Source organism: Anopheles nili, chromosome 3 (assembly GCF_943737925.1).
Source record: "Anopheles nili chromosome 3, idAnoNiliSN_F5_01, whole genome shotgun sequence".
In the NCBI taxonomy this organism is placed as follows: domain Eukaryota; kingdom Metazoa; phylum Arthropoda; class Insecta; order Diptera; family Culicidae; genus Anopheles; species Anopheles nili.
In genome coordinates, this window is record NC_071292.1 from 51234497 (window position 1) to 51288369 (window position 53873).

Below are 53873 nucleotides of genomic sequence, written 5' to 3' on the forward strand. Positions count from 1 at the left end.
ATAATTGGGGTGTGTGTGTTTGTTTTTATATTATATTTTAAGGATTTTTTCATTACTCTTAGCCACCATACAGATTTTCAATTGGAAAAAAATGGTGTTTATATGATTTTACAAAAATTAAAATATTTGAAAATATTTAACACAAGTATTTTGAAGCACCTTAAAATTATAGATAAATTTGTTCAAATGTACATAATGAAAACAAACAAAACCCGACGTTTTGTGCAACGAAGTTCGAAAAGCATCGATCAATGTGAAGACATTCGACCAATGTACCGGATACATATGCGAATACTCAGCCAAGTATTGTAAACCGCACATCGCTAGTCCGAAAGGTGCTGTTTACCACCAAACCGGTACAAACATCACAGGACCAACCGAAGAAGACGAAGACCTTCTACTAACGTTGGCGCGATATTCTGTAGCTCGACACCGCGGGGATCGCACTTCTGAGGTGCGTTGTGATTCAAGCAATAGTTGAAGCGAGGATTGTGGTTTTGTCAGTGCGTTAGCTTATTACTCTACACCAACTACAACGATGCCTACCTGGACACAAATGCAATCACAGCTACGCAATCCTAACAACCCGGTGGTGTTTATGGATATTACGGTCGGCACTGCGGTAGGCAAATAAACTCGTTTCAAAAAAGCATCTGGATGTAAAATACAAATGTCGTGTTCTTTTGCTAAACAGGAAATTGGTCGCATGGTGTTCGAGCTGTATGCCGACGTCGTGCCGAAAACATGCGAAAACTTCCGCCAATTCTGCACCGGTGAGCATAAAAAGGATGGCGTCCCGATAGGATACAAGGGTTCAAGTTTTCATCGTGTTATCAAAGACTTCATGATACAAGGTGGCGATTTTGTGAACGTAAGTGTCAATGTGGTTTCCGGGAATAGGTTGTTCCCAGAAACAGCCTTCCCGCTTGAAGCCCCAAAACTGAATAATCATGCGGCCCAGATAGACATTGTACTGAATGTTTGGTATACGCATTCCTTGTAGGGAGACGGTACCGGAGTGATGAGCATCTATGGCAGTGCCACCTTTCCCGATGAACACTTTCTTCTGAAGCACGACGCCCCGGGTCTGCTGTCCATGGCCAACAGTGGGAAGGACACGAATGGTTGCCAGTTTTTCATCACCTGTTCAAAGTGTAACTTTCTGGACTATAAACACGTCGTGTTTGGGCGCGTTCTGGATGGGTTGCTAATCATGCGGAAGATCGAAAACGTTCCGACGGGACCAAACAACAAACCAAAACTACCAGTCGTAATATCGCAATGCGGACAGCTGTAGCATTCCGACACGTGCGTCTAAAAGTTGTAATAAACCCAACGAAGCTTCTGAAATCTTCAGTTGAAAAAGCAAACGCAAACCACCGTCTCCGTCTGTGGGCTCATGGCTTGGGAATAATTGTAGTAATAACAAAAAATACGACTACAGATTAATCCTCCGTCTGCGGATTCCATAATGAACAGCGCAAGGCTTTTCCTTACTGACCTTGAAATGGGGGTTTGTATTTATAAACATATCCGCAGCCATCGCTAAGAATAAATAGTGCCCGCAGCCCACGTGCGCGGTAGAGGCAAAACGTACAATTTCTTCACAACCTCTTCGCTCGTTGGTCCGTTCAAAACCCTAGGGCACTGCGGCCCTGGGAGTACTCCATCTCGGAAAACCTACCAAGAAGTGACAGAAACAATCTCTGCTAACGAAGGTAACACGTTAATGACCACGCTCGCTTTGCTGCTCGCGCCCGTGTGGGTATCCTTGCTCCTTTTCGGTTGTTCAACGGCACGTCCCTCTTCCCGTCTCTACCGCATTTGGACAACAGCAACGTTTGCGCACGTTTTGTTTTACGATCCTAATGAACGTTTCACACGCAATCGTCAGCCAGTGGTCACCGCAGAGCCTATTATTACCGGTGAGGCCGCGTAAATCGATGCTGAAAGGCTAGCCAAGAACCGGAAAAGCCTTAAACTATACTTCGTTAGATAAAATATCGTTCTTATTGTACCAGGCATAAAATGGTACCCATTTCTCTTCTACGGCATATGATTAGCGAAGAAATTTAATTGAATCATTCGCATGTTGTTGTGAACCTATTAAGGCTTAATTTGAACAACAAAAAAAAACTGTTATCATTCAGTTAGCTCCCAATGTGTGAAATGACTTAATTTTCTATGATTTGCATATTAGTTTAGCCCAGTTATTGGTCTACCGGTTGATCGTTCTACCCAACGTTGTTTTAAACGGTTTCGAGGCAAAATTTCTGCACAAATAGTGTTCTAGGAAAATGTCTCACTTCTGGAATATCACATTCTCTAATCCCAAACGACCCATAGAGCAGCATTTGCATAAGTTAGATTTCGCATGCAAATGCATGCTACTAACCTTGAACCATTGACCGTAGCGAGAACAGAACCGCCACAAAAATACGCATCGAAGGACCTTTTTCGAAGGTTCTACGCACAAACAGCTTTTTCGAATGAAGCCGCGCGGTTCAAAACCCATGCGTACACTTTCAGTCATGAAAAGCCCTAGGCTGCTTTGCGCCATGATGGATCTTAGTTCAGATTTGACGGTCCTAATTCAAGGTTCCCTAGCTATGGTCGAAGAAAGTATAAAAAATTACAAGGACGACGGCACGTTTCATGGTTATTGATTGAAAGTCGTCCATCATAAGACACCGCGGAGGTGAAGTAACGGAGGAAAAGAATCAAATGAATCCTGCTGGACGCAATGGGTGTTCGTCAATGGGTAGTAGGTGTTGACCATCGTAAATGATTTACGATCGTTACTCACAGCACCAATATGTGAATAGAAAACACGACCGTGGGAGTTCACGAGCCAATGGAATTACAGGTAAATATTTATATCAATTAAAATTTCCATAAAACCTTGCAATTGGAGCCTTTACCGAAACGCTACATTTAATCTCTTCCTGCCAACCAATTTACCTAACACTAATTGTAATGTGCCTGATAATTGAGAATATCGGTCCGTACATAACCGACCTTTTTAGGATTCATGAAGTTGGAAAAAGAACAAAAGATTGTTTGGAACGTTGCAGTAAGTGTGGAAAATAAGCTAATGAATATTATAAAATGATTAATTGATTAAATGATTATTAGAAATCGCAAATTGTGCATAAAAAGTTGTGTTTTAAATAATTAGATTACTCACTGGGGATATATTTTCTGCAATCGATCCTCCTGTATTGTCCAAAGGTCATATTATCACAAAGTATTCAGATATAATTACAATGTTTCGGATAAAAAAATCTCCTGAACAACGAACCAGTTAAATTAACGATTTAGCATTTTGTATATCACTTGAACGATAATAAGTTTAACAAATAAATTATTATTATACAGCTCTTCTCTCTCTTCTGGTTTATCATAAGCTCGAAAATAAATAGTTATCTGCACATGGTATGAATAATTTGAATCACTTTTTCCTATTGATCTATTACCGATAGAAAGGATGGATAAAAGAAAATGCTTTGTCGAAGGATTTAGGATGGATGGATTTTCTGATAATTGTTCTAGCTAATCGTTACACGAGTCTTAATGTGGAAAACAACTTTCTTTAGAGAATTTGGTATACATCTTCTATAATATCGAGAATTTGCTAGGTCTTCCGTTCTTTTTCGATAGGGTTAGGGTTTGGATCATCCTTGCGGAGTTTTGGTCAGGATTTGTTTGATACTAACACATGACTTTTAATAGCTGGAGGCCCGAAGCGGTGCTCTGCTTCTTGTATAAAGGCGTACTCCATCTGTTTTACGATCTGATCGAAAAACAGATTGGAAAGCTGCGAATGGAGGAGGGATTTGAATTCGAAAGAAACCATAAAATCAATCACACAAGATTGTGAGATATCCTTTAACCCCGGACCAAACTGCCACGCCGTCAACAGGTAGTTGAAAAGCCGCCCATCGAAGCATTCTGCTTTGACTAGTGTTGGTGAAATTAGTGTGACATTAGAAGTGTAGCTTTCATTTAATGGCGGAAAACCAATGATAAGATCCGCTTTTAAGGAACCCGGTTTGCGATCGTACACGTAAGATTTTTTACAGAATGGCACGAATGTGTTATACTTATCAACGTCAGCGACTACAGAGTACAGCTGTTGCATTGAATAACTGAAAGAAATGTACGCACAAACGACCTTACAATTCATGGCGGAAGTTCAAGGATTATGCTGTCGTTCAATGTCACAAACATAGATTCACTCACCCGACTAGCTTTTTCTGAGCGAATTCTCGTCGCGTTTTCGATATTGGTGTGAAATCGAAAATTCCTCTGTATGTTGAGTATCTGGGGAAAGGAATAGAATGGCACAGTCAAAAAACGTGGTTTTGCCTTACCAGTTATCAATTACTATCAGGTAACATAGGTATTGCGTACTTACAGAAGAGGATTTCGCTGGTATTTTGCCAGATTTCTTGATAAGAACACATGCTTCACATTTGTCACCACTTTCACAGTCATCACTTGCACACGTAATAGAACTCGCGAATTCACTACGAAAACGATCGCGGATGCTGCTCTTGTTAAATTTGCGCGGACACGTCTTTAATTTGCGTAACGTTGTGTATTTTTTGTTAACGCGCTCTTTTTTTACCAAACAATATGACTAGCTAGTCATTGATGAATGACATTTAGCGCTCGAATGCCAGTTGAGGTCTGGGCAGGGGCACATTAAATGCTCGAGTCAAAGTCAACTGTCAATGACGCTGAGGAGCTGTGTATGTTTTTTTTTTCAATGTTAGAATTGATCCGTTCAATCACCAATTCATCACGGCAAAAATTAATTCATTGACAGAAATTGTTGTGATAGTTCAGTGAATTGAAACCTAAATTAGCCTTAACGTCAACCACTGTGAGTGTTGCGATCTTGAACTAAACGAGTGCATACACCGTTCGATTATAATCAATTCTCTCCCCACCACCCGCCACGATAAGATCTTGTACGCGAGCTCGTTCGTTTGGCCAGTTCGTTATCTCCTAGTATCATTTGAAGCACTCCTACCAAAGATCCCGAATCGAGAATCGGTGAGGGGTGACGAAAACATAGAGTAATAATGGCAGCACTTAATCAAGCGCTCGTGCTGGCCCTTGAAAGCAACCCGAAGGAGTCCTATGTGGTGGCCGCTGAAACCTTGCTGCGCCTGCTGGACAACATCATACGCGAGCCGCAAAACGCCAAGTATCGCACAGTGCGGCTAGATAATCCTGCAATTAGGGACAAGCTGCTGTCGGTGGAGGGTATGAAGCAGCTGATGTTGGCAATCGGTTTTATCGAATCCAACGGAACGCTCACCGTACCATCGAACGTACTGCTGGCAAACGTGCGAAGGTATCGGGAATTTATTAACGAACGAAAGGAGCTGATCAAAAATCCCCCTAAACCGAAGGTTTCGGTCGCTAGTATCATCAATAGTACACCTCTCGCGCAATCGACGGTGAGTACTAACCCAAGTACGATGTTGCTACCAACGGGAAGCACCGCAGCAGAAAAGCGAAAAGAAACGGACGCAACCGTCACGATTAAAGTCAGCCGGCCGTTTCTGGCTCGGATCGAGTTCCCACGGGTTATACAAGGCAATAACGCACTTCTGCACCAACTGGAGCTACTCTCCGATCAAGTGATGCAATATGAGGATGAGCTGCTGTTGGCCAGCGGAAAAAGCATGGTACCGATCGATACACTGACGTCGAAAGCGAAAAGCAAATTGGCCCAATGGAGACAGCTGCTCAGCGGAACAAATACTACCACCGGTGAGCAGCAGGAACCGAGCGAAGAGGACATACTGCTGGAAGAGCTAACGGCGTGGTTTCGGGCAGATTTTTTCGTCTGGGTCAACGCGCTACCCTGCACAGTTTGTGGAAATGAGAAAACGCAGCTCGTTCAGAGCACCGTCGAGGACGGTGTGCGCGTGGAGGTGTACCGGTGTTGCGGTCAGTTGCGCCACTTCTACCGATACAACGACGTGGAGAAGCTTCTGCAGACTCGGAGAGGCCGCTGTGGTGAATGGGCCAACTGCTTCACATTCCTGTGCCGTTGCCTGGGCTATGATGCACGGTACGTGTTCTCCACCGGTGACCACGTGTGGACGGAAGTGTGGTCCGAGCGACGGCAACGCTGGATCCACGTGGATCCCTGTGAGAACGTGTTGGACGCTCCGCTAATGTACGAGCATGGGTGGAGAAAGGAGATCACGCACGTGTTCGCTTTCTCACGCGACGACGTACAGGACGTCAGTTGGCGATACTCCAACGACCACCAGAAACTGCTCCAGCGGCGACAGCAACGCGGATCTTGCACCGAGCGCGCTCTGTACGATGCTATCGGGAAGTTGCGAACCAAGCGGCGAAACTTTTCTAAATGCACTGCAGAAAGGCAAGCTTTCCTGCGTAAGCGCACCGTCGACGAATGTCTGGAGCTTTTGAGTAACTCGCGCAGAGTTCCGACGGCCGCGGAACGCGAGGGTCGCAGCTCTGGTAGTCTCGAGTGGCGGTTGCAACGTGGCGAACAGCAGATCAACACTCGGTACATGTTCATTCCAACGGATGAGGAGGTGCATGCGAAGCAGTTCAACATTCGATATTGCTGTGCTACGGATTGCTACGAGCGGTTTTTGAAGGGTAACTAAATCAATCGTTTGTCCGTCGCATACAGTTACTTATACCTGCTATTTACCGTTTATAGGTGCGAGCAATCGGGTGAATGAACGCATTACGGAAAAGTCTAATGGCTGGGAAAGCCGTCAATACCTAAGTAGAAATATATTCCGTAAGGAAGAGCACGACTGGAAGATGGTGTACCTAGCGCGAACGGGTACGTTGCAATCTGGTGTCCTTAAGAACATCCCCGCGGAAAGGCACCATGTGCGTGTGGCAGCTTGAAATTTTCATGCGATTGTTTATGCAATTCCAGAGGGAACTGATGAGGCAACGATTGAATGGAACTTTGATTTTTCCGTGCAGGGATTGCGCGTGAAGCAGATTGAGCTGCGGTTCGGTCAGGAAACGTACGATGGAGCAAAAGTGGACCTGTACTACATCAAAAGTGACGGTAAGACGGCAGTCCACCGCGGATCTGTAGCGTTTATGATTGGTTTTTTACTCATCAGTTTGTTTAATGTGTATTCTGTCGCAGGTTCCCAGTCGCAGGCCTTATCTTCCCTTTGCGAATGCGGTAAGTTCACGTTGCAGGCTCGCTTGTCTGGGGGTAAGTCGTGGCAACACGCACAACTATTCCGGCAGTCGAAATCCGCCACCGACGAGTATCCGTTCGAGATGAACATTGTGTTGATGTAGAAACGCCTCCGTATCGACGACGTTCCATTTAGTCGGGATAACAAAAAGGGCCGGTAGTCCTGCTCCGACGAGCGAAACGATAATAACCAATGCAATACGCGTTTTTTTACACGTTAAGAACACAAGCACCAATATGATCGTGATTCGCGCGATCGGTTAAACTAGTCTCACTTTATATATATATATATATATATATCGAACGCAGTCGCCGTTGAAAGCGACTCAGTAATAAATAATTTACTCATGCAGTAAGTTCACCAAACGACTCATTCTAGACTCATTCTCAAAAAAGAAGCGCAATGATGAAAGAAAGTACACCAGCGCAGTGTTGTTCCGTTTTGTACACGTTGTTGCTCTACACGTGGTGTAGATTTTATTAGTTTACATTTCCTATACTTCGCATAGTCATTTTGTCCGGCTCCCCTGGAAATTGGGTTTTCTGTGTAGGTTCGCACAATTCGCATGGCCTTTTCGATGAACCATGGCTTTACGCTGCGAGAACATATGACCCCCCCCCCCCCCCCCCGATGCTGGTTAACGTTCATAGCGAGTACGATTTAATATAACCAAGAGTAATAAAAACACAAATATAACAGACTTGAATACGATGACGAAGACGACAAGTGGATGGATGATTGACATTAACGAACGATACATAGTCTATGCGGGGAGTATGCGTGAGTTTAACTAACCTGTCAATGACCGATGGACACGTTTGAATAGTACGGAATACGGTTCTCAAACAACATGACCCACAAGTTAGCAGGATGGAGAAGATTCTTATCGTACCCACTTTTCCAAATGCCACAATCCTGGAGTCATTGCGCGGCCATCACCGTCGGATGAAGAACTCGTTCGTTTCGTCCAATGTGAAGGGTAACCTGAAAGGCTTGCTGGCTCCTCCACCAGGGATCTCGTGTTTTTATGGCACTATCGGCACTGTGCAGACAGGCATGACGGAGACCCTTGCAGCAGCTGAAGCTGCTGCAGTTGCTGCCGTCGTCGTCATTGCTATCATCAGCGAGCTGGTGCGGTTGCCAGCACCGAACGCGAACGATGAACTTGGTGATGTGTCTGTTTGCGGATGCCTTGGATGCCTCTCGGAGACACCAACCGTCACCACCGAGCGGGCGACTGTTTCGTGCGGGACCGAATTTTGGGCGCTCGACTGTCAACTCGCGTGCTGCTGCTGCTGCTCCTTCTCCTGGCCGTGCGTTTTGATGTGCTTGTTCAGATTGTTCGACTGGTTGAAGCGTTTGTCGCAGATCGTACACTCGAACGGCTTTTCGCCCGTGTGGATGCGCATGTGCGTGTTGAGGTTGTTCTTCTGGTTAAAGTTTTTGGCGCAGATCGTGCACCGGTACGGTTTTTCGCCGGTGTGCGTGCGGACGTGCGTCTTCAGGTTGTTTGACTGGATGAAGCGCTTGCCACAGTACGTACACTCGTACGGCTTGTCGGCCGTGTGCACGAGCATGTGCTGCGAGTAGTCGTCCTCCTTCTGGAAGGAGCGCGAGCACATTTGACACTTGTACGGGTCCTGGAAAATGTGCGTCTTGATGTGCGTCTTCAGGTTGTTCGACTGCGTGAACGTTTTGTCGCAGATGTGGCACCGGTACGGCTTCACCTGGTTGTGGGTCTTCTTCATGTGCTCGGTCAGCTCGTCCAGGTTCAGGTACACCTTGTTGCACACCGAACAGATGAACGGTTTTTCGTCGTTGTGGAACTTCATGTGGTTCGCCAGGTCGGACGGATGCATGAACTGCACCCCGCACACCATGCACACCAGCTGGTGGGTGCGCATGTGCGTGGTCAGGTTGTTCTTCTGGTTGAACCGCTTCCCGCAGATCGTACACGCGTACGGCTTTTCGCCCGTGTGCGTACGGATGTGGGTTTTCAGGTTGTTGGACTGGCTGAAATTTTTGCCACAGATCGTGCAAGCGTACGGCTTTTCGCCCGTGTGCGTCTTCATGTGCGTGGCCAAGTTGTTCGACTGGATGAACCCCTTGCCGCACACGCTGCATTTGAACGGTTTCTCGCCCGAATGCACCCGTATGTGGATGGCTAGGTTACCGGAGCTGGAAAACTTCTTATGGCAAATGAGACATTCGTGCTTCCGGCTATCACCAGCACCGTCACTCTCGTCCTCCAGCGATGATTGAGAATCCTCCTGGTATACGGGTGCCGTTCCCGATCCGGTGATAACAACAGCACCAGCGGGAGATCCGGCGTTACCCGCGGTACCACTGCTACTTCCGCCGCTTCCCATCGTTAGTTGGCCTTCGTGTTGCTTTATGTGCTCGATGATATTGTTGGACATTTTGTGACAAATTGGGCAGCGGTGTCCTTTGCTAGCGTCTAGCTGCGGTGTTGGGGCATGTGAAAGCACCTGCGTTGGTTGCTGGGCCGCATAAAAATGATCCACAGCGCCACCATTACTTGCCGCTATCGTTGTGCTGCCACCATCCACGGTACCGTTGGAGCTCCCCGTACCGGAGTGATATAAAGCGCGGTTCTTAAATTCGTTTTCGTGAATTTTCATGTGCGCCGCAAACTGAGGCGCGGCGCTGAAAGTTTTGTGGCATATCTGGCAAAGCCCATCGCTAGCTCCGGATAACACCGCCGTAACCGGAAGCATCCCGGAATGGTGGTGCTGCTGGCTGTTGTGACCATGTTGACTGGTGTGAAAATTGGCGGGGCTGCTTGACGATCCGGTGAGCAGATTTTCTCCAGCTCCTGCTCCGCTGCCGGATGTTTGCGAGTACATGTGAGGCGCTGCAGTCGATTTCAGCTCACTGTCGTGGATTTTCATGTGTAAATTCAAGTTTACCATCGTCATAAACGCTTTGTGGCAGATCTGGCATTCAAACTGCTTAGCCATCCCGTACGCAGCCGGGAATTGACCCATCGAATGCGATGTCGAACCAGCGGAGCTCACGGCATACTCGCTTTTGATGATGTGCTGAGTTAGTAACGGGGGACTAGTTTTACTGCTTGAAGCAACGCCGGCCGACGGAGTGGCTGCCGAGGTTTGCTGCTGAACGTAACTATTGCCACTGGAAGATTCTCCTGCACGCAGTACAAACCCGCCGTCGTGAGTTTTCATATGCTGCGCTAGCACCGCATTCGAGATGAAACACTTTTGACAGAGTTGACACTGGAATTGCGGCAATGACGGGTGTGTTAGTCCACTGTTCGCTGGCGATACGCCTACATTGGACCCTACGGATGCTCCCGAACCGTTGCTACCATGCTGCTGCTGTTGCTGGGAAGGATGTGAACTCCCCGAGGACGCTAAACTGTTGATCATTTTTGGCGTCTGCACGACGGAATCACCTGCGGCACCGATGGTACCTCCACCGGTCGAGTTTGTAGGGAATGGGTTAAGGTAGAATTCAGCCGTCATGCTCAACATATTCTGGTGGTACAGCACTCGGTCTCTCAGTCCATTTTCCAGGTTTTTCATCGAGCTGGAACTCGCCTCGCCATATTTACCGAGCATCGGGGAACACTGAAAAGTGTGGCGAGGAAATGAGAACAGTAATTAAAAGCGAAATCTTTGGTCGATCGCAAAAGGACGCCGACGGAGGTGTGAAACAAGCAAAGGAGCCGTTCTCGGCGCCACTTTCGTGCCAGGACTCGGAAAGCTAGGATAGAAACGGCGATTGTTTCAACGGAGCGGTGCGATATTATTACATGCCGCCCCCGCCTTATATACTCTGGCACTGCAGGCTCTCTTTCTAACGCAATCACGGACCCCTCTTCAAGGGCTGGGCAATTGTTACACATTTCGAATTCGGCCTCTTCTCCCTCACGCTTAGTTTTCCGCATATAACTCTCTTTTTATTCGCAATTTCGCCGTGAACGCGCATAAAAGTGAATATGAAAAAACATTAAAATTTACTATTATGACTATTGCTTTCGCCAGCCCTTCGACGATGGGCACACGCACACGTACACATGCCGTTGCGCGCACGTACCGCACCGGAGTGCAGATCAAATCCGCCGCGCGCAAAAAGGCAGTATCAATAACCATAACCATTTACTACACCACCGTATCCTCCGCAACACCCGCCATGGTACAGAAGCGACCACATCCCGCGGGACCGGGGGGTGGGCGAGGATGAATGCTTCCTTTCGGGTATGCGAGAGCACCAAAACATCCCAATGCCCGAGACAGTGTTTGGATGTCCCTGGCGCACAAAATAAGCTCACACCAAGTCATCACGCGTACGCACCGCATCAACCACGGTAAAGAAAAAAATCTCACTTTCCTATTGTCACCGTTGATGGGTCAAAAATACTTCGACGTATGTTGAACTTGCATTACAAACCTCACTCTGAACAGGGAGTGTTATCCTTACCTCGTTGCACTAGCTGCTCGATATACGCATTCAGGTCCTGTTTGCCATGGATGGATTCCAGCAGGAAACGTTCGCGTTGCACAATGTGGCTAGTGGAACATCATCGTATCCGCCGTGTCACCCGGAGAACGGAGACTGCCTGAATTTCGAGACGCACCTTTTTCGTGTTGCTAACAATCTTACACACTGCCTTTAGCCCGCAAATTAAAGGATGTTGATGAGGCTGTTCACTGCGCTACGCGAAACCGATGCGTCCGTGAAAATATTTCCTTTTCGTATCTTCTTCTTCTTCTTTTCTGCAAGAGTGGCAATGAAAACGTCAATAGTATGACGTCTCATTTTTAAGAACTGGTCGCCAGGGGTGTTTGGTATGTTAACAAAGGCATGTCTGGAAAAATGAGGTTTATAGGAAGCGGAACATGGAAAAAAATCATAGAAAATTCTTTGAGATTTCCATGATCTATTATTTACACACACAAAGGCTCATAGGCTTAAAATAAAATAACGAAACAAAGAAACGAGCATAGTTTTGTTTAGATCAACCCTTCAAAACTGGGCATGACGGCAAGACACGCACACTAAAGCAGAAAAACTCAAAACAAAAACACACTGCGTTTTTGACGTTAGATCCCTTATTTACAAACGTGCGCACGTTTTGACAATAAGCACATGTTTTGTCGTTCGGTTGAACACGGTAAAGTCGGTCTCAGTGTTTCGCGCGAGAAAATAGGAATTTTTCGTTGTCACAGTACTATTTCCATTGATATTTAATAGTGTTGAATCGCGTAAGCAGCATGGAGATAAATAATGATGAAGTTATGTACCATGTGCGGTATTTACGGGAGAAAATGCAGTGCAAGGAGTTGGAACCATTTTATAGGTTAAGGGTAAGTGTCGGCGTGCATAGTTGAGCCATGTTTATGCTTTTAAGCAGTAGATATGCTAATAATTTACATAAATGTATTGCAGAAGCTCACTTCCCCACAGATGGATGATATTTGTGATGTGTTGGGCGAGTTACTAGAACACGATCGTTATACGGTGGAAATCGGTCGCCGGTTTCACACGTTGTTGCTCCTAATTGTAACAAATGTGTTCGAAAAGGAGGAATCGCCACATGGAGCGAATGACACACCGGGTGTGTTCGATAAGTCGAAATATCGAAAAAAGTGCATTGCTTTGTCTAAACTTTCAATGCTCTGTCCGGACGTATTGAGGTAAGAGATCCGGGATACAATCCCTTTTGTGCTAACGTTAATTTATTGTGCTTATGCATTGGCCTGCTTATAGATATTCGCAGCAGTATTTTCGTAAGCATCCAGAACCGTTTGTCCGAAAAAGTGAACCCTGTGATTACGTGCCGAAGCAAAAGCAGCGTAAGCAGCATTTAGGTGCCGATCAGCCAGTTGATTCGATCCTAGAACTGATGCAGGCCTGCTATCGTTTCCTAATCATGGATCAAGTTTTCTTTCGTAGTGCGTGGAATTGGTCAGAATTTTTCGAACAGTTCGATGCAGACAACTGCCCAAGAAAACGATATTATTTGAACAGAATAACGTCAATTGTGGTTGGCATGTCACAGGCAGAATTGAATACGTTAGACGAAGGTATACCAATCGAAGTTATACTGGAAGAGGATCGTCTAATGAGTGAACTTAAATATAATGTAGCGAGCACATATGGAGATGTACCATCAAGCGCCTGTAAAGTTACGTGGAAGTATAGGAATGGCATCGTAACGAACATTGGTGATGTATTGTTGCCTATTTTTGATAGCAACAATGTTCACAATTGGGAAGTGATGCAGCGTGAAGAACAAACGCCAGGTCAGCAGGTGTCCGACTCCGAGCTGGTTGTTAGTGTTAATTCTACGAAACTCAATTTGCGTAATCTTGCGCTCGGTGTATCATCTGGCAAGGCCATTTGCCTGTCGGGGCCAGTTGGAAGTGGAAAAAGTTCGTTGGTTGAGTATTTAGCCAAAGCTACCGGACGTATATCAGTCAAGGGAGAAGATCTTCAAAATCGGCGAGCGTTGAGGGAAGAACAATCAAAAAAACGTAAGTTTAGCAATGGTTCCAAGACGAATGAAATGTGTACGCCTAATTTGGCAGGCGATACTTTGGATTGTGACGTTGAGGAGCTTAGGAAGTTAGCACCCAAGACCGGGTTTCTGCGCGTGCAGCTTGGCGATCAGACAGACAGCAAAACTCTTCTCGGTCAATACCGATGCACGGATACTCCTGGTGAGTTTGTATGGCAACCGGGTGTACTGACGCAGGCCGTTATGTACGGGTACTGGTTGCTACTAGAGGATTTAGATTCCGCCACACAAGATGTTTGTACCGTATTAACAAACTTGCTCGAAAACGGCTACTTGAGTGTTCCCGGATTTCGTGATTGCTTACGCGTCACTCCTGGTTTTCAACTCTTTGTAACACTGCGCTCCGGAGCCAAATCCAACACATCGCAGATCCACAACAACATGTACAGCCTACTAGAAAAGTATCTCTACACAGTAACCATAGTACCATTGTCGAGAAAGGAACTGTGTGACATCATTTGCATCCGCTACCCGAAATTGCGCACCGTTGCCTCGAGAGTCGTGGATATTTACTTAACATTTTCAAGTGGTTGCCACTCGGAAGATGATGATCAAAACTTCCCAACCGCTCTGTTGGACATTCTTGAGCAGCCAAACCTTGCTGACCTTGCTGATGCAGCCCGACAACCCGGTGAACATGACGATGTATTGCCGCGGTTCCATTCAGATACCAGCGAGAAACTAACAGCTCTGTCGTATTCGTCTGGTTCAAACAGACGTCTCGTTTCAACGAGAGATCTGATTAAATTATGTCGCCGTTCGGATCCAACGTTCTCGGTGACCAGCACGGAATGTGCGTACTTTGTATTTCAGAATGCGGTCGATTTGTTCTGCTCACATATTCCTCACGGTCCTGTTCGTACGAAGCTAATCACCGGGATCGGTGGAAAAATTGGAATCCTTCCGAGCCGCTGTGAGCACCTTTGCAACGAGTACAAGCCAATCGTTGAGATGGACGTGAGCAGTGAAATTCGTGTCGGAAGAGCGATATTAAAACGTTCGCTAACTGCAGATGCTAATGACGAGAACAATATTGGTAATAATGATCATGCTGAGCAAACTTTTGTGAACAAGCGCCAGAAACTTGATCGCAATGCATCTTCGCGCGTTAAAACGTTGCAACAACGGGCCGGCTACAACGAGCCTCCGCCGACGTTTTCCTTTACACGACCAACAGTGTGCTTGTTGGAAAAATTAGCTGTAGCTGTGTCGCAAAATGAACCAATACTTCTGGTCGGAGAAACGGGTGTGGGGAAAACAAGCTCGCTGCAATATCTCGCCTACCAGACCCACCACAAGTTGGTGGTGGTGAATATGAACAATCAGTCGGACGTTTCTGATCTAGTGGGTGGATACAAACCCGTCGATCTTGGATTCGTCGTTACACCCTTACGATACGAATTCGAAAGTTTGTTCCGACGTTCGTTTAACGCACAAAAGAACGAAAAGTTTCTCGGCAATGTTGCACGTTGCTATGGCAGCGGCGAGTATGACGTGTTGGTGAAGTTAATGTTGAAAATAGCAGAAAAAGCTTCTTTAAAATCGAACATATCTGAAAGCAAGTCTAAAGCTCCGTACGACAGCAACGATAGTATCCTGCAGGAAAAATGGAGTTCATTGCAGGGAAAGCTCCGCAAACTAGATGCTCAACTGAAAAATTCTGTAAGTATGGTTTGCTTTTTGCTCGTGGAATTATTTTTAATTATTATGTGTACGTAATTGCAGATCAACGTTTCGTTTGCATTCATTCCTGGCTCCTTGGTGAACTGCATAAGGAACGGCGATTGGGTTTTATTGGATGAAATCAATCTGGCATCAACGGAAACCCTCGAGTGTCTTTCTACGATTCTGGAACCCGACGGTTCTATCGTTCTCCTGGAACGAGGAGACTATACACCAGTTAAACGTCATCCAAACTTTCGCATCTTTGCCTGCATGAATCCTAGCACGGACGTTGGTAAAAAAGATCTTCCGGTTGGAATTCGAAATCGATTTACCGAGTACTTCGTTGATGAGCTGTTAGAAGAGAATGATCTGCTCATTCTAGTGAACGATTACCTTCAAGCGACAGGAATTCAAAAAGCACGAATTATGAACACCGTTAAACTGTACCGGCGGTTGCGTGCTATGGCACAACTTGAGCTAAACGACGGTCTCGGAAATAGACCGGTATTTTCACTGCGAACGTTATGCCGAGCTTTGTCCATCTGCGGCAAGAACTTATGTGGTTCCGTTGAACGCAACTTGTACGAGGCATTCTGTATTAGTTTCTTGACGCAGCTTGATTTAAAATCTCACGCCATAGTGCTAGCATGCATTCGGCAAACGCTGTTGCAAAAAGATAGCACTGGAGTCGTTGTAATAAATCAGGCTCCTATACCACGGCCAAAGCAGAATGCGGAAAAACAGATCGACTTTGAAGGATACTGGATCGAGCAAGGCCCGAAGGAGGTGCAACAGTGTGAAACCTACATTCTAACGGACAGCGTGCGTAATAATTTGCGCGATCTGGCACGAATAATATCGATTGGTCGATTGCCAGTGCTGTTGCAGGGGCCCACATCCGCCGGCAAAACGAGTCTCATCGAGTATATTGCCAAGCGTAGTGGCAATGTGTGCCTGAGAATCAACAATCACGAGCACACTGATCTGCAGGAGTATATTGGTACTTACGTGGCCGATGTAACCGGAAAGTTAAGCTTCAAGGAAGGAGTTCTGGTAGAAGCGATGCGCAATGGGCACTGGATCATTCTGGACGAGCTGAATCTAGCCCCTAGTGATATCCTGGAAGCGCTTAATCGAGTGCTCGATGACAATCGGGAGCTGTTTATCCCCGAAACGCAAACTGTAGTAAAAGCACACGCGAATTTCATGCTCTTTGCTACCCAAAATCCACCGGGCCTTTATGGTGGCCGTAAGATGCTGTCTCGTGCCTTCAAGAACCGATTTATAGAATTACACTTTTCCGACATTCCAAAACCCGAGCTGGAGATTATTCTTGAGCGCCGTTGCCATATACCACGCTCATACGCAGTGAAAATGGTGAAGGTAATGACTGATCTGCAACTGAATCGACGTAACACGACAGCGAAACAAAACTTCACGCTTCGGGATCTGTTCCGTTGGGGCAATCGATACACGTACGCCGATGCGTCGTTGTTAACGGATAATAGCTACGATTGGAACCAGCATCTCATCGACGAAGGCTATCTGGTTTTGTCCTCCAAAGTACGCAGCGCGTATGAAACGGAAATTATACGCGAGGCGTTGTTCACCCATTTTCGGAAGCGTGTGGAGGAAAGTTGCCTTTTCAACCTATCGGAGCAAACGTCGAAAGTTACACGATCGATTTTGGAGCGTCTAATGACGGAAAGTGAAAAGCTTATGGAAAAAGCAGAAGACGAACATCGTCGTGGAGGTGAAGGCATCGTATGGACTTTCGACATGCGCCGCATAGCCGTGCTGACGGCAAAGGCACTGCAATTCAACGAACCGGTGTTGTTAGTTGGCCCTACCGGTTGCGGGAAAACCACTGTATGCCAGCTGTTGGCTTCATTAGAGCAAAGGAATTTAAGAATTCTGAATTGTCACATGCATACGGAAGGTGCAGATTTTCTTGGAGGTCTTCGTCCTTATCGATCATCGGAAAACGACATGGATTGTAACGCAACGTCCAGCAAACATCAGTTGTTCGAATGGTCAGATGGGCCCTTGATCCTTTCGATGCAAGAGGGAGGGTTTTTCCTTGCTGATGAAATTTCCCTAGCCGAAGACTCTGTTCTTGAACGGTTGAATTGCGTATTGGAACCCGAACGGACGCTGTTACTGGCTGAAAAAGGTGGTTTAACTGCAAACATCGATATGCATGCCTCGTCAGATGCCAAGGAGCATACTGATGGATTTGTAATAACAGCCCGTGACGGATTTCAGTTCCTGGCTACCATGAATCCTGGTGGCGATTTTGGAAAGAAGGAACTTTCTCCTGCTTTACGCAATCGCTTAACTGAGATATGGTGTCGTGCCACGGAGGAGGAAGACGATTTAACACGCATTGCAGAAAATACTTTGCGCCGATATGTGATGATGCAAAGCTGCACCTCATTTCCTGCGGAAGAAAATGCATTCGGAGCGGTTGCCAAAGTTATTGTAAAAGAAGTGCAGCTACTGAAGCAATCGATCGAAAAGCTCAACTTTAGCATTCGCGATGTGTTATCATGGGTAGGATTCGTTGCCAAGAACGCCGGACGCGTAGGCTTGCCAGAAGCCTTGATATACGGATTAGAAACGGTCTTTTTGGACTCGCTAGAAATGCTGCCATACGAAACGTATGAAGAAATTGTATCGATTCGACGTCAAATGCGACGTTCGTTGTTGGGACTTATGCAGCGGCATCTGCAATGGAATGGAAAAATTAACATGATCGACTACGATCAGCCACAGGAAGCAGTTGGGTCAGCAGCGAACCTTTCTGTGATCAGATCAACGGAAAGCCGCTTTGGAATACATCCGTTTTACATTGAGCTAGATCCCAACACGCAGCACAATAAACGCAGCACAGAGTTCATGTTTACTGCTCCTACGACACAGCGGAATCTCTTCCGACTCCTGTCGGCTTTAAGTTTGGATAAAGCGATCTTGCTCGAGGGTCCTCCAGGAGTGGGAAAAACAACGTTGGTGGAAAGTCTTGCCCATGAAATCGGTTACAACGTAGTGCGAATAAATCTGTGTGAACATACAGATTTGGCGGATCTATTTGGTACGGATTTACCAGCAGAAGATCGCTCTCTTGATCTTGATCACTCAAAAGCGGATGATGCTTTGCAAAATGCATCCCATGAAAGCGCTAACGCTTCACCGACTTTGGGTTCGTTTACTTGGCGAGATGGCCCCCTGTTGGCGGCATTGAAATCCCGTAGTAATACGTGGATTCTCTTGGATGAGCTGAATTTGGCTCCACAGAGCGTGCTGGAAGGATTGAACGCAATTCTCGATCACCGTGGAGAGGTATACATTTCGGAACTAAACAAAACCTTCCACCTTAGTAAGAGGACGAGGATTTTCGCTGCGCAAAACCCCCTTCGGCAAGGAGGTGGTCGCAAGGGTTTACCACAATCGTTCTTGAACCGGTTTACGAAGGTATATCTCCGTAAGCTGGAGCGGCGAGATTTGTTACACGTCGTGGAAGGAAAATACAAGGAACGATTTGATGCTCTTGGGGAATATCTGATTGGCGAGGAATGTACGCTGTCGCATTCATCTGAGCTGAGTTATTTCGAGCACCGCAAAACGGGATTAGAAAAAGATTTAAAGTTTGACTTGGCTGAGAAGATGGTATTGTTCTCCGAGCGTTTGGATTCCGGACTTGCAAACTTAGAGTTTGGTTACAAAGGTGGACCGTTTGAGGCTAATCTTCGCGATATTCTTCGTTGGTGCGAACTGTTCCTTAGTGAAAGTTGTGGATTTGTGGTGCCAAAATCCAAGCATAATGACGCTGTTTACGAGACCGTAAAACATGAATGGATGCTGGTACTCTTTGAAAAGATGAAACTGGTTTACTATCAACGTATGCGAGCGGAACTGGACAAGCGTTATATTGTTAACGTATTTTCGGACGTTTTCCATTGCGATGGCGATGAGCTGGAGCGAATTTCCAATGATATCGGGTTGTACTGGACGGATGATAAAATTTACCTAGGTGATATTGTCCTCCAGAAGGGAGTGCCTAACATGGATGTTGGAAAGATGCCTATGTTTGCTGTTAAACAGCAAATGGCAACGGCAGATGGTGGAGCTTCAACATTGGTACTAGCTAGCCAAAAGGAACTCCTCAAAAGTGTAACGGAATGTGTGCGGCTAGAAAAACCGATAATTCTGTGCGGCCCCAATGATTGCGGAAAAACGAAGGTGATCGCTTTGTACTCCACCTTAGCCGATACGTTTTGTCAGGTGGACACTATTGACGACTCAGTGACTGGTAGTTTTCAACAATTCGATTTCAATCGCCACCTAGAGGATATGGCCTCCGTGGTGGAAACAATCGTACGCCGGGTTGTGAAGGAGTCAATATTGTTTCGGCATGGAAAACACAATAAGGGATGTGCAGTACTTGGACTGCTAGAATTATGGGAGAAGTACGAGGAATTCAGTGATGGAGCGACTGGTGAGTGCACAGTATATAGTGAATATTGTTCGGACGACTAATTAAACGAGTCTAAAATATTTTTTTCAGCTTTCACCGCGCATATTACAAGTCCTCTGCAGTCGGGAGAGATAATTCTTTTTCGAAAACGTTTGAATGCGTTGGAAAATGTTATCAGCAATCTTAAGCAACAAAACGGAATACGCCAAGATGAGACAAACAGCACAATCAACCGTTTGAATGATATGTCAAAAGTGCTTCACAAATTAGAGTATCTATCTAGGCAAGTGCAAACACTCAATACTGGAGGGCACTTTGAGTGGGTTGATTCGAAAATAGTGAAATGTCTTCGCACAGGACAACATATTTGTCTAGAACATGTAAACCTTTGTTCGTCGGCTGTACTCGATCGGTTGAATCCTGTCTTTGAACCAAACGGGTCGCTTATGATATCAGAAAAAGGCACGTTGCAAATCGACATTAGCTCCAGTGAAGAAACAGTTACGGAAGTAGTGCAGAGACATTCTAATTTTGAGGCGTTTCTTACACTTGATCCAAAGAATGGAGAAATTTCTCGTGCAATGCGAAACCGTTGCGTAGAGCTTGCCTTCGCTAGTCGAGACGCATATGAAGAAGACGACTTGAGGCAGCTTATTTTCATCAATGGTATTCATGAGCCGTACCTTATTGATGCCTGCATGTCTATCCATCGCGAGCTACGGGCTGCTACCGGACAATCGGAGCAATTCAATCCGTTCGGAGTGGCACATTTAGTTCGTTTTGTACAACTTATGGCGCAGAATCTACAAAAGCAAGGAAAAGTGCGAAGTATCGAATGTATGAAGCTGAGCGCAATGGATGTATATGTTCGTTCGTCAAACGTGGATCTGTTAGGCTTTGGGTTGGATTTTTATCGCAGCGCTCTGAGGAAAGCGATTGAAAAAGTAATCGAATCCGTTGTGATGAGAAAGAGTAGTGTGCGGTTCGAAAATGTAACCCTTCGTGCAAATGATCTCACGAAGTTGACTCGATTAAGGCTTCAAGCTGAACCATTTTTGGCACTGCTTCGTGGATTTGTGGATGATTTGGATGGAACAAGAGTGCTAGCGGATATTTCCACTAACTTTGCATCGATTGCAAACCATGTTAGCCAAGAAAATTTGAAGTATATGTTATACTTTTTATACGAAATTAGCTCGGTAGAAGATATTGGCGTAAGAGAAGTGTACCTACGCAAAGCCATCGGTGAAGCAGTTGCATTGATTACAGGAGAAGTAGATAATCTGAACGGGCTCCAGGCAACTGTTAAAGGATCTGGTATTCTTGTAGATGTCGATGAACATGCTGAAGCAGGACAGCACAAACAAAATTGGAACTCTGCTCCATCGCTAGATCGTTCAGTTCATTTTCAAAAATGCAAAGCCGAACGAAATGTTTCGATAGCGCACGATGGAAAAAACGGCAAGGAAGAGCAAAGGATGAATGATTTATCCGGCTTTATTGTAAAATTGAATGAAGTCCTCTGCAAATCATCACAAGAAATATCGAAATCTAATGCACCTGGCGACCTGCCATGGAATCGTTTCCTTTTCCCAAGGATACGCGACTATTTGTCATGCAGCAATGATCTGGATGTGCGGAGAATAAGTTCTAAACTTTTGCTCGATACCATTATTGTTCCATTACGAATAGAGCATGTTACAAAGTTAAGTCAAATTGATATGTTATCATACTCCAAAGCTGTTCGTGACAAGACAATCAACGATGGTATCGGAAATGGGTTGCTGCTGGTGTTACACGAGTTTCTCACCGGCTATCGCATGATGGCAAGGCAAGCATTTGACGAGTTGCAAATTGACGATAAGCTCTATGTTCGTTTAATTCTTTCCCATCAGTGGTTGAACAGATTGTCAGATCTGTCCCATTGCAAGTTATACGAAAACAAAGAGCTGAAGGCTGGATTGTTGGATAATCTTACACTCCATTTTCAATGGATTGAAAAGCATTGCCTTAGTGTGCTGAAGGACGATCGCTTTATGTATTCAACGGATCATGGTACCAGCTTAAGGGACGTCCTTCGTCAATCTATTGCTGATCTTACTCATCCCTTATCGATGGTTCGAAAGGCGTATGGTAAGCTATATCTTGATTATCTACCTTTGTATAGCGCAGAACAAGTGGAGCACGTCGTGAGTTTAACTAAGCTAGTGAATGCCTTACGCATGCTTCCAAAACTTGGTAAACGACATACGTACAGCGAATTTCTACGAAGAGTTGCATTATCAAATCACCCAAAGACTATTGATTTGAAACGATCATTGCTAGCAACTATGTATAATCAAAAAAGTGTGGTTTCTGATGATGAACCCATAGTTGATTTAGACAAAGTTGTTGCTGAGACGATTGGTGATTCAAAAGAAATTAATGATTTGCTGATCGCGTTCCAAAATGGGTCATTGCAATATGTGAAAGATGAGAAGGAAGCAAGAAATATCATCGACAGGATTGCATCTTTCGAGACGGATATGAAATCGTTGCACGTGCAGCAATCGCTTTCTAGTGAAAGCAAATTTGAACTGGAGTGTCTACCGTTGCTTGAGTATTATGTGTACAAAGTGCTTATTGCTTCACGTGCCAAAAAGCTCGATGATCGTATACGAATAGATTTTATCCTAAACGTGCGGTCGCTTGGAGTGGACGCACTAAGTGCAATCAAATTACTGTCGGAAAAAAATTATCGCATAGCGCAGGAAGCATTTATTGTGTTGTTAGGATTAAGCGCCGAATTATCGCTCGAAAAGGTTCTGTCTATCCTGTCGCCCGACGTATATCGCCGTTTAAGTACTTGCTGGCATCAATTCTGCAGTTCGAACGAACGCTTGGAATTAAGTTCACTGGCCATCCAGAAGAATGTGTGTCATGATGTTGAAAATGCAGAAGCTTACGAAGTGAATCACAATAATGACGATCCAAATGCGGACGATAACATACCTAGCAGTTTTCATGGTGCTCTGCTCACGATGAATTGCTTGGCGATTATTTTAGGAAAAGGAGCAGGTGCCTTCCGAATAACCGGACTTGGCGAACTACCCGAATGGCGCCGCACGTTAATGAAGATCGGGTCGATATTGTGGAGTAACTCCCTCGTGGTCTCGGAATATTATCAGAGCGAAAGTAGCTGCTTGCAACTGGCTAGCACTGCGGCCGGAAAATTGTTAAAGGAATTGGACCATGTGATGGTTGAAAATGAAAAGGCTTGTGATGTTACGCATGCTTTTGTTAAAGATTTCTCGAACGTTGTTGATTTGCTACGTCAGTATAATAAACTAACAAATGAAAAGAATGCGTCAATCGATCGCGATCATGAGTGGCGAATAGCTTCCATAATGCGGTTGCTTTCCGGGATATTGGAGTTAAATTTATACGTTTTTTTACCACTCCTCGATCCCGTCGAAAAGAATCGCTTAAAACAACAATATCTTCAAGAAGACATAAAGCTCCTAGAAAACTTGGTTCTCAGCTACGATTGTATGGCAGTAACTATGAACTACCGTCGCCTTGGCGAACACAATCGTCGACTCTTCCATGGTGAAATCGAGCGACTCAGAGAAAAGGGACAACATCTCACGCGAAAAGTAGCCCTTCGCCCGAAAAACGACAATTTGTACGCGGAAATGGTTAGAGATGTGAACAATTTTTTGCTCTCCTGTTGCCATCCGGGCACGATTGGTAAACTCGTTGCGTCAATTAATCAGTGCTTAGACTACGTCGTGGATATGCGCAATTTGACCAACAATCGAAGCCATACACAAGCGTTCCTTTTAAAGATGTCCGAGATTTTAACGCAAATCGATGTTTGGAATGACATTGCGCAACAGTTCGAACACCACACGTTGAGCAATTACGAACCGTACTATCAAGATTTTTTGACTCCGGTTCGAAACGCAATTACTACGGTACGGTATGGTCTAAATGGCATTCGACATTGCTTGCGTGCAAAGCAGGCCACAATAGAACAGAAATCAAGTGGAGCTTTCTACGATCTTAACGAAGATCGGGCTTTGAAGAAGATATTGATAAAGTTCATTCAATTCCCTTGTTTGAAGCCTCTGGAACTTTTCGACGATAAACACAAGGTCAACATTTACTCAGTAATGGAGAAGCTAGCTCAGCCGGAGCAAACTTACTTCCGTTTATTGAAAGCTCGCTTGCAGGAGGTATCGAACAAAATATCAATTGAGCGTACTATGGAAAAACGATCGTTTGCCGAACTTGATCGTATCGTCAACGTATGCAATCAGGTGTGGCAAAAGCAAGAACATTTGCGAAGGAAACGGCAGGCCGAAGAGGACAGTCTGTATTTAACTAAATCGCACTGCGACGAGGAGACTGAAGATATTGTGGCACAACGTGAGATCAGCGAAATGTTTCCGAATTACGTCGACCAAGACTTTGCCGAGTTTATACAAAATGATACGCTAGAACAAATCATCAAACTACCGGAACGAAAAGAGAAACCAATCGATACGATAGGAGACGATGATTATGCACTCATTTGTGAGTATTTTATCGCATTAATGGCAAAACACTCCCGTTCTTACTACTACCATCCGGATGTGATGAAATCTAGTGGTGAAGGCCACCGTATGGGTAGCGATCTTTTGGCAATAAATTTCGTGAAACCCTTCGAGACAAAGTTGGAAATCTTTAACCAAATCGTACAGAAATATGAACCTTCCATTGGTAGCGAATTCGATGAAATAGCATACGGAGCGCTGAGTGTTGCAGTTGGATTACTGCAAGAAAGGTACAACGATCAAACGGATGCTGGCCAAATTGAGCGAAAGACGAAAGGCCACTCTTTAACAACGAGTTACAATTTTTATACCGATGCAAATATTCCGGAGGTGTTGCAGTGCGTTAAAGTTTTGAGGATGGTCGATACACGTGTACGGGAATTACTGGTGGAATGGCCTGATCATGCAGTGCTGACCGACATCCTTTTGATTATGCAGCGCATCCAGGGATTGCCGTCTACAGCCCCAGTTGTGCGTTTTAGCACGGGTTTGCAGTTGCTTCGGCAAAAGTTAGATGAGTGGAATGCAGTTGCCCATCGGGGAAATAATATGCGTGATCTTGAGCGGGAAGTGGTCGAATATATTCACCGCTGGATGCGCATGGAGCTACAGTACTGGCGCGAATGTTTGTCTCGTACGCTTGAACAAGTACGCAGTAAAGCGTACCGATACTGGTTCTTCATGTACAATCTGTTGCACGAGTTCATGCAAGTTGGTGTAAAACGAAAGGGTAAGATGAATCATTTGCTTGATTACGATAAAGTCGAAAAGTGCTATGGGGAGCAGGAACTTCTCGACGAGGATGATGATGAAAACGTAGGAGAATCGGCACAATCCGATGTAACTATAGAAGATGTCATAAAGGTATTAAAACAGTTTATGGAATCGTCTAATTACGCCGAATATGGTTTGCGATTGCGCGTAATGAAATCCTTTGAGCAGTATCTGCATTACGTTGACGAGGAAAAATTAGAATTTGAGCCGAGGAAACGACAAGTACTTGTAGCCGTCCTGTACAATATTCACATGTACTTCGATCAGTTTTCAACTGAAATTGAGGAGCATATACGCTCTAAGCGGGTTCCCATCGAAAAGAAATTGAAAGATTTCGTGAAAATAGAGTCGTTCAACAAAGATTTGTCGTACTTCAGCATGCGCAACAACATAGCCCGTGTGCATCGTCAGCTGCACAAATTCCTAAAGGAATTTGAAACGGAAATCGCGAGTCGAGTAGCACCCGTGTTCTGTCCCAAAGATCCGGCTCGTGAAATTAACGATGCGGATGAGCAGAAATTAAAGGTGTTGCGATCTGAGGCAAAAATTACTTATTACATGGTTGATGTGAAAAGTTTTATGGCACCCCGGAAGCTCATACAACGGTTTTCGGTACATAAATCGGTTCGCCTGAGTGAAGATCCTGAAACGCATAACATTAGCGGTGAAAGCCAACTAGCAGCTATGTCGCTTTACCAGAAGATCGATCGTTTCTTCACGACGGCTCGAAATGTTTGCCGCGATGCGATTCTCCATGCCCCGTTTTCCGGCCTGGTCTACAGTTTGGATTCCTTCATGCGAGAACAAATTGATAGTATTGAATATTTGCGTGGTTTGGAAGTTGATCGTACCCTGCCACGTCCTAAGCAAAAATCTCAAGCTAAACAGATTATGAATCAGAAGCGTAAGGCACTGTCTGACTTTTATAAAACGCTTACCTTGCTTGGTGTGAGCTATCGAACAGGATTGCTTGAGTCGGCAATCGGAGGAACTGACCCAGTAGATGCTACGATTAAACCATTTAGCTTAGAGTTACTAACACATGATTCAAAATATCGTAAGGCCGACCAGCATATAGTGTATTTGAATGATAAGCTTAACTTGTACTACGCTAAATGTGTATTCAAGATCAAGCTGCTCGCGAAGGTGATGCTGCAACCCGATCCCGATATTGCTGGTCCAGTGAATGTAGATCGCATTAAGGGTTTCTCGATCGATATGTTCTTGGTTGTACAAAATCAACGGAAAGCGCTTGCTGAAACGGTTCAAAATGTATCTCAGCTTCGTGAATTGATTGCGAGTCTTTATCAACTAAACAACTGTGTTGAGTCTAACCACTCGGAGAACGATAGTGGACTTCGGTTTGGCGAGTATCGTCGGCGGACGGACATAGTGGCTCGATGTTCCTTGGAGGCTCGTTTGGTCCTGGAACAATTCAAATTATTGCTCGCTTCGGCACCGAAGGAATCAGACGAAGAGCTGCAATTGTTTGAAACACTTGCAGGGGGTAGTGGAAAATCAGGAGGTGATTTCTATCAAAACTCCTTGGAATTTGTTAGAATAACCAAGCTTACGCAGGAAGCGTTGAAACAAACGGTTGCGTTAAACGAAGAACTTGGCAAACTGGCGGAAGAAGCTTATTGTTTCCGCGAATCAACTGAAAGATTTGAAACAAAACTCGACAATATAAAAGAACAGTTGATTGCGCTGAAAGAAATGTTTTCGTTTGTATCTGATAGCGAAACACAGCAGCGCTATTCAGTGTATGGACAGTCGATCGTTGAGTTGTTGCAGCTGTTCGAACGATATTCTAAGGATGCTTTTGAAGAGCAATCTTCTCCCGAAAAGAGTGTCATTATCCAAACGATGGATGATGATAGCATCAACAATGAAATTGAAAACATCATTCATTCGTTGCTTATTTCTATGCAAACGATCTATAAAAAGTACTCTGAAATAGAACCTCAACCAAACGCTAATGACGGAACAGATCAGGCTTTGAATGTGAAGGACGCAGAATGCCACGAAAGTGATGATGAGGAAGAATCAGGGCACAATCTGCAAGAGCAGCATTTGAAACAAAAAATTAATGTTGATCTTGAAAGTGATTTAAAGACGCTCAGCATTCCAAAAGTTGTGGGAAAACTCAAAGGACTGCTATCATTAGTTGTTGCAAATCATGACGAAACTGGTTCCACGAACGAGTTGAGATTGCGCGCGGTTATTTCAAAGATCACTCGTCTCGTGCCGATGCTAGAGCAGTACAATCTCCTTGTGGAGTATTATCTCATACAGCAGCTGGGTGCGCACAAGATTTGTACAAAAATGCTGTCTGTTATGTTAACTGTTTTCATTGAACTGGCGACTAAAGGATTCTGTGTACCGAAAGACTTATTGGGGGACGAAGCGCAGAATCAGAATGGAGATCAAGAGAATGACGGTGACGCGGGCGAAAAGTTTGGTTTTGAGGATGGGGAAGGTGAAAAAGATGTATCGCACAAGATCGAAAGTGAAGATCAGCTAGATGATGCTCGAAAACCTGGGACTGAAAAGGAAAAGCAAGATGAAGAAGAGAAAGATAATAAGGAAGAAAAAGGAATCGATATGAGCGAGGACTTTGAATCAAAGTTGCAAGATATCGAGAAACCAGAAGGATCAGATTCTGACGACGAGGAAGAAAAGGACGATATTGATAAGCAGATGGGTGAAACTGAGGAGGGGGCAGAAAAACTAGATGATCAGATATGGGGAGATGATGAGGAGAAACCCGAAGAGGAGGAAAATGATAATAGCATGGAAGAAGAAGACGGTACAGGCTCTAACGAAAAGGACGATAGACACAATGATCTTAACAGTTCGGAGAAAGACAAGCAGCAAACTGGTGATGAAAACCAGCAAGATGACGGTATGGATGCAATCGATCAAGCACCAGAAACAGATGATAAGAAGAAGAAAAAACCAAAGGATATCAACGATATGGACGATAATGAAGGTCAAGAAGAAGAGGAACACAATAATCCATATCATAACGAGCTAGAGGAACCGCCAGAGCCAGAGGAGCTGAATCTGGATGAAGATTTCAACCTGGATGGAAATGAGAAGCCGAAAGACGGTGAGGATAATGAGCAGGAGAATCCGTTCGACATAGACGCCATGAAAGAAACTGCTGACGGTGAGCAGGAAAATGAGGACGAGGAAAAGAAAGATGATCAGGAAGAGGGTAACAGCGGGAATCCAGCAGAAGAAAATGGTGAAAATTCCTCCGACGAGGAAGAGGAGGCTAATAATCCGGACGTTCCGGATAAACTAGCCGAAGATCAACCAGAGCATGAAGATGACGCTAACAAAGAGAACAGCGAACAGCAAGTTCCTGGTGAGGAACAAAAGCAAGATGAGCAGGAAGAGGCTGAACAGAAAGATGACCAACAGCCGAAATCATTCCAAAAGGACGAACATCAAGAATCGCATGATAAGCGCACGGAAGAAGATCGAGTGGAGGCAATGCCGGATGCGGAAAACAAAGGAACCAGCGATCAAGTGGCCAACGAAAAACCGGAAGCTAAGCAAGATCATGAAATAGATGAACAGGATACTGGTGAAGATAAGGAGGGCACCGGGCAGGCTGAAAACGAACAATCGGAAACGGGCCATCGCGGAATCGCGGAAGCTAGAAAAACGAAAACGCGCGAAAATGATCGTAAAGACAAGCAGGAACAGAAGGAACAACGTCGTAAACAGGGCCATACGGATGAAGAACGATCTCTCGGTGATCCAAATCAAGCGGAAAAGAAACGGCTAAAGACAGTCGATCAGATGAATCGAGACGAGCGGCAAGACGAGGAAGAAAATGAAGAGGATGTGAACGAGGAGGATCATATCGATGATGAGTTTCAGCACGTCAAGGACGCTAAGAACGCTGATAAAACAACGATGGACAATGCGACAGAAGAGCAATCGAAGCAGGTGCAGCATCAGGATAAGAAAACGGATGAGGATAACGATAATGAAGCAGAGGATGAATGTGCCGATCAGTTGATGGATGAAGAAGAGGAAGCTATGCAAGGGGAGTTGGAAGAAAGGGAGCTGCTGGAGAGCGAGAAGAATGAGAACAAAAAAGATAAGCCGGCCAGGAAAGACGAGAATGCTATCAAGGATAAAATAGAAATGGAAAACAACGTCGAGGTGGAAGGAGAAGTTATCCTTACAGCAACGGTGGCACGGGGTGACGACACTATGGCACACACGATGTAAGTATTACATTTTCTTACAGTGCAAGTTATTAAATGTTTAATGATTTTGTTTTATAGCTTTGAAATTCTTTATGATGTAACCCTGCCTGATGAACCGTCGACTTCTGAGCAGCTGGACATGCGAAAGATGGTGGAATCGGAAATTCAATCGTCTGCTCCGACCGAACTGGACCATGAGGCATTTGAACAATGGCAACAGATTTCTAACAAAATGCTTCCGAGCGCACGCGATCTCTGCGAACAGCTGCGCTTGATCCTGGAACCGACTAAATGCACTCGTCTGAAGGGCGACTATCGAACGGGACGACGCATAAACATGAAAAAAATCATACCCTACATAGCGTCGCAGTTCCGCAAGGATAAAATTTGGTTGCGCCGTACGAAGCCGGCACAGAGAGACTACAAAATTACAATCGCCATCGACGATTCGAAATCGATGGATCACAACAATTCGAAGGACCTGACCCTGCAGGCGATATCGCTTGTGTCTCAAGCGTTAACGCTACTCGAGAGCGGTAGACTGAACGTGATGTCATTTGGCGAAAAGCCACGGATTCTGTTGAAACACTCCGATCAATTTGATGGCCCGAAACTGATAAGTGCGCTGAATTTTGCGCAGAACCAAAGCCGTATCGCGGAGCTGTTGAAGTTTGTGCGCTCATTTAATTCGGAGGATGCATCGTCATCGGATAATGGAATATTCGAGCATTTACTGCTAGTTTTGAGCGATGGGCGGAATATTTACAGCGAAGGAGAAAAGGAGGTGAAGAATGCCGTTAAGCTCGCACGAATGCAACGGATATTCATTGTGTATATAATTATCGATAATCCCGATAATAAGGTAAGTGCATACGGTTTACAAAAGCTGCTCGTAATAACTAACTACTATTAATTCTCTATTGCTCAATAGCATTCGATTATGGACGTTAGAGTACCTCTGTTTACGCCGGATAGTGCGAAGATAGTCATGCAATCGTACCTGGATGTCTTTCCGTTCCCGTACTACATGATTGTACGAGATTTAGGACAGCTTCCGATGGTGTTGAGCGACGCAATGAGACAATGGTTTGAGTTAGTGAACAGTGAACAGTGAACAGTAGACTTAGTGGGAAGGTTTGCTTCAATAGTATAAGCGGTATTGGGTAGTGTTAATCATTATTGCTATGAATGTAAAATTAATCAATAAAAATGCAATATATTGTAAAGTAGAACCAGAAGAGAATAAGATTTCGGGCCTCCAAACGCAACAACCGACAGTAAATTGCAGCCAACACGCTCGGGCGTGTTGCACGTGGCATAACGAGCAGCAGTCTTCTGGATTCTTTTGATAAAGACATTACTGAATTGAAATCAAACCACTTACGACGTGTATTCGAGCGTAAAGGAGTAATAAACCAACTAAATTATTTGATGTCATGAAATATAAGTTATTTCTCAAACCAGAGGTTTTCTTCGCATGCCATTAACACGTGTTTAACCATTATTTAAAAAAACTGATGATAACTAAATAACTGGGGATAACCAAAAGTAGGAGCAAGAAACTAGAGATACACCTAGGGAGAATAAAGCATAATTGGAAAATATATCAATGATTTAAACTAAGAAAGTAATGCTTAAAATCGTTGTTGGTTTGTCATCCACGCTACTTTTGAAAAGGTGTATGTTGTTCAATCCGGTGGTTACCCTGTGTTTTGATGGGCAAATGTCAACATAAGAACGCGTTTGGAAAAAGAAAGAAAAGTTTCGAAAGGACACTAACCGCGCTGGGAAAAACAAACTATTATTGATAGTTCCATAAGTTATTGGTCATTTAATATATCCGTTTAGTATTTAGCTTGTATCATGGCTGACGTGCGTGATATTCTTGAGTTGGAGCGTCCGGTAACACCGGAGTTAACAAAGGAATCGCTTTTGAATACAAAGAAGCGTCCTGTGGAACGGTAGGTTTTGGTTCATGCTTAGATGGCCAGGAAATAGGCAGTATTTGTGTATAACTGTCTTTCGTTGTAGGAAAATTGTTTCCAAACGTCCGGAGGGTATGCACCGTGAGGTGTTTGCACTTTTGTACAATGATAACAAAGATGCGCCACCGCTCCTGCCTACCGATACGGTATCGGGCTACAAAAAGACGAAGGCCCGGCTGGGCATGAAAAAAGTCCGTCGCTGGGAATGGGCACCGTTTGTGAATCCGGCCCGTACCGATGGGGCAGTCTTTCATCATTGGAAGCGTGCGTCTGACGAGCAGAAGGAGTACCCGTTCGCAAAGTTCAACAAACAGCTTGACATCCCCACGTACACGCTGAACGAATATAACGCGCACCTTAAGACTACGAAGTGGACTAAACAACAAACGGACCATTTGTTCGACTTGGCGAAACGCTTCGACGTGCGATTCATAATCATGTGTGATCGTTGGGAGCGGGCAAACTACGGCATCAAGTCGGTGGAAGATCTCAAGGAGCGCTACTACGAGGTACTGGGCATACTGAACAAGGTGCGCAACAATGGCACAGAAAAGAAGATGTACGTGTTCGATGCGGAACACGAGCGGCGAAGAAAGGAGCAACTAAAAAAGTTGTTCGATCGCACGCCCAAGCAGGTCGAGGAAGAGCAGCAGCTATTGAACGAGCTGAAAAAGATTGAGGCCCGAAAGAAGGAGCGCGAGCGTAAAACACAGGACCTTCAGAAACTCATATCGCAAGCCGATCAACAACAGACGGAGCATCATCAAAAGGAGCAGCAGCAGCAACACCCACAGCACCAGGGAACGGCAAACAAGAAGCAGGATAAAAAATTAAACAAGAAAAAGATTCAACAGCAACCACGCACATCGAAGGTCGATTCCGTTGTTAGTGCGGTGGAGAGTGCCGGTATCAAGTTTACCGATTTGCGTGGCACCGGCGTTTCGCTACGATCGCAGAAGATGAAGCTGCCGGCCAATGTCGGTCAGAAGAAGGCCAAGGCGCTGGAGCAGGCTTTGCAGGAGTTTAAAGTTGACCCGAACCCGCCACCGATCGAGGAAATTTGCGTTGCCTTTAATGAGCTGCGTTCGGATATGGTGCTGCTGTGTGAATTGCGCACTGCTCTGGCAACGTGCAACTTTGAGCTGGAAAGCCTGAAGCACCAGTATGAAGCGCTTTGTCCTGGAAAAACGCTCAACATTCCGGCAGCGCTGGTGAATCCACCGGAAGAGGAATCGTCAAGTGGCATTGATGGGAATGATATCGCAGCTATGATTTAGTAGAAGTGAATATCTGATTTACCAATAAAGCAACATATGTAAGTAAAAATTAATAATCCTTTATCGGAAAAATATCCGAACTAGTTTGTATGAATATTGAACAACGGTAAAGGCTGCGGAAAGCACGTCTTGTTGTCATAGATGCCAAGAATTTTTCGGATAGAATAACTTTGCATGAAAAGGACGATTTTATAAGCACCAAATCCAGTCTAAGCATTCATCGTCATCAAGCTGAGATGTTACAAAGAATAACTTAAAGTGCATTAGAACAACCCCACGAGCCGGTTCCTGCACATCCTTACACAAAACTACCGGCGACATCGGGGAAAACGTTTCCGGTTTCCCACAGGAACCATGCGACCGTGTCAACTCGCTCAAACGTAACAACGGTTTTCGGAAATGATCACAATAATATGCGCCCCACACACGTCCCCGGGTCGATCAACCGGTTTAGGAGCGGTTCCTGCGTGACAGGACGGAAGGATTGCCCGAGAGCAAGGGTAACGTACCACAAAACCCCGTCGAAAGAAATGCCCAAAATGACCGGAGTTGGGACATATAAGCAGGAAGGATCGGTGAGAAACAGGCAAACGGGCCGAAAAAAAAGACAAACGGCGGAAACGTTGAGGTAAACGTGATGGATTACGAGCGGAAAGAGACCACCGAGAACGACGGGAAGTGGCGATCGTGGGCAGAACGATCAACACGGGGTGTTGTGTGGGTGACAGTATGTATGCTCTTTGTAACCGCGCTGCTGGTGATGTTGCCGCAGCATAAACTCACGGTACGAAGGGAGAGAGAGAGAGAAAGAGAAAAAGCGGTTTTGTTTGCATAAAACTGGTCGGGAGCAAACCCCTACGCGAGTCGGGTGAGCATAAGCGGGAGAACCGCAGAGCGAGAGAGAGAGAGAGAGAGAGCGAGCGTGCGAGCGAGATGGCATACAAAACAAAGCGCGCACCGAGCGGTTGCGTGTGCTGCGCGGATCGTCGCGATCGTAGTCGATCGAGCGAACGAGAGGAAGCTTCACGCGTTTTGAGCCCGGCTCTCAAACACACATGTGTGCCGTGGGTATTATCGCCGTTGTGTCACCGCGCTGCAGGAGTTAGCGCATAGTTACCGGTGGTGGTGCGTTTCGAAAAAAAAAACGGAAGGAAATAAGCGGAACAGTTTTGCAGAAGCAGTGGTACTACGTACGTCCGAGCGAGTGCATAAAAAAGTGTCGCATGTCCGATCGAATGATCGCATCTGCTGTTACGCGAAAATAAAGTGAAGCGCTTTGTCTTTGGAAGAATCACTGTCGATCACCGATCAAGGCATCGATCATAGCCTGCTAGGAAAAGTGCTTGTCTATGTGTCACTGACAAGTGTTCGCCAAGCGCGTGCAGTAGCGAAGCGACTAGCAACACAACACGTTTGGTGGAATTTCTGCGAGCTCGAACCAGCGCGCTTATTTAGCGCACCCGTTTTAGAAGATCGTCATCTAGAGGCGCACATTTCGTGACCGCGTGGTTAGTGTGCGACGGGCGGCCTTTTTTTTGCTGTTGTTGTTGTGTGTGTTGTTCTACCGGTTTTCGGAGTGCCTTCTCGCAAGCTCGCGCTCGAAACGGTCCAATTATAACGACAAAGTGTATGTATAGATAACGAAAAAGAAGGGAAAAAATATATGCCCTAGTGAAAATCCGCCACACGAGCCTTCACGCCGGTGGTTTATCTGGCTTTCTGGCACGGTTGTGTTTACGGCCGCCCTGCAGTAGCAGAAGGAGTTTGAAAATCCGTAGGCGTTTGCGAGTGGGTTGTAGGCGCGCGAGACTGAAGGTTAAGTGAAGTAAAGCTGCTCTGAGTGCGGTTTTTGGGTTGGACCACTTTCCGCAGACCGGTGGTGGACATTCCGTCTTCCGTGGAAAGTTTCGGCGACACGCCGGCGATCGGATGAATGTCCCACGATAGCTCATCGCAGGAAACGCCAGGATGAAACCACAGACAAGGTAAGCGAACGTTGACATCACCTTCCAAATCTTTCGCGAACATAATTCCGTCGTTCAGCCCTGGTTTGAAGTACCTTTAAACCATCGTGTGTGTGTGTGTGTTTTCAACCGCCCCTGCTGGAGACGGCGACAGAGGACATGTCCTTTCCCTCGACGAAACGGCGCCCCCACCCCAAAAACGCCGGAGAGCTGGCACGTGCGTAGGTGGTGTATCTCTTTCCAAGTGTACGATCGTCGAGGGGTTGATCGCGAAAGACTGCCTACTTGGTGGTTTAAATATGTCCGCCTTACCGTTACCACACACCCGTACCAACCCGCCAACCCGGGTTTCTGAGGCCTTTTCTGGGCCCCCACGCGCGTTCGTTTTGTTTCGCAACGAAGTGACTCAAAGCGACCGTATCCGTAGGCGGCATCAGGTGGGCTTTTTCACTCAACCATTAATGGCCGTTATTAAAAAGGGTTATATCCCATTGAATATATTTTTATAGACATTTTCGTTGGTGTATCAAATGCGGGAATATGTTCGCATATGCAGCCGCTTGGTTATGTTAAAATTGCATAAACTTTCCATCTAAACATTCCTGATTCATTCGTATTTCTCCGCCGGTTCCGCACCTCAGTGGCGGAATGCTTCAATCTGCCAATCCGTGCGCCATTCATGCATACTTTCTAACCGACTGTATTGCCTGTAATGTACACGCGACCTGTTCGCTGGGCTGTTAACGGGAATATTAATGGTTAGTAATCAATCCTTGCAACGTTTTCGTAAAGATATCGGAAAGTATCAGAGCTCCACCAGCTCGCCGTACAAATGTGCACGTTAATTGTCGCTTACAGGCGTTAAATCCTCCTAACACCACCTGCATGCGCCTGTTGAACCGAACGATCGCGCAAATGCAAATGTAAGGGAGGTAATTTGTGACACTAGTAAAGAAATCTGTTCCTTTATTGATTGCTTCCAGCGACGAGCTGCCTGTTGGAAAAGTCCTTGCTATTTTACGTCTTTTTTAGACGCTCTATCGATTAGATGCTCTTCCCAACCGAACGTCGGGAAATGGCTACCGGTTTAAAATAAGTTGTTACCCGGGTCGCTTCTTACGATAGAGTCCTCCCCCCCCAGTTATCATAGCGAACGAATCAACCCCCTTTCGGTTGGCCCTTGGAAGCTTACCCGGTGGGCAGAAACAGCTCACCACCACCGGTCGGCATTATCCGAAAACAATTAATCATACCCAAACGCTGCGCGTGTTCACGAATTCCGTGGTGCGCATTTGCGGTTCAGCTCGTAATCGGAACCGAGATTAATCTTCTCGACTTTCGGTGGGTCAAAAAGTGGGGATTGTGGCAGGAAAAAAAATTAAAATGATACCGCCGCGATAGCAAAAAAAAACCGCAATCTAACATCCCGTAGAACCGCAACGCTCAAGGATGCCAAGGATGGAGACGTCTTACTTCGCGGCCGGAAGTTTAACCCACCACAACCGATAGCAGAGCAACCTTTTTCGAGAAGGAAATCGGCCGATAACGCCGTAATTTGACGATTTTTTCAAACCCGCTCGTCTAGGTTTCCTTCCTCCTTCAAATGCTCTATAATCGCTTGTCTTCCCTCGGATGTCTTCCTCGCGGCTTTCGGGCGTTTGTGGGATGATTGATCGTGTGCCCGGTTTCCATCTGGATCCAGGCCCGGGCAGGCCCTTTAGACGATCTTGGTCGGAATTCAAACTGGAAGGCGGCGATCAAGTGCAAGATAAATTCAGATCTCGAGCACAGGCTCGTTAGGGATTTGTCAGCTTACGAGATCGCGCTCGGACGGGGGTTTTGGGCGCTTAATTTTAATGTTTTTTTTCATACTGGCAGCTCTTTACAGCACACCGGCGGCTGCAGTTGGCCCCGATTGGAGTGCCACCGTACGGTTATGGTTATTCCGTTGCAACCATTCGGAACTCGATCATTTTTCAGCGCCCCATTAACACCAGCCTGTGGCGGTGGTTCCCGGTTTTAAAACGAAGCCATTCCTGGTAGCTGACGCTGCGTCATTTTTATCCATTTGTCAGGCCTGGCAAGTGGCGAGGAGGAATGATAAATTATTTGAATACGATTACGCTTACTGCGCCCGAAAATAACGGCCAAATGGATCCCGCGTCGGGGGTGCATTCGTTCCGCGAAAGGGCAAATTAAGCGTCCGTTTTTTTTGGTGCGTTTCATTTCAGAGCTGCACTCACGCTCTGTGTAAGGGTTTTAATTGTTTTAATTTTGTAGTCCGCTTTTCAGCCGGCTTAGAAAGTGCATCTGTCAGCGGGTGGTGGCTGGTTCGATGCAAGAACGAGCTTCGTCACGCTGCATCGTCATCACTTCCAAGCCGGTGCAGTGGTGTGTGGGTTTTTCTTCGTTCCTTCCATTATTACGTTCTGCCACAATTCCGGGGTCGTGGAGGCCTTCTCTCTCTCTCTCGTGCTCTTTGGGGTCGCCACTTTTCCGGGTCTCCCTTTGTTCAATAACGCCCAAAAACCGGCGTGTTATCGCGGGTGTCAATTTATTGCCTTTCATTAGCTTCGGGTCCCGCGCGAACCCCGCCAGGCGTTGGTTTTTCGATCTGGTTTTTCTGTCTTTTCTTTTTTTTTTCGTTTCTCTAAGAAAATGACTCCACATCAACAAGCGCCATGGTCGGGTGGGCAGACCTGCAGCTGCAGCCACGGCCCGGGTTCCCTTTTTCTAATTGTGGCTAATGCCTATTTGATTAGGAACATTGGCCATAAAGTAGCATATTTCCATCTTTGTTTTTTTTGCTTCTCCCAACAACCCACGGAGGTGTTTTTGGCCCCGCGCGGGGAGAGCCTTTCGCGGTGGTGGGGGCGAGAATGGACGCGCGTTTCTTTAAACTCTGATAGGGCTGATTATTTTTCTGGGATGGGAAAGTTTTCTAGCAATAAAATTTCTAACCCATTTGCGGTCTAATTGATAAGCGCGCGTTGAAAATCCTGAGTAAGGTGATATTTTAGGCCAAAACGCAGACGGGTTTTGACGTTTTTCTTTTCTACTCGGTTGATGTGGGGGTAATCTAAATAACTATATTTGGATTGCTTCTAATTCGCTAGGTTGACGTGTAATATCGGCCCTTTTGTTCTTCCCTCGATCGAATGGGGCATTTTTAAGGGCTGCGCAACCGCCCAAAGCAAAGCTCCACTTCACGTGCTCCAAATCTATTGTTGTTAATTGCAAACGCTCCCATTTTTTTTTCGGGGGCGTGTGTTTGCTTTGCTTTTGTGCTTTTCCTCTAACCCCTGGCAGGGAGGTTCCTACTCAGCAGCTGGATGCATTTTTGTTTCCCCTCACCGACTTCAGTTTCAGGTGACCGACCGATCGACAAACACCGCCGGAACCAGACTCCGTACGATCCCGATCACGATACGCCGCGATGGGCGCGAGCGTTTCCGTTCTGAGCGAGCGTTTGCGTTCCGGTGAGCGATTTTATTGTTATTCAAATAAGCTGAAAAGCCCTTCGTCGTGGAGTAGAACAATTTTCCATCCGGCACGGTAATCGTAAATTGTGTTCCCTTTTGGGACCCGCAACCCGGTGGGGCTCGCTTTTGCGCTCGAATTTGTCACCCAACGCTGGGTGTATGGGTCGTTTTTCCATGCACCAACCCTAGCATCGGCGCGGGTATTGTATTCAAATTTCACGTACTTCAGCACGACGTCTAGGGGTGGGAAAAGAAGCTAGCCCTTTTTTTCTGCTGGTGTTGCGTTCTAAGAACGAAGATCGGGTTGGAAGAAACCCCAAAAGAAGGTGCCGATGGGCCAAACATTTTGTTCTCGCTCAGGACGCTCAATAACGCCTGGATAAATCGAGGTTTTGGTTGAGGGAAAAAACCACCCCAAAGGAGGCTGCCTTTTGGCGTGACAAATGCCATTCGTGTTTGATGTTGGCGACGACGACTCTCCGAAGGTGTGGAAAAGATGGGACCTCCTGAAGAAGAGACCGCTCTCTTGGGTCCGGTTGGCGAATGAAATAAAACTGGAATAAAAAAAAACACACTACATTGTAAATCGAGGGGAGCGGCCTCCGGGACGGAGATGTGTGACGATCGAAATGTGAAATAAAACATAAGGAACGAGGAAAAGAAGAGACAATTCGACACTCTTCCACACCCATGTGGGCTTCTCGGTGAAGGCGGCGATCCCTACGGGAAGTCCGATCGGTTTTTGAAGTGTGCCTTTTGCGCTCGTCTGATCCAAGAGGACACACGGCCATTATTCACAAAAAACTCGTGTTGCCGTGACGAAGGGGAACTGCTCCTGTGGCTGTTGGATGGGGAAGTTAGGGAATTTTCCTGTTTTTTTTCTCTCGCTTCTCTGTTCATTCAGGCGCACCCACTTTCATTTGGCGAGTGTCTCCACCTTCGTTCGTTTCCCCAATTATTACGCATAAGATGCCCGTTGTTTAAAAAAAAAACAGCAAACCATAACGGATATGGAAGCGCTCAGTAGAGGGATTGTTTTGTCTGGCGTCGAACGTTGCGCGATTGTTTGTAAATAAGGATGTGCTTCTGGCTGGGTTCGGAGATGTTTCTTCATCATCTCGGGTGCCCTTTCCTCGTGTGCCCTACGCTACAGTGACGAAATTCTCATACTCCGCAAGGGCAGCATTATTCCAGCTACGCGAGAAGTGATGCGATTTACCCGGCTTTTAATTAGATTCATCTTCCTCGAGGTCTCCCCGGGGGGGGTGCGTGAATCGATTCGAAAGTCAATAAAGTCTCCCTCTGCCGGCCTGGTTGAGCTGTAAATCGTGTTCTTTCCATCGCTATTCTTCAGCGTTAAGCCAGCTAGCTATATCGAATTGCACACCACCCAAAGCGTGTGCAACAAACGGAATGCATTCACGTTGGGGCACGGCGTGCAGCTTCGCTCGCTCGATCAATGGCAGCAGGCAAATCGATCGTAAACTATCGGAGCGCTCGTCGATCGAGCAGCGCAATAAAATAGGTACAAAGTTATGGGACCGCCGGAAGCCGCCAGACCAGACCGCTTTTGGGGGAAAGCTATCGGTTGTTGGCGCACCAAAACCCCTGAATGCCCACGCCTTGCACACCCAATGTGGATGCATCTTAACTCACAGGGTGGCTGTTTGTTGGTGGCTTGGACGAGGTATATCGGTGTGTCTAGACGTGGGACTTCTGAACTGCTGTAGAGCGCACGTTCAAACGCATTTTCGAGATGCACTCGCAAGCGATAAATAAACAGAATCGCTCGTAAATGCATCCACACCCCGAGTGGTGATTGTTAAGACGCGTTCTGAAAAGGTTAATGTACGACCGATCGGATCGGCTTTGAGGTTTTGCGAAAATGCACTTAATCAAGCGCAATTTGCTGTGCTTTATTGCGCGGTGCTCTCTCACGGGAAAATCCGAATGGATTGACTGCCGGAAGGGTTTGCTAAAGCAGCATCAAATTCAGAAGCGAAGAACACGCGGGAAGACACGAGCAAAATGCGCCCCTCAAGAACCGATTATTGGAAACCAGTCCCGATTGTCCGCTGTCATGTTTACCGCCTGCAACCTTAGGTTCCAAAGCACCCGATCGACGAACCTCCGAATGATCGCGAGATCACACGCGCGCGAAACCGTACGCGAGTGGCGCATAAATTTATGATCAAACGCGTGGGCGACTCGTGCGGCTGGCGTCAGGACCCGATTTCATCATCAAGTTTCTCCACTTCTCTTCTCTGGTCCCGACCGATCACCAGCCCGAAAAGCTCCACTAGCTAGCGCTGTCATCGTCGGCCCACCGGGGACTAATCAGAAAGACCGGACCCCGGGCTGGAGTTTCAAGTTTTCGGTATATCATTACCCACCGGGGACCCCAGACTAAAGCAGCCGCTGGCGACTCTGGCGACCCAAAACCGCGACTGGTTTGATTTTTGCGGGGGCAGGTCAGGTCTTACGTCTAAATCGGATTGACTGGTACTGAGTCGGGGCTGCCTTTGGTCAGTCCGGTGGAGAATGGCACTGAGGTTGCATTACTTACCTTCCAAGGCATTCCGAAGATTTCCTTTTCTGAAGAATCAACTAACCTATCTCTGACCCTCGCGCTGGAACCACCGATTTATGCGATGGCTAGACTCCACGCGGTTTGTTGTAAACCCGCAGCGTTACCTTCGAACAGCGTTTCTGCATTCCGACAGTGGGGATGTAAATTTTTCCCCTCAAACAATAGATCAAGCTGTGCGTGCTGAGCTCGGGATATCCCGCAGGGGTTACTTTTTTGTTGTTGTTGTCACAAAACCCTCCCGATTCCCGGCACGCTTCTCCGGTGCTGATCACGTTGCCCGTTGGACGAGGGCACTCCAAAGTCTGCTGGTTTTGATGGAGCCAATGGAGCCAATGGAATGGGGAGGAGAGAAGAAAAGTTAGCAAACAAACTCGAAACCTATTGCTGGAGCAAACCTTATACCAAGACCGCTTTCGTTTCTCAGAAAGCAAGTTCTTATCCTCTCAGGAGGGGATGGCTCGATAAGATCTTACATGCGACCATGCGCTACGCATTGTCAATGTGGCCCTTTTTCCCTTTCGGCTGAGATGCAATACGGTTTGACAAACAGATTAAAGTGAGGTGCTGGAACCGTTTCTTCTCCGTCTCTCAGGTGGCGTTTGTGTGTATGGCTTATATTGATCTTCACTTGCAGCTGAAGCAACGCCACACGGGTGCAGGTGATGAAATTGTCCACGGTGGGGGAAAAAAAACCTCCACGTCGATGTCACTGAGCGGAGATGAAGTACTAACGATTTTTGTGCTCCACACGAGACACGCACGCGCTTACGCTCATGATCGTGTGTGCCTTTTTTCCGTTGATCCAGAGCCTGAGTAACCGAGGGAAAGAAAATGCATCCTAACTGGAAGGTGGGGAACACGCATATATCTGGCCTCCCGACAGTCTAGTTGGCCTCGGTCAATTGTTTGCCAAGTATGGTAACGTGACCCGTCGACGACTTGCTGGGGCAGCTAGTGCATGAGGGTGCCTATTTGAATGTAAAATATATTAGACGAATAAAGAAATCGACTGTTGATAGGGACACTTAGTTTAAGCTCTCGCCAACGGGGGGAGGTAGCGATAAATCATTTGATTTTCTTTGGCAACGATCTCCAAGGTTACGAACCAAGTCCAAGGGGACTTTCACTGCAAGGCATTTGTGAGTGAACGGTATTACGACCTGTCTTCTAGAAACGTCTAACCCCGCAATAGACACATGGATATAAACTTCAAGATTATCCTTATTTATTTGCTCAAACGAGATTGCTACTGGAGCGGTTTACTGTGTTTTTTTTTAGAAAACGAACGATCTAATGGTCCTAATAATGGGCTTTAATGGACGAAGCCTTAATATAGCAAGATTTTAAGAAGAGCTATAACTAGGATGTGGAGCATAATGTTTTGAAAATCCGTTTATGATAATTGTATTCGCTTTGCAATCCATAATTTGTTACTGTTTGTGTCATTATTGACTATGAACTGAATATATATTGGCTTAATTGTAATTTTGAATATATCTGACCGATTTATGGTGTGTCTAATTATCATAAAAACTTATGGTCGAAGATCCCTGAACTGTCCCAAATATAATCCCCACCCCGGGTGCTTTGAATGCATTAAGTAGAGCAAGATTTATTTGCTACAGTTCGTGATGGTAAATTTACTGATGGAAAGTTGAACGACATAACACTGCACCGACACTTTCCCTAAACGTTCGTTGGGCGTGCGAGTAGTCTGATTTATTTTCAATGCATTCCAATCGGAATAGTCTATTGGGCTAAATTTATGTACGGACCATTTCCATGTACGGGCTGCAGCAGTTTTTAGATGGCAGAGGATCGAGGAAAAAAAAGCAAACAAAAAATGGCTATAACTATTACGGAATGAATGATGCGACACTATTTTTTTTGCCAGCTCTCTTATCCAAAAATCTACTATTTGTGATCCATAATGTGACCGAAATGGGTGGCCCGTGGAGTGTTGTCTGTCGTTGACTGTGACTTTCTGGTAACTTGGGAACTGGTGCCGAAAAGACGCCCATATTTGGGCAGCGCACGTCATTAATTTACTTCGCCAACGAAATAGGTTCGAACGATAAGCAGGCTGTGGAAAGGAAAAAAAAACCTCGCCGTGATGCAAATGAAGACGAAGCAGGCTTTGGATAAACGGACGAGCCCAACTCATGGGCGAGTTCCCGCGTGCTAGGACGTGCAACAATTTATGATATTCATTATCGTCTCTAATCGATTCTCACAACAACACACCTTTTCTTCCGACGAAGGAGCGCGACGATATGCTGCAGAAATTAGCCTCACAGCGCCGCGGTGAAGATGAGTTTTATCTCGCACAACCTTGGATAGATGCTTAGCTGGGGTGGTTTTTGTTCGAACGAAAAAAAAGCTTATCTTAGATTTATGTCCCACCTCGACCAAGGGGGGTTTTGCCAGGGTTTCTGCAGAACTTCCCGTGCTTCTCGAAGGCGGGAAAAAAAGCACGAAAACAATCCCCAGGAATGCTGGGCAAAGGGTGGCAAAAGGCATTTCAATGCTTCACCTTGACGCGCACAGCTTGCTTTGAGCGGAAACTCGAGCATTAATAATTTCTAGTCCTTTCGTTTCGATCGGGAGCGAAGCTGGGAGGATGAAGAAGCATCTCGGTCGGAATTGACAGAAAAAAAGGCTTACGCAATCTCATTCTCTCCCTTTCCTTTCTGGTAACGAAGGAAGTGCTTTGGCCACTCGGTGGAGGTGTAAGCGCTATTAATATGCCGGTGGTCTGCTTTTTTTTCCTATTTCTACTGCGGCTGCTGATCGCGCGCACGCTTTTGAGAGTCCACCTTTAGTCTACGAAGTGGGGAAACTGATCAGTTTTTATAGATTTTACGATGGTTTATGGGGAGGTTTTTTTTCGTGCTTAATACCACCTGGACGCTCAAGGATCAGGGAGTCTGACGTTAATGATCCTGATCGGTTAGATAATGTGTTTTTATCAGGACGGGTTCGTGTAAAATAACTTTTACCAATCAATAGCTTCTTAAATATGTATCACCATTTATACTAGACATTTTGCTACCGCTATTTTATTGGCCTTTAAGATAGTGCAACATTTTGCAAAAGCTAGAGCAAACAGCTGAATGGAGCTCTTATCTTTCTGTGTGTTGATAATCCAACGATCGAGCGACATACACGGTTGGAATGTCGTTTAAGCGTGCTTGTATCTGTATGCATCTGTTTCATTACTTTACGACAATCTTTAAGCAAGCCTGGTGGGTGAAGGTCGTAGACAGTTTCCTGCGTAATGGTTTCTCCCTCCCCCATATGTAGAGCAGCGGCGGGCAACTACTTACATAATGAGTTAATAGCCCAGCCAGCAAGTTGTTAATTGTGTGTGCAGCTGTTAGGCGCCAATGGAGCGGTTGCAGTAGTGAGCGTTTCCAAGCGACCAAAGCTAGCGGTGGCGGAATTTTACTTTACCAATTCCTCTCGAGCTTAGCCATTTTTGTCAGGCCGCGAAATTTGGCCATTAGCAATTAGCGACTGCTCTCTGCGGCTTTCTACCATCACCAACCCAGAGCCTCATAAACAAAGTATTTAACGTGAAATTCGCTACGTGCGAGAGCCTCACACAGCGCCGTTGCGAAGGACGAACCCGTGGTGTGTGTGTTTTTTTGGCACGTTGTCGCTAATATGTCAAATTATTTTGTCGGCAGCGCTGTGAACGGCTCTAATCTTCGTCTTAATAACTGAAACACGCAACGTCGTGCGAAATAATCTATGAAGTCAATCAAGCTAATAGGCTGTATAGACGGCTGGATGGATGAGGCAACTCGTCAGGACTCGACATGCTGCATGCGAAATTCGCTTCAACTCGCTTGCGCATTAATCTTGCACAAACTGGCCCGACCCGATCGCCCACAAGCTTCGTTGGAGGTTGGAGTCATGCGTAGGAGTTTTGCCGTTTTTTTTTCCTACATTTTAATTTGCCATCTCTCGTGCCAACATTGCAACCCTCCATCGCAACCCTGCAACAATTGAAGCCAGCTTGAAGAGCCGAACTCGCAGATACGCACATCCAAATTCCCGCAAACCCCAATAACTGCTGGTATCTCTTGTTATGCCTCTCTCTTTTTTTTTTTAATGGCACGATTCGTTAACTTTTATTATTGATGCAGATTGAGCGATTGTGCGCACGCAGAGCCGCTGCGGCGCACCATATGTGTGTGTGTAGGGTGGCGTTGGCGGTGTTCGCCTGCATTCCATCAAATTGTCATCCGCCCTCGTTGGTGGCACGTTTCAGGCTCGTGGGCGTCTGTGCCAGCGAGCAGGGAAGCTGTGTGCGAATGTGGAAAGCCAAGCCATTGTCCGCTCGTCTGGCAGGAGGATGTCGATACGATGCGGCAAAAGTCAGGAGGCAAGATTTCGTCTTTCGTCTTACGGTTTAAGCCACAGTGGTGTGCCGCAAGCGGACAGACAAAGATAGGGAAGAAACTATGGCTAAAGAGTATTCTAAATTAATTAATAAATTCATTTCATAAGCGACAATCAACAGCTTGTTTGGTTTGGGTACAGCTGTTTAAGCAAAAAGCTTAACAAAAAAAGAAGACGTTTCAAAAAATGCATTCGTTGCGATTAACGATCACTCACTGTGCACTCCGCTTGCATCGGTGCATTTACACAGTTGACATTCGTCACCGATCAAGCAGCAGGATCAGCAAGATCAGCAAGAACGATCGAGTGTCGGGTTCGTCGTCATATGACCGCCGACAAAACAAAGACCATCTCGAACAAACCGACGAAGGTTGACGCTTGAAGAGAGATGACACATATGTGCCCTGAAGGGCTGCCGGAGCCCTTGCACCATCGTGGAAAAGGAAGCACACAAGCTGCTGAATTAATCAGCGCGCTCGATCAGTCGTTCGGTCACCTTTTTGCGATTTTCTTGCGTCAATGTTTGACCGACGGACGGACTGTTGTTGGGCCGCGTCTGCCGTCGATCCTGCAAGATGTCCGGAAGCGTCCGGAATGGAACTTCTTTATTGAACGGGACCGAACCTTCGAACACAATGACTTACGGCGGCTTACTGTCGGTACAAAGGTTCCACTATTTTCTGCTTCATGAAACGCTGAAGCAAATGCCGCCGATCGTCGCCGGCACGGTTTGGGTGACATTTGCATTTACCGGTGTGTGAAAGTTTCGGTGCATCTTGCGATCTAGACAGTTGCTCTTGTTTTTTTTTCGTTTTTCTTCTCCCTCAATGAGCCCGCCACGAATCTAATTGGGGTGCACTTTGGAGACAGTCGGCGATTGTTAAATAAATAAATAAATTAGCTTCCGGTTAGCGTACCCTCTCGTCGAGTGGAGTATTTAAATGCGGTTGATGCAATTCATCTGCTCTTGAGGATGACGTTTTTTAAAAGGGTTCGGATTAGCGTTCGTCGTAAACCTTCCATAGATTATCTTATGCCTATAAAAAAACAACACACCTTTACGAGCAGCTGCAAGCAGCTTGATGAGATGGTTTAGAATTAAATGGAATTTAAGGATAACTAAAAATAATAACTATTTTTATGATGAGGTTTTTGGTTTAAAGAAAAGAAGAACAGCAAAAGATAATCCTTCTTTTAATAGTTGGCAGCGGTGGGATTCGAACCCACGCCACCGAAGTGACTGGTGCCTTAAACCAGCGCCTTAGACCGCTCGGCCATGCTACCCTTATGCTGGGAAAAGGAAGTATTTAGTGATGTTTTCTATCGATCATTTATCAGCATATTGATCTACTCAACAGCATGTATTATGCTCCATTATGCTTCGATTGTCCACCTCGCATCTTAGGGCAGTTTCTTCCTACCTGAACCGTGCCCCGAAGATGCGCTCTTTCTCCATCAATCGTACCCCGTTTGTACGGCTATTAGAGGGAAAGTGTTTGAAAAGCTGTTAAAACTAATCGCATCACACAGCATGCAACCTGCGATCTCATCATTCGCACCGACGGTATGTCCCAACTGTGCCCCAACAGCAGAAGCCTCTCCTGAGAGCCCGCTGTGACGGATTGATTTATTGCGCAGGCGATGAAGAAAGAAAAAAAAATGCCGCCCATAGCCAGGAACGAAGGAACGGCCAGCGAAACGTAAGACGGTGTGACTCTGCCGCGCGGTTCGAATGATCATTTGCGGCGAAACCAATCGAGACGAAACTTTCGACGGATTCATTACCGTCGCGCGCGAGCCAACGGCGTAAAAGTGGACACGCTGCGGTAAAAGGTGTTTCGGCGGCCTACGCATTCAGGAGGGCGCTTTTTTTGGTGTGTGTTTCTCTCTCGTGTCTCTCGTTTTGTTTTGTGTCACCCCAGCTTCGGCGTCGCCTTACGACGAATGAAATCCGATAGGTTACGTGAACCGGGGGCTTTGGTAATGCCGGCAAAAAGGGTGAAGGGCGCATCTAGCCGTTGGCCTCGTGTGGCCCCACGAGCGGGCAACGGGCTGACATAGGACACAACTTTTCCTAGCTGGAGCTTTTTGAAAGAGGGATTTATTTTTATGCATATTATAGCACTGAAATTGGCCATGTAGCAAGATCATAAAAATGGCATTTATATGATAGTTTTGATTTCTTTTTTTTTCATCTCCATTAAACGCGTAGAGAAAGCTCGTGGCCCTTCTGCATTGATCTGGTTGGACCTGGCATTGAGTTATTTGCGTTCTAGAGCTCTACGTTGCGAGTTATTTAACGTAAATTTCATAACATCACCCTTGGGAAACTCAACGCAACCAGAAAAACCACCCATCGCACCCGGCGTATCAAATAACGATAGCAAATTAAACGGAATTCTGAACCGAAATGATCAAATTAAAAGCATCAGGGGGATAAAAAAAAGCTCGCATCCGCTCGCGTGGGTACGACGACACTCGAAGAACCGGAAGTGCGGTGTATTGTTTGGGGACGACCCCGTCGACGACCGGTGCGCGCGCTCTGGTAGATCGTTTTTCCGCTCAACAATGCATAATAATAATTTTCCCTTTTGCCGTGCACCCCAAAAAACCAGGGTGTGCGGGTTGATACGATCGAAGCGGCATTAAAACGCCCCGACGATTCCGGTTCGCTTCGTTTGGTGCTTCCGCTGCGGGTTTTTTGGCATTCCTTGGCGTTTGAATGATGACCCCCGGGTTTCGTCAATCCGTCCCATCGGTCGGACGGTCGAAGTTGTTCTTAGACACATGTAAGTGCATGTAGAATGTCTGCCCCTTCACGGCACAAAGCATAGAAGGAAAACAGAAACACACTTTTTGTCCGCTTCGGTTGCCATTTTCAGTTTTTGTCCTATATCGCTGGTACACACACCGCTTGGGCATCACTTTCGATGATCGAATTCACTGCAAAAAAGGGCAGATCGTTTAGCACATGTATCGTGTTGCGCCGTCACAGACCGGTCCGATTTCCTATGCGATCGGGCTCCTTTTTTTTGCGTGTGCCCTTTTCGGCTACACTGCCGTGGGACAATTCATTATTTTAACTATTTTTTTTGGGACCTTTAACCGATCGTCTTCCTCGACGCACGATCGTTAGTAGTTTTTGCGCCAATAAAATGTTCTTTTCGTTGTGTGCTCTAAAAACACTCTAATTGTCTTCCGAAGCGGTTCGTCGCTTATCCACCCGCTCAAGTCTATCGTTTTTTTTTTTTGGGCGTCCCGTGAGAAAACTTGAGTTTCCTTTTTTTTTGTGCGTGGATCTTCCATACCGGAACAATGTCTCTCTCGCTCAACAAATACATCCTATTCCGTCACCAAACACAAACACGAACTGATTGTGACATTAAATTCAAAGACGATCGGACATGGGGGTAGATAAATAAGCAATATAATGTTTTATTTCAATTTTATTTCGATGCACTCGGCCATCGAACACAAAACCCTGGCCGGGCTGGAAGGCGTGGTGTTTCGCTGAAGCATCTCAATCTCGTGCCGTCGTGGCAGCGCGAAATAAATTAACAGCAACTTATGGACGCAATGTGTGCCTGTTGTTTGCCTCACACCGATGTCGAGAGAAGAAATCGAAAAAAAACAGACACCTCTTCGCGCTTCGATCGCTCCATCGATCAATGGCAGTAAATTCTGCGTCCGGATGGTTATTACGAAAAATTATGACTTCAAACCTGTGTCAGTGCCGTGACGAGGCAACCTCCTCAAAGCGGCTGGCAGTCAAGGGACTGGGTCGCGGGTCATCCCACCCAACCAGTCGAGCAAGTTCGTCTCCACAGAAATGAGTCTGAAGTGTGCCTTGTTGTGGCGCGTCTCCGTGGGCAGAAAGGGGTTTACTGCGCATTAGACCCGATAATAAGCTTCATTCGCAAATGGTTTGCGAGAGGTGCTCATCTTACGGAGGACTCCTCAGCTTCTCAAGGTACAGTTGATTTGCTTATTTCGCGTAGGCGCCGCTCGCTTACTCGTCACACACACAGCATGCATGATCGGTACACAGCGTTTGCTTTCGCACACCAGCCTGACAAACGATCGCTGATTGCCGATTCATTTTTGCGTGCGTTAGACCCATCCTGGGTTGCTTCATTAATCGCCACCTACGGCGGTGACGTGTCACCCTTTGACGCCGATTTAGATAGGGCTGCCCAACGGGCACATTGGAGCTTTATTTACCGTACCTTAGGTGTGCGGGTTTTTGTACTTCTTTGTTGGCTGCAGAGCTTGCAGCATTTGATTTAAGATGAATGAAACGACATATTTACTCTGCGCGTGTGTAGCTCGACCAGGCGCACCAACACGGGCAGTTCCGTTTGCACGTGTTGATCATGCGTTGGAGGTCTTGAAAAAATGGAGGTCTTTAAGCGGCATGCCCGGGGTTACACAGCCGACTAACAAGAAGCCGTACACCAGAAGGTGTAAATTCCTCACGTTTCACATGTTGTTGTTAAGGTACCGGAGGCCTTCTGCCGTTTAAATGCTACCACCCACCGAAGCTTTTCGTCCGACAGATCGAGGAGATGAGCGATCGGGAGCGCTGTATTTACCCACTTTCTTGTGTTCTGCTGTTTGGCGTTTATTTAAAAAAAAGACGTTCAGCTTTACCTTTTCTCGCGTCACCCATGTTTGTTGCCGATGGGCACACAATTGCTGCACTTCGGTGTAGGTCGATGCAGTTTCCCTGCTGCCCTTGGGTGGGTTAAATATTAGCCTAATTGGTGATACGTACTGGTGGGCAACAACCCGGAAGATGACGAGCCAGAGATCCCGTGAGCTAGCTGATGCATACGAACTGTTCTCATTTAACCCCCTTTTGTAACATTGTACTAGATCATTGGCTCACCTTCGCGGAAGGGCAACCTCCTAGTGCTAATGGAATTAACACCCCAACAAAGCCGATCGGCGGGCAGCTGGTTTGGCCTCATTGTTCCTCCATCCATGCATCCTTCTACTCGGTGAGCTCTAAACGCCCGAGACATCCGTGGGAGGAAAAACGGCGACCGTCTGGGACGATCGTCATTCGTCGTCTTTGCCCCTTCGAGCCCTCATAACGAGCCGATATAACATCAATTGTGCCTCAGTGGTGGGCCGAAGCCAACCCACAGGACAGCGTCATCTTCTCCCGGTGGGGTCTCTTGCTGGGTTTGGAAGGGCTTTTTGAGTAGGTTTTAAGACCTCGTACCGTGGGGAGGCGCCAGAGCACAGCGTGTACTTCTTTGCTGGCTTGCCCGGGAGTGCAGTTTTGCTGCAACCCGGTACCGTCCTTCGGTACGTGAAAGCCACCCGTTTGTCACGTAGCGACGGTCGAGTGCTTGCGTAGGAGTAGGACCCTGCAATGCGTGGCTGCATATTGACATTGTACAATGCAACGACCGGCTCCACTGAGGCGTGGTTGGGGCAAAAGTAAAGGTAATGTATCACGCGGGAATTAAAAAAAAAAGCGTTCCGTAAAAGCATAACAAGCAGGCCTGGAAGGAAAGTTTGAAGCCCTTTGAGATCAACGAAAAATTTGCACGTGGGTCTTACCGTGAAAGGCATAATGAACCTCGCTAGCTGTTTGGGGGAGCTCAGAAAGGCAAAAAGACGAAGCAGCTGGAGCTTATTAATCGGATACAGGCACAGGACCTTTGCCGCCAACTTTGTACCAGTTTGAAGAGGGAAAGCTGTGTCCAACGGTGCCGACTTCCGGGAAAAAGAGCTACCCATATGTAGGGTAATGCGCCAGCCGGAACAAGATGAGAAGGCGGACCAGGTCTGCATTCATAGACGGCTTGCATTCAAGAACGGTTCCGTGGCTTTGACAGGCTCGATAGTGTGTTCAACGAGGAGAAGCTGTCGCTTACTAACGGTCGTTTATTATGCATTCCCTTCCAACAACATGGGGCAGAAGAGGAAGGTCCCCATTATCGGCAGGTCAGAGTGTAGAGCAAACACGGGTATGACACCACCATCCGGGGGAGGTTTCTTCTCGCAAGAGTCACGGTTTGGGTGTGGGAAGGTAAACAGTTCAGCTTGCAGTCGTACCGTGCCCATCTGGCCGATGCGTTCGTTCCCATCAACACGTGTGTTTCGGCGGGTATGTCGTTGTGGAGCTGTATAGGTCTACGAAGTAAGCAAGGAGTCAAGAGTTGATTAAACATTCGTTAGAAAATGACTCCTTCCTAGGGCCCACCAGCATGGCAGATGCGGGCTGCAGCTTCGTGAGTCACAAGCGGCGTTTGTTGGGGCGAAAATATCTCACAATATTCACATTAAGCTGCTTTGGTGATATTCGCATTACGAAGGGCCCTGCTTGGGTGGTTACATTGCACGTGAGTAACTGAGCTACGATAGAGCAAATCACGACCGAGAAAGAAAGCTACCATACCACTCGGGGTACGTTTGTAGCCTTTTCAGAAATTCCGTCCACCGGTCGATCATTAATCGATAAACGCCGTGTCGTGCTCATAAATATTCATCCCCCATTCGGGTAGCAGGACTTGGGACAGGTTAGCAGATGGCGAGAAGCTGACGCGATCGTTACGGATTTGTCAAAAAACTGGTTCGGCAACGGTTTCGTCGCCGTCGTGTTGGATTAGCTTTTGGGGTTTTTTATTTGGACGAGCGAGTTTCCTGACGTGTGGTTTGAAGCGTGCTTTTGAACCGAAAAGAAGTAGTCTTTTAGCATGAAGCTTACAGAGTACGTGAGAGTTCGATTAAATGTCTTTTTTTGGCGTGCAATTTAAAGCTATGATGGAAAATTTGCCTAGTTCATGCTCTTACGATGCGTTGTCTCCAAGGAACGGTTTTATTCCCCAAGCTAAGGACCATTTTCGTACGAAATGCTGTAGGACAAAGTATCAATTTCCATGGAACAAAACCTAAAGCAATAGCTTACCGGCTGCTCGAAGACAAACTAAGGGCTTTGAGCCCTCAAACACACCAACCAAACGCGCGTACGTGATCTGCCTTTCCATTCCGGCATGCCAAGCCGCGCTAGGAAGGAAGAACCGCCATTGCCGTGTGGCCTGTTTGCCACGGAAGCGAAAGCCTGTGACCACCTCTGGTTCTCTTACGCCATCGAACGGGGAACCAAACCGGCACGTTGGGTTATGCATATGAAATGAACCTCCGGTCGGTGGTTGCGGTTCTTTTTACGCGAGCTGCCGTTTACTCTTTTAGTGCTTTATTGTCGCGTTTTATTTTTTTTTTTTGGGATTGATCTCTGCGTTTGCGCGCGAGTCGTGCTTTTTTGTGGAGTGATGTTTTGGAAATATAGAAGCGAGCAAAAGAGTGAAGAAAGACACGAAAGGCACCGAAAAAGCACACAGACACAATGTCGGAAGTCATTCGCGATTCGCGCCCTGATGGCGTGGGTTCTGTGTCTGCTCGGTCGTTGATGTCATTCGTTTGTTCTCTTACTATCGCTGGCATCGGTTGTCCTTAGGAGGAGCAGCGTCGTTTTGTGTTCTTTTTGGTGCGAAATTAAACGTGCCCCGGTGTGCAGTGGCGACCGAAACACACCCCGATTGGGACCTCGAGGGAGACCTTAAATAGCCCCGCGATTAAAGGGGTGCTTCCTTTTCCATGTGGTGACCAAATTACACGCGTTTCTGCTATTCCTGGGACACTTTCCGTTGGCGATATGTTCGTCCCCGAAACGGAAGTTGCCCAGTTTTGTTTTGTGGCGTTGGGAAGCGTTACGCCTTTGGTATGGGCCATTTGTCATACTCCGTAAACGAAACTAACGCAAAAAGGGGCACGTAGCACGGTGGAGCGTGTTTTTGACTAACAACCCAGGGTTCACCTATGGCGCCTATAAAACTAGCATTAAGGCCATGGTGAAATGCTAATGAGCTGACAAACGAGGATCATGTGTTTACAGTAAGTACAGGCTCGTTTTGGCTCTGGAGCTGGTCGAATTTTCGCGTGAGCTTGAATAACATTCTTTATAAGATACCGAAAACGGTTGTTCAGCGTCCGTTACATTATTACATCACCTTTATCGTTGCATAATCTGTATGTTCCCATTTTTTCATTTACCTATTGGCCTCTTGGCCGAAACTGTTCTAGGAACGTGTTTGTGAGCAAAAAAAAAAGAGCCCGCCAAGTGGTCCTGGTTTGTTTGAAGCCGCGCGCCTTTTGTTTTCGCTTTTCGAGTTTCACTTATCTAGCCCTATCTTCGTGATGGGTGATAGTGATGTAGAACATGTAAAAACATCCGCAACTGGCACCGAAACGTGATAAGAATTCACACGTTTCGAAATGCTAGATACTAAACATGGGAGAGGCTACAACTCGGCACTTCCGATCGCACGTTGGGAATGGCTGCTCGGTCTACTCGGTTTAAACATCCCGTACATTGTTGCCCAGGGTCTTCTTCCCCAGGGTCTGCGTACAGGGACAGGGCGCTTTTTCCGCCGGATGTTTACCCACCAACCTTAAAGCACCGCGGCGGGCACTGCTCAGAACGGACCGAAAACGATCGCAACAGAGAGCACGCACGTGTTGTGGCCCTGAGAACGTGTGGCCGGGCGAGAATGGATTTTTTGTTTGGCCTGAGTGAGGAACTGTTTGCTGGAGCTTATCACGCATTTTCGCAGCCTTTCCTTGGTGCAACGGATATTACAGACT

The 53873-nt window shown here is 46.3% G+C and overlaps 6 protein-coding genes and 1 non-coding gene across 7 annotated transcripts; 4 read left to right on the forward strand and 3 right to left on the reverse strand.

Moving 5' to 3' along the window:
* Positions 1 to 507: 507 nt before the first annotated feature.
* On the forward strand, positions 508 to 1313 carry LOC128727232 (peptidyl-prolyl cis-trans isomerase H). The gene is made up of 3 exons (XM_053821120.1): positions 508 to 622; positions 695 to 871; positions 1004 to 1313. Exons 1-3 carry the CDS (start codon positions 539 to 541, stop codon positions 1295 to 1297), a joined length of 555 nt encoding a protein of 184 aa, XP_053677095.1. The 5' UTR covers positions 508 to 538; the 3' UTR covers positions 1298 to 1313.
* Positions 1314 to 3382: 2069 nt separating this feature from the next.
* On the reverse strand, positions 3383 to 4609 carry LOC128725341 (coenzyme Q-binding protein COQ10, mitochondrial). The gene is made up of 3 exons (XM_053819075.1): positions 4418 to 4609; positions 4243 to 4323; positions 3383 to 4148 (listed from the first exon to the last, which is right to left on the reverse strand). Exons 1-3 carry the CDS (start codon positions 4495 to 4497, stop codon positions 3695 to 3697), a joined length of 615 nt encoding a protein of 204 aa, XP_053675050.1. The 5' UTR covers positions 4498 to 4609; the 3' UTR covers positions 3383 to 3694.
* A 481-nt stretch (positions 4610 to 5090) lies between these two features.
* LOC128727044 (peptide-N(4)-(N-acetyl-beta-glucosaminyl)asparagine amidase) lies at positions 5091 to 7583 on the forward strand. The gene is made up of 4 exons (XM_053820905.1): positions 5091 to 6654; positions 6719 to 6847; positions 6947 to 7084; positions 7169 to 7583. Exons 1-4 carry the CDS (start codon positions 5091 to 5093, stop codon positions 7327 to 7329), a joined length of 1992 nt encoding a protein of 663 aa, XP_053676880.1. The 3' UTR covers positions 7330 to 7583.
* Positions 7584 to 7867: 284 nt separating this feature from the next.
* On the reverse strand, positions 7868 to 9805 carry LOC128724580 (gastrula zinc finger protein XlCGF8.2DB). The gene has a single exon (XM_053818303.1). The coding sequence runs from the start codon at positions 9644 to 9646 to the stop codon at positions 8501 to 8503; it is 1146 nt and encodes a 381-aa protein (XP_053674278.1). The 5' UTR covers positions 9647 to 9805; the 3' UTR covers positions 7868 to 8500.
* Positions 9806 to 12484: 2679 nt separating this feature from the next.
* Positions 12485 to 30660, forward strand: LOC128727544 (midasin). Its single transcript, XM_053821467.1, has 7 exons — positions 12485 to 12577; positions 12660 to 12907; positions 12981 to 15453; positions 15517 to 19951; positions 20021 to 29528; positions 29589 to 30372; positions 30442 to 30660. The coding sequence occupies exons 1-7, from the start codon at positions 12485 to 12487 to the stop codon at positions 30622 to 30624; spliced, it is 17724 nt and encodes a 5907-aa protein (XP_053677442.1). The 3' UTR covers positions 30625 to 30660.
* A 681-nt stretch (positions 30661 to 31341) lies between these two features.
* On the forward strand, positions 31342 to 32772 carry LOC128725860 (DNA methyltransferase 1-associated protein 1). The gene is made up of 2 exons (XM_053819629.1): positions 31342 to 31471; positions 31542 to 32772. Exons 1-2 carry the CDS (start codon positions 31374 to 31376, stop codon positions 32770 to 32772), a joined length of 1329 nt encoding a protein of 442 aa, XP_053675604.1. The 5' UTR covers positions 31342 to 31373.
* A 13645-nt stretch (positions 32773 to 46417) lies between these two features.
* Trnal-aag (transfer RNA leucine (anticodon AAG)) lies at positions 46418 to 46499 on the reverse strand. The gene has a single exon. It is a non-coding gene; the product is annotated as a tRNA-Leu (tRNA).
* Between the last annotated feature and the right edge of the window lie 7374 nt (positions 46500 to 53873).

Excerpts from the sequence above, each read along its gene's own strand:
- LOC128727232 (XM_053821120.1), top strand. The coding sequence starts at position 539 with ATGCCTACCTGGACACAAATGCAATCACAGCTACGCAATCCTAACAAC. Across the intron at positions 623-694 it reads ATATTACGGTCGGCACTGCG|GAAATTGGTCGCATGGTGTT; the intron begins GTAGGCAAATAA and ends TTTGCTAAACAG. Across the intron at positions 872-1,003 it reads AAGGTGGCGATTTTGTGAAC|GGAGACGGTACCGGAGTGAT; the intron begins GTAAGTGTCAAT and ends CATTCCTTGTAG.
- LOC128725341 (XM_053819075.1), bottom strand. The coding sequence starts at position 4,497 with ATGACTGTGAAAGTGGTGACAAATGTGAAGCATGTGTTCTTATCAAGA. Across the intron at positions 4,324-4,417 it reads TACCAGCGAAATCCTCTTCT|ATACTCAACATACAGAGGAA; the intron begins GTAAGTACGCAA and ends TCCTTTCCCCAG. Across the intron at positions 4,149-4,242 it reads GCTCAGAAAAAGCTAGTCGG|TTATTCAATGCAACAGCTGT; the intron begins GTGAGTGAATCT and ends CATTTCTTTCAG.
- LOC128727044 (XM_053820905.1), top strand. The coding sequence starts at position 5,091 with ATGGCAGCACTTAATCAAGCGCTCGTGCTGGCCCTTGAAAGCAACCCG. Across the intron at positions 6,655-6,718 it reads CTACGAGCGGTTTTTGAAGG|GTGCGAGCAATCGGGTGAAT; the intron begins GTAACTAAATCA and ends TACCGTTTATAG. Across the intron at positions 6,848-6,946 it reads GGTGTACCTAGCGCGAACGG|AGGGAACTGATGAGGCAACG; the intron begins GTACGTTGCAAT and ends ATGCAATTCCAG.
- LOC128724580 (XM_053818303.1), bottom strand. The coding sequence starts at position 9,646 with ATGTCCAACAATATCATCGAGCACATAAAGCAACACGAAGGCCAACTA.
- LOC128727544 (XM_053821467.1), top strand. The coding sequence starts at position 12,485 with ATGGAGATAAATAATGATGAAGTTATGTACCATGTGCGGTATTTACGG. Across the intron at positions 29,529-29,588 it reads GACACTATGGCACACACGAT|CTTTGAAATTCTTTATGATG; the intron begins GTAAGTATTACA and ends TTTGTTTTATAG. Across the intron at positions 30,373-30,441 it reads TCGATAATCCCGATAATAAG|CATTCGATTATGGACGTTAG; the intron begins GTAAGTGCATAC and ends ATTGCTCAATAG.
- LOC128725860 (XM_053819629.1), top strand. The coding sequence starts at position 31,374 with ATGGCTGACGTGCGTGATATTCTTGAGTTGGAGCGTCCGGTAACACCG. Across the intron at positions 31,472-31,541 it reads AAGAAGCGTCCTGTGGAACG|GAAAATTGTTTCCAAACGTC; the intron begins GTAGGTTTTGGT and ends CTTTCGTTGTAG.